This window comes from Nicotiana sylvestris, chromosome 5 (genome assembly GCF_000393655.2).
Source record: "Nicotiana sylvestris chromosome 5, ASM39365v2, whole genome shotgun sequence".
Taxonomy (NCBI): domain Eukaryota; kingdom Viridiplantae; phylum Streptophyta; class Magnoliopsida; order Solanales; family Solanaceae; genus Nicotiana; species Nicotiana sylvestris.
In genome coordinates, this window is record NC_091061.1 from 3,513,831 (window position 1) to 3,585,919 (window position 72,089).

Here is a 72,089-nt window from a genome sequence, read left to right on the forward strand (position 1 = left end):
TCTAAGGGATCGTTTGGTAGGATGCATTAGATAAGCTAATGCATGCATTGGCTTTGTGTATTAATAATACATTATTTGGTAAACATTTTGAACATATGCATTAGTTATGCAGGCATTAGTTATACATCATATTTGGTATTATCCTATGCATAATTAATGCATAGAAAACAATAGTATTAGCAATGCAATGGGTTTTAAAGCATGCATTAGCTTAGTTAAAGACAAAATTGTCCTTCAAAATTTATGCTTGATTAAAATATGCTAGTTAGTATATTAATGCAAATTCAAAATAATCCAAATAGTGAGAAATAAAATTATATCCCTAGTAAATAAATAAATACTTAGCATATTTCCTTTTTTATAAATAAATATTTAATATTATTTTACAATATAGGTAGACAAATAAAATAATTTTTTTGAAACTTTTTCATATAAAAACATTTCTCAACATATGTTTCTTTTAAAAAGTTAAGAGTGTGGACTAGTTTTGATGGTATTTTTGTAAACAAACAATTCTTTTAGAAATTGTGCAATACTTTAATACATCAAACCAAACAATGAATAAGAAATATGTCAGTATAACTAATACCAGCATAACTAATGCAAGCATAACTAATACCAGCATTACTAATACACTCTATTCAACATTATTCTTATGCACCCTACCAAACGACCTCTAAGTGAGGAAAGATGTAGAATTCTCTTGTTAGTAATTTAGTTCACTTAGGATAGTTTGGTACAATAGTGGGATATCCCAGAATATTAACATGTCCCATGATTAGTTATCCCACCTTTTATATGCTACTATTTTATGTAAAAGTTGGCTTGGCATTATTTAATATCCCAAACCAAACATGGGATAAAATAAATCCCAAATTTTATCTCGAGATTGTTATTCTTGTCTCATTTACCAAATGAGAACATTACTTTGAAACTTAAACTCCAAGAGAACTATCTCATCCAATGCATGCACAACTACTTTAAGATGGTTACTGCTTTGACAGAACGAAATTTATACTCGGGCAGCATCACCAAACATCGAGTGGATTAAAACCGATTAAAGCAAACAGTTAATGATAAAGGCAAACATGTAACTTTGTGATTCCTCAGAATAAGGACAACCCAAAAGCAAAAGACATCTAACTGCTACAATATCAATAGCACACCACCTCCATTCCTCAAAACTTATTCAACACATCTTGGTCTTCCATCTGATATGAGACCAATTCTTTTCCAGAAACAACATTCCAAACACTCCAAAATATCCCCAACGATAGTTTAAAGGAACAAGATACTATTGTCCTAACAAAATCCAAAGCATGAAAAGCATAACAATCAATGGCGTAAGAATGTGCTGTTTTTGCAGTCTCTTCTTTGTCTTCGCTTAGTACCTGTAGTGAGGAGGCTTGTAAGGACCTTCAACTGGTACACTAATGTAGTCAGCTTGATCCTTGGAAAGCTTAGTGAGCCTTGCTCCGAGCTTTCCGAGATGAAGGGCAGCAACCTTCTCATCAAGGTGCTTTGGCAAGACGTACACCTTCTTCTCATACTTGCCGGTGCTCTTCTCCTTCCACAACTCGAGCTGAGCAATGACTTGGTTAGTGAAAGAGCAGGACATCACGAAGCTGGGGTGTCCAGTGGCGCATCCCAAGTTCATGAGACGACCCTCGGCTAAGACAATGATACCGCTGTTGGTGTCGGGAAAGACCCATCTGTCAGTCTGGGGCTTGATTGTGATCCTCTTCACTCCAGGGAAGGTCTCAAGACCGAGCATGTCGATTTCATTGTCGAAATGACCAATGTTGCAGACAATGGCGTTGTTCTTCATTTTCCTCATGTGGTCAACCATGATGATGTCCTTGTTACCGGTTGTGGTAACGAAGATATCAACATCTGAAACGACATCCTCAAGGGTAAGGACCTGAAGACCTTCCATGGTAGCTTGGAGAGCACAGATTGGATCAATCTCAGTCACGATGACACGTGCACCAGCTTGCTTCAAGGCAGCAGCACAACCCTTACCGACATCTCCGTAACCGGCAACAAGCGCTACCTTTCCGGCAATCATAACATCAGTAGCCCTCATGAGACCATCAGGCAGTGAGTGGCGGCATCCGTACAAGTTATCAAACTGGAACACCAAACAAGATCAATACAACTATTAGTCTATGAGCTACATAATAACTATCTTTTTTTTATAGCTAGATTCTGGAACACCAAAAATGATCAATACAACTATCGATCTATGAGCTACATAATAAGTATCTTTTTATAGCTAGATCAACTACATTAGACATCTCCAACAATTAAGGAAAGGATCATTACTTGATTCCTCAAACCAATATTGCTACCAACTCAAAAGACAGCAGCTTTTGCAAATGGATTGAACTTCCATTAGCCAAATATGGAACCAATAAGTAAACATCTAAACTAATCATGTTGCAATTCTTCAGCATAGTAGTATGTGGAACCAACCCATATGAGAAAGACGGGTACACTTATACAGTATGCATTAATCTAGAAGGTTAATCATTCTTTCCCTTTAAGAACACATCCCATATGAGAAAGACCGGTATCAAAATCAATTAGCACTTAAGATATCATCCACCCTCTATACTTACATTATGTTACAATTTTCTAATCAGTAAACATAAAAACAAAAACAACAACATAATACTATAACTGCAAATAAACACATGAGAAATGAGGCAAAATCAGAACTTTCATACTAAAGAAAGAACTTTCATTTCCACCACTTACCAAAACAATCAAGATGCATTTAGAAGATTCAACGAATCATTTACTCTATACTTAACAAAACAGATCAACCAACATTAAGCTAAATTATACTTCCTCTGTGTTAGATCCAAGCAATTAACAACCACTTACATCAGATCTAAATCACAACAAGCATATAAACACAGATCTGAAACACAAAAACAAAATAAATAAGTATGAAAACACATATATACCTTGCTCTTGGTAACAGAGTCATTAACATTAATAGCAGGGAAAAGCAAAGTTCCATTAGCCTGCATTTGGTAAAGTCTCTTAACACCAGTAGTAGTTTCCTCAGAAACACCAACAAGTCTCTCCTTCATCTTAGTGTATTTTAAAGGATCAGTTTTCAACCCGTCCCTAATAATAGTAAGCACAAGCTGAAACTCAGCATTATCAGTAGAACTTGGATCTGGTAATTTACCAGATTTAGCATATTCCTCTTCAGCTTTTACACCTTCATGAATCAAAAGTGTAGCATCACCACCATCATCAACAATCAAGTCGGGTCCACCACCGGGGCCCCAGTCAAGGGCGCGTTCAGTACACCACCAGTACTCTTGCAACGTCTCACCCTTCCACGCGAACACGGCAGCGCTATCACGCGCTATGGCGGCGGCAGCGTGGTCCTGGGTAGAGAAAATGTTGCAAGAGCACCATCTAACTTCGGCGCCTAAAGCGGTTAGGGTTTCGATAAGGACAGCGGTTTGAATGGTCATATGTAGAGATCCAGTGATTTTAGCGCCTTTAAATGGCTGTGACGGACCGAATTCGGTCCGACAAGCCATAAGACCAGGCATTTCGACTTCGGCAAGCTCGATTTCGAGCCGGCCGAAGTCAGCCTGAGACATGTCCTTGACCTTGTACTCACGGCCAGAGGTGGTTTTCTCGACGAGCAAAGCCATGGCTAGAGAGAGAGTGAACGGTAGAGAGAGAAAGTGGAAATGGAGGCCTCTCTTCAATGGGGTTTTTCGAAAGAAGAGAGTGTAGCGCAGAGGTATATGGAAGAGGGGAGTGATATAAATAGGTTTAAGAATGGAAATGGACGGCTGAGATTTGTTTAGAAAGCTTCGTTTTAGATCTGTAAAAGGGGTTGGTTTTACCGTCTGGATCGGGGTAATAGTCCCTATTACAGTGGAGAGATGGTAAAAATTCTAATAAACTTTTACTCTCTCTTTTTTTGTAATATTTCTCATGTTTTTTCATGTTTTTCATTTTTCCAGTTTTGAGAGTAAATTCATGACTTGATTACCAAAGAAATTAGAGTAAGATCATTTCCCTTGAGTTCAATGTATGAAATTGGAAAATTAAATTGGATTGTATTGAACTTTTATGACAAGCAATAAGTATTAAACTAATTCTAAAATAACAATTAACATCCATATAGTTAGTAATTAAACAAAAATAAAAACAATAAATAGGTGAATTGTACCACGATTTGCCCCTATTAGTATATTAACATGTTTGGTATTGTATGTTACATGCACACGTCCACTAGCAAGGACACAACCACTTCATAATAGTAGGCAATCGCCTTGAAGTTTTGAAAGGTAGCTCGATGTATAAGGCATCATACGTTCACGTAGGGTTCGGGGAAGGGCCGTATTTCTAGAAGTGTGATGCAAGCTTTAATGGTTATTTTTACGGTTCGAACTCGTGACATATATGTTATACGAAAATAACTTTATCACGTTGATCCAAGGCTTCTCTTCGACACCATTATATTTATAAATTATTAAATATTCTTGCCTTCTTTTATTTATCTCTTGCTTATCATTTGCAATCTACAATCATTTAATTGTGTTTTTTTTTGCCTGTTTACGGTTTAATATTTATACCTGATATTGTCCCACACAGAAAAAAAAAAAGATGGCAATGCCCCGACTCAACCTGTAGGTTCGCTAACATAAAGCGAGGAGTTGAACTTGAACTGACGACCGAAGTCACTTTCGCAAACATATTCAATTATACAAAAAGAGAAACCTATATCGATTAAGAATCGAAAGTAGTCATTCTTTAGACAAGGCCCATTTATTGTACATCTCTAATGTTTTACTCAGTTGAATAGAAAGAGTCAAAGTACTATAGTAGTTTGATATTTGTAACCTATGGCATACCCAAACCTCTTGAATTGGAGCTTCAACAACCAAGATTGTCGTTGTTATTTGGTACAACTAATTAATTGGAAGAGTCATGAGGAGATCCATTTCCTTCGATAATGAACACATATAATGTATATATTCCCTCCGATCGGATAATAAGTGACAAATTTGCTTTGGGCACATCTATTAAGGAAATACTAAATTCTAGACGAAAATAGTTAGTGTAACTAAACTGTCCTTCATTAAATGTTGCACCATAGTTATAGTAGCACTTACTTCTCTTCTCAAATGTGAGGAGTAAATGACTTTTTAGGATACGTATATAAGGGTAATTTTGAAAAACAAATTGAATTTTTTCTTGATATATAAATGAACACTTATTTTGGACCAAAATAAAAAAATAAACTGGTCACTTATTGTGGACCGAAGGGAGAACAATGAACTGCACTAATTTTAAATCCAAATAACTTACTTAGGATCCACCTCTATACGAGGAAATAGTTTAAGTACTAGGTTAAACAAGCATCAAGTACACAGGGCGGATCTACATGTTGATTTTGGGTGCTCAAGCACTTATTATCTTTGACAAGATTTAGTAAATTTGTATAGGTAATTATAAGTATATTTAGATGAATATTGATTGAGCACCCATAACTAAACTATTTTTTCCTCTTCTTTCAAATTTTTTATGTACATATAACCTAATCTACGCATTTAAAAGCTAATTGGTACTCTTCATTTAACTTAGGAAATTTGGCTTGACCGGCTACGTTTAATCTACCTTAATTTTGGTTCAACTTATAATTAGTACATCGTCATTTACTATCCAATTTGGGAAGATGTTCTCCCAAGGCACAACATGTAAGAGAGAGATATATCAAAATTATAGCCCGTTTGTCAAAACTTATAAAATCAGCTTATTTTGTATTTTTCTCAAAAATGCTTTCAAAATAGTATTTTTGGTGAGAAAAAAAATGTGTTTGACTAATCAATTTAAAAGTGTTTTTAAGCCACAGTTAGCGTTTAAAAAGTGCTTTCATTTGTATTTTCTCAAAAGTAAGGAGAAACTATTTTTTCGGCTTCTCAAAAATAGCTTCTGCTTCTATTCAAAATTATTATTTGGGGAAAATAACATTGTCGCTCTCAAAATAATAGCCAAAAAATATATGTTTATATATTTACATTTCTGTATGTTATATATAAAAATATACAAATTTTATATATTTTTGCCGCTATCATGTATAAATAATTTTGGCAATGGTCTAAAAGTGATTTTTCCCTATTTATTTCCTTCTAAATGCCTAGTCAAACATCTCAACTTTGGCAAAAAACATTTTTGGTCCAAAAAAAAAATCGGCCTAAAAAAACTTGGCCAAATACTACGTATTAATTAAGTTATGAACAACATATTCCAAGATCTATGCGTATGTACAATATTTATATCTATACCATATTAAAAGCACGAAGGCCCTTAGCGAAATATCTTTCGCCTTTTTTACCCTTCAAGAATGATTTTATATTGGATAATACTGTAATTTATGTTAATTTTTTATTATTTAGGACTTCAAAACCAACTAAAATTTTGATTATTAAATTTTCCTTATTTGAACTTTGAATAAATTCCTAACATTTAGGTTACATAAATCTTTTTCTTATTTTACTTGTGTAAATTAATAGCTTCTTCTTACACGTACATTATATATTTACTTATCATAATAGATCTATTCTAAGTCTTTAAATATTGAAGTTGACTATATATACATTCTAAACGAAACATATAGAGACACATTGGTAAGAAAGTATCTTCAAGTAAGTTTACAAACAACATGCCTACATTTGAAAATAATAATAGTTTATAGTAATAATAAATATTACAATATACTTTAAGTTTTTTTTACATGTTGTAATATAAACTTATATCATATCAAAAGCTCAATTACAATACTGAATAAGTAAAGTGTATATATGATACCCTAATTTATAAATTGAAATTAATAGCAATAAATTATACTGTAATTTATAAGAAATTTTAAGTTAGTTTTAAGTAAATCTTCCTACATATTTCCTTAAGATCTTTCCTTATTTAAACATGTAGGAAGTCTTAATATTTAAAATTTTAAAATTAATTAATATAATTATAATACCTTATATGTTACTCTTTAGAATATTGATACAATTTTATCCAGTATAAAATTTATTTCTAAAGAGTAAAAAGGTTGATTAAAATTTTGTGAAATTAATTTTGAATGAAAATTCAATACAAGATATTGATCGATTTTTTTACCCTTTAAACATATATTTTACCTTAGATAAAATTATCATTTAATTATTTTTTTAATATTTTAACACTTTGATATCAACTAATATTTTGCTTATTAATATTTTTTTTATTTTCACCATGTAGAAAACACTAATATTTACTCTTTTTAACCTAACTTAGTGGTAGTATTTAACTGAGCACGAAGTTTAAAAAAGACAAAAGATTTTAGAATTTATGGTCTAAACAAGCCACAAATGTTTATGCAGCTATAAATCATCTTTTTAAGAGCAAATTAAAAAGTTTAACATTAAATTATTTCTAAATAAAAAAGTATGAATTTTATTTTTGGGACATATTAGAAAAAGAAGTATGACACATAAATTGAGACAGAAAGAGTAGGATTTTAAAATCTAAGATTTTAGCTTATATAAATCATTCATTTCATGAATTAGGTAACGTAACTATAATTATTTCCAAAAATGTAGTAAGCCAAATCAAACAACTTTTTTTATGAAAAATCATTAGAAAACATGGGTTCAACGTTCTCTTAATTGCCTTCGGACACAATTAAAAGTACAATAATTTTTTATAGCAATTAAATAATTAAGATAATTAATAAATTTGAGTTTCTCGTTTCATGACAAAGCAAATACTTGTGCTAGATAGACACACAAGATTTTTATCCATTTAACTGAAGGATCAGCATTCTTCACTTTCAGAAACTTACACTTTTTTCTTTCATTTTTATTTTATAACTCAAGCATATATTTTTGATATTTATATAATTTTTTACAAAATCTTAATTCTCATTAATATGGGTACACGCACAACGAGCGTACCCTAAGACTAGTTAATCCAAATATGTCACGATCTTCCAAATGTCTTCACAATTACGGAGCTCGCGTGTGAATGCTACTCTTTTAATGAGCATATCAACCATACCCTTAGCTCCGGTTTGGTTATAGATTTTGGCTATTTTTTTAAAATAAATTAAAAATATTATTTTTTCATAGAATACGATCAGTTTTTGAAAGATAAATTTCCAAAAAACTAGTTTAGGATAGTTTTTGGATAAAATTTTTGCTTTCATCACAAAACTTTAAATTTTTTTTTTCAAATAAAATGCATCTTCAAACACCACTTTAACTTCCAAAAATTAATTTTCAATAAAATTTTAATAACTTTTTCTAGCTTAGCATCCTAGGAGATCGGAATATTTCTCCAATTTCGTCAAATTCCAAATAGTATTAATTAATTTTTGTACTTTCACCAACTCCCTGGTTTGGTAAAAGAGTTGTGTACTTCCTGTATGAGTGGACAAGCAGAAAAATAGGACAAAAAAAGTTGGTGGTAGTGGTTGAGTTGAATTTCTTAAGCAACCATATTTTATTGAAAAGGAATATAATACTAGAGGTGTTAATCGGGCCGGTTGACCCGCTAACAACCCGGTTCAACCTGGCTCAGCTCGTTACTGTGCACTCATGTGCGGGTTGAGACGGGTTGGACGGGGGCGGGCTAGTAACGTTAAATTTTCGTCAAACGGATACCCGAACCCGCCACAACCCGTTAAGCCCTTAACGGGTTCTTAACGGGCCTCAGCCGCAAAACCGCCTAAACTATCAATAACATTGAAAAAAAAAATATAAGATAGTTAAAAATAATTAAAAAAAAAACGAAAGCCCGACCCGCCCGAACCCGTACGGGCCTATAGAACCCGAAAAATCCCAGCCCGCTAACAAGCCGCCCGTAACCCTAACGGGCTGGCTATTTTTGTCCAAGCCCACCCGATAAACAACTATATATAATACTAGATTTTTCCTCTTGTGGTGGAAGGCTACAATTTAATTAATTAATTAATCTTTTTATACTTTTCAGAAAGATGGTGGGGGAAATAAGGTTGGTAAGAGATATTAACGTAATAACAATATGTCTTTACTTTAAATAAAATAAAAAAAGAGGAGAAAAAACGCATGTATTCTTGTCGTGGACTAGTAGTGGTCTTTCACCTACCAAAAAGAGAGATCAAATCCAAAAATGAATTAGGAAAATGATAATATTGTCACAGCTCAAAGTGTCTTACCAGGAAATTATCCTTTCCACTTCTTGAGCCGTATCTGTTGAAAGGAATAAATAAAAATAAAAGAAATCAGATATAGACAGGCAGTGGCGGAGGCAGGATAGATTTTGAACCCCTTGACCACTAAACTATACTTTTGGATTGTGTTAAGGGTGTTCAAAACTTAATATATAGAGATAAAAAAACAAATTTTGTCTTATATATACAGTGTAATTTTTCGGCGAAGGGTGTTCGGGTGAACACCCTTGCGCCCCTAAATCTGCCCCTGTAGACAGGCCAAATGATGAACATTTTGCGAGTTGCAAATTTGTGTATTATAAAATGCGATGGAACAATCATCATGCAATAGTAATTGAAGGTCGTGATAGAGGAGATCGAGACACAATTTAGCGTATAAATAATATTTCGAGTTAAAATTGAATACACATATTTTTTAACTTTAACATAGCAACAATTCATGGAAATAGAGTTTAAGCCAGGGGAAGAATGTCTATTTTTTAAAATTGGAGTAGTAGTTTTGTTTACCTCGAAAATATGAGTAATAATTAAATTTGATTTGTGGTTTTAAAGATATGTGATTTGGTTCAATACCAATTAATAATCAAAAAATATGAAGTAGCAATGAAAGAGATAAGTGAATCAAACCAATGTAATTCAGCAGCGGCGACCTCGAGCTTAGTGACCCCGAGGTTGACTTAGAACTATAAGAACAATTAAGCAAGAAAAGTAAGTAAGAACAGTAGAGCTAAAGGATGATTCTGATGAACAGTAGGCAAAAAGTAGAGAGTATATTATTTTCTCAATGATTAGATGATTTTACAAATGATTAGGGTCCCCTTTATATAATAAGGGAACCCTAAATAAGGAATATTTCTATTTACAGTAAGGAATATTCTTGACACAACTGTCTAACCGCCTAGTACGGAATCGTACAATCCTATTCTGGGATTTGCGCTATGATCTCAAGAACGTGGTAGTAATCTCGCTCATTCTATTACAAGTCCATAACGGTACTATTTCGGGGTCGAGCATACTCGGTCTCGGTACGCATCGTGCTCTATCTTCGAACTCGAGTCTGGTCCCTCGAGCTCGAACTCGACCTCGCCTAAACTCGGTCCCTCGAGCCTATAATCGGAGGCATGCGATTATGACCGTATACAAGTTTAATTTTTAAATGAGAAATAATTTTCACCCATTTTCTTTTTATTTCCAAAAAAAAAAACACTCTCAAAGACAAATTTATATTGGAACTCTACGGCAAAATTTATGAAGTAGCAACCCTTGATAAATTCTTCCCATTGTGACAACTATTGTTTACATTATAATGTTCAATTTAGCTCAAATAAGTTTTTCTCAACTTTGCATAGGAAGTGTACTAGAGAAATAGAGCACATCCTTCGGAGGTGTTAAACACTATTGAATGAATAAACTTTATTTTAATTTCCATAAAATGAGGGTTAGGTTTTCTCATGGACCTTTTTATATTATATTACGATATTCGATCATTTGCCTTTTCATCACTTTGGCCTGGAGCCGGTATAGGATGTAGGCTTGTCTTGCATAGTCTCGAGTCGATGATAACTAAATATAGAGAGAAGAAAATCCTTTGATTGACCAAGGATAAGAAATCTACTCTATCTATTGATACGGAAAAGATTATTGAGAACCAGACATGTAATAAATTTGTTCTTCTTTCTAACCGATCCATTGCGTGGTACATTGCCCTGCCCGTGGAGGAAGAAGGCATACGCTCAAATATAAAATCTTTCATGCCAATCGTGTCGTCAAGAGATATGAAATATCAACCCTATTTTTTACTGGATCAAAAATACTTAGAAACATACTATCTATCTTCACATGGTTTCAAGTATTTAATTAATGAGAGCACAGGTAAGTAGATCTCTAGAGTGTGGCAAGTAGTGAACATATATTAGTGGAGATCTTCATTTATAGACCACCGCCACATGGGGCAGTGCTTAATTTAAGGCAACGACAGGCCGTCGGTTGTGTTTTGATTTCACAAAAAGTAGAAGAATCACAAAAATATGTGTTTGGTTGGTGTCGGTAATTGGATCTGAATGCTCAAACGTGGGCGAGTTACTCCCATTTCCTTAACAAAGCAACTTATTTATATTGTTTTCATGTATTGCCAATCCTACCCTTTTAGTTTTTTTTAGCTAGCGTTTGATCATAAATTTTTAAATTTGTTTTGAAAAATTTGATACGGGTGAATTTTGATTTGAATATGAAAATGTGTTTGGATATAAGTTTTCAAAATATATTTTACTTTTTTAAGAAAAAAACATGAAACGTGACTTATACACAAATTCTAAAAACTATCACATATACCCAACAATACCTTTATCAATAACATTCATTATATTATCGCAAACCATAATCCTAAACATAAATAAATTTGATATAAAATTTACTACATAATACAGTATCAGATGACCGATAAGTCGTAACAACATTATTACAAAATAATAAATCGTGAGCTCTTTTATAAAATACAAAAGTTTGAGGCAATTTTTAAAAAATATAATAGTGATAGCTGATTTTGGGATTTGGATTTTGGAAATTTGCCAAAATACAGCTAAATCTATGGTCAAACATATATTTGCCAAGAAAAATCTCTTATTTGGCAAAATCTATGATCAAACAGGTCATTAGTTTTCGTTTGGTAGAATTTGAAATTGTATTTATCTCGTGTTTTCTTTGCCGCTAGAGCAAATTTCACGTTATAGTCATTGAGTTTTACCTATTACTATAACAATTAAGTTAAAAAGTTTTCTTGTCAACACAAAATTACTTGAACTTTGTCAATTATAATAGTAAGAAATTATTTTTCATCTTGTTAAAATAATTGAAATTTGTTCACTAAAGCAGTGAAGTCACTACATTTTATCCCTAGTTTAACAAAAAATTAGTGGGGAAAATTCATTTCCTCCTAAAATCTCCCATCTAAACACTCCAAATTTGTATGAAGGCTTAATTAGCAAGTATAGAGTAGTATCGTTGAAGTTTGTCGTACGATAGTTAATGAGGCAAGTGCCTCATGCCCCTAAATTTGGGAGGCCCTATTCTTTTTTCTTTCTTTTTTTAAATAATAGGTTTACAGGTATTTTAAAAAATAATATTTTAATATTTTTTCTTATATAAAAAGGAGAATATTTTTGCTATGTAAATAACGTAATTGTTTGGCTTACTTAAAAATGGATAGTATGAATATTTAACGTGTGAATTGAAATTGATTTGATAAGGGAAATAGTATAAGTTAAAGATAGTACTTTGCTTATATAATAATATTAACATTTCCCGTAACATTTGCTTCAGCGAAAGAAGTTTTTCAAAATTAACATTACTAATCTTAGCTAAGATCAATAATGTCTCAAAAAAAATTAAATAGTTTGGCTATATTATTTGAAAACAAATTATTTTAAAATTTAATTATAAAATATTATTAACAGCTTAGCATCTCATAAATCCAGAAGAATAGAATTCAAATAGAAATATATATCATAACCTTTTTAAAAAAATTTAAACCTCACGTTAAACTTTGGCTTTAGGCTGTATATGTGCTTGAGCCGCCCCTCAGTGAATGAAAGTGTAAAAAAAAAACTATCGGTACAAATCTTGATACCAATTATACACCTTAAATTAAAAAAAAAATAACAACATTGGTTTTCATAGCAGGGGCGAATGTAGGTTTCGGACAGCGGGTTTACTAAACCCAGTACTTTTCACGTATAATATATATTTATGTGTAAAAATTTACTAAAATTATAATAAATAGTAGTGTAGACAATAAATTTGCGTCGAAAAAATAAAATCAAGACCGAAAATATCGCAACAATCGTAGTATTTTATTTTGAGTGTTACAATTTTTATGGATCCTCTGATTCTTCTTTCCAATTGTAAATAAATTCAAGGGCCTTTGAGCTTGATCTTGAATCTATGTTTGTTGCCACGAACGATGATCTTGAATTCAACTGGCACGAATTTTGATTTGAACTCGCACTTCTTAAGCCTTGATTTGTTCTTCGTTCTTGAGCTTGAACTTGATTAGTTCTTCGTTCTTGAGCTTGAACTTGATCTGTTGAACTTGATTGCTTGAAGCTTGAAACTTGTGGAGGAATTCGCGGTGTTTGATCCACGAGCTCTCTCTTGCTTCTTGTTATAACTTCTGAGTTATGAAGACCCCTATTTATAGTGGTGGAAAGGAGGAGTTGTGATAAGAACAAACTCTTTCCGACCAATCAAGTTGAAGTGTGACATGACCGCATTTGATTGACCAGAACGTGTCACTTACACACGTGGCACGATTTCATTAGCCTTTTAATGTGACTTGGCATGCCTTGTCATTTTGATACGTGGCATGATCGTGCTGGCTCTTCCGTTTGACTTAGTGTGCCACGTCATTTGACACGTGGCACTGGGCCTCTAGTAAGTTGACATCTTGGGCTTATTGAAGTGGGCTCATCACTTTAGCCCAATTAAATGGGCTAGCCCAATGGATTAAGACTTATTTAGTTAATCCATACATGTTGGACTTATATAATTAATTCAATTATAATAGCCCAATAAATTTATTTGAACTAATATATCTTGAATTTAAAATATAGTCTAAATTATTTTATGAATTTAATTCCAATAAAATTTATATGCCTACATATAGATATGAATCTTTAATTTTAAAAATATAATAAATTTAATGTTTAAAATAGCAAATGTTAAACTCATAGAGGTAAAATTCGGGATCCGCTCTGCTTCATAGTGTTAGAGGACGACCAGCAAACGAGATGGAGACTAGCTTTTTGTTTTAACGTATATGATTCCAAATATTTAACTTTTCGGTACTATATGAGTTCAAATAAGTAGTACTAGTACTTATTAAAAAGAAGCATATAAGCCTAAAAATAAAAATATTGTTATAAAAACAAAATTTTAAAAAGTACGAACTATACTATTTTGGATTCTGTCGTTGTTTCGTAACAACAACAACAATAACATAATTCAGTAAAATTTTACTAGTGGGGTCTGAGGAGGATAGAGTGTACGCAGATCTTACCCATATCCCGGAAGGATAGATAGGCTGTTTCCGAGAGATCCTCGGCTCAACAGAAGAGACAATAATATCAGAAAAGAACAAAAGAATAGATTCGTAATAACAAAAGAAACCAGAAAAATAATATCAACGCCGTACAAATAATTCATAAAACGAGTAAAAATTCATAAAAGAAATACAAATAATTATTTTGAATCTAATAAATCAAATGAAACATGATAGAATCCCAAATTCTCGTTCATTAAGTTCAACTCTTGGTAAGTATAAAATTTTAAACTGATAAAATTAAATTGGTAAGTTTATAGAAAAAGTCATAAATTGGATGACCATTAACTAAAATATAGAAATTTACTTTTCTTGATTGTCATGATATAATTTCCGATATAGATGTTAAATCTCTCCCTTGACAAAAAGAATTCAACCACCTAATTGACTACCACGTCACTTCCCTTTTTGGCCCTCCATTCACCAACCCCAACATCAACTTCACCAACATCCAAACAACAAAATAAAATATATTTTCTAATCTATCAATAATAGTTATCCTCAATAATAATACATTATCATCAGAGACGCGACCATGAATTTTAATCGCTTTAAGTTAGTGGGTTCTCAATTAATAATTTATATATATTTAAAATTTTTTTTAAGACAAATACAAGGTTCGAACCAAAGCAACGAGGTTCGCCTGAAACCGCTCTCGACACTCTAGCTCTGCCCCTGATTATTATAACGACCTATTTTTTTTGGAACCAATTTTTCCTGCTATGTTATAATATATGTTTTTTTCAACGGTACTTTACTATAGCAACAAAAAAATATCAGAAGAAATGAGATTGTTAAAAGGAATTTTGACTAGGGCTGTGCACGGATCGGATCAGATCGGATTTAGCATATTTCAGATTCGAATTTCGAATTTCGGATTCTAGAAAATGCAATCCGAATCCGATCTGAATTATATCGGATCAGATCGGATTTTAAAGTTTGGATCGGATCGGATATCGAATCGTATTATTATGCCTCAAAGTTAAACTAATATGTATATTTTCTTTGTAAAAGAGGCAATACATTAAGAAAAATTCATGTTTATGCAATTATGAGAGTACTATGATGCTAATATAGTTAAATTTAGCAATTGTAAAGGTGATAACTTGGAGGTTGATGTAAATTAAAGTGTAGTATTTATACATGTCCTAATAATTTCGGATTTCGGATTGGATTGAATTAAAATACACCAATCCGAAATTTTAATAAACATAATCCAAAATCAGAAATTCAAAATTGAATAGATCGGTTCGGATTTCGGATATTCGATCCGAATGAACAGCACTAGTTTTGACTGTATTCATAAATAAAAATAAAAAAGAACAAGAAGATTTAAAAAAAAAAAAAAAAAAGGAAAGGGTGGGCGAGGGCATTATTGTCAATTCACTCAATCTTACCTCTTTAAATATTCCCCTTCCACTTCCTCTTCAATTTGCCCACAGCCCTTAAATTTTCTCTCTTTCATTTCTTCCTCTCAATTTTCCTCTAATGGATCCCGTTTCAGTTTGGGGCAACGAACCTCTCTCCGCCGTAGATCCCGAAATCCATGACCTAATCGAAAAGGAAAAACGCCGCCAATCCCGCGGAATCGAACTAATCGCATCGGAAAACTTCACATCATTCGCCGTAATTGAAGCTCTCGGCAGTGCTTTAACCAACAAATACTCTGAAGGAATTCCCGGTAACCGTTACTACGGTGGAAATGAATACATTGACATAATCGAAAATCTAACGAGAAGCCGTGCTTTAACGGCTTTTCATTTAGATCCGACAAAATGGGGAGTAAATGTTCAACCCTATTCTGGTAGCCCAGCGAATTTCGCTGCGTATACAGCTGTTTTGAATCCACATGATAGGATTATGGGATTGGATTTACCATCTGGTGGACATTTAACTCATGGTTATTATACTTCTGGTGGGAAGAAAATTTCTGCTACTTCGATTTATTTTGAGAGTTTGCCTTATAAGGTGAATTCAACAAATGGATATATTGATTATGATAGGTTGGAAGAGAAGGCTTTGGATTTTAGGCCTAAATTGATTATTTGTGGTGGTAGTGCTTATCCTAGAGATTGGGATTATAAGAGATTTAGAGAAATTGCTGATAAATGTGGGGCCCTTTTGCTTTGTGATATGGCTCACATTAGTGGTCTTGTTGCTGCTCAGGTATATTTTTTTTGCTCTGTTCTTCGTTTTACATTTTTGGTGTTACTTGGATCTGCATTTGGATTTTGAAATTTTCACAGATCTGCATTGCCAAATATAGTAGCTTTCGCCCAGACTCTATATATGTGTTAAAAATTAATTATTTATGTACGAATATTAAATTCAGAACCCAGTTTTACTAGCACTTAAGGTCGTTATCCTAGAATTTAGAACGCATAAAGTTCAAATCTTAGATCCGCCTATTTTCTTGTGTAAAGTGCCTTAAAATATTATAGATCTGGGTGCCATGCTTTGTGATCTATGTGTTCATTTTGATTGAACACATTGTTTTACTCGATGTATGTGTTAAGTTTCTTACTGAATATGTACAAAATTTGAATTTAGAACCCAATTTTACTAGCACTTGAGTTCGTTATCCTAGAATTAAAAATGCATAAAGTTCAAATCCTAGATCCGTGTACTTGCTTGCGTAAAGTGCCTAAAAATATTATAGATCTGGCTGACGTGCATTGTGATCTGTGTTCATTTTGATTAATTATTCATTAAAATAATTTCATGTGAAGTTTATAAAGATTTTTTTCTCAAACAAGTGGATCTAGAGTGAGGAAAAGATTTAAGATGTGGGAACTAGAATTGGATCAACTAGTGTCTCAATTTCTCTTTACATGATGAGCATTATGAGGCTTAATGCGGACCAATGAGTTCAACTTTTCTTGAGATATCAGTTCTGATACCACACTTGGATTTGATGTGGATTGTTAGCATCCGTTTTAATTGATGCAATCCGAGATCTAGGTCTTGTTGTGCTTCAAGCTGAATCTTGTTATTTGTGGACACAGGAAGCTGCGGATCCGTTTGAATATTGTGACTTGGTCACTACCACCACTCACAAGAGCTTGAGGGGTCCAAGGGCCGGTATGATTTTCTACCGCAAGGGCCCTAAGCCACCAAAGAAAGGCCAGCCTGAGGATGCGGTCTATGACTTTGAAGACAAGATTAACTTTGCTGTTTTCCCCTCGCTCCAGGGTGGTCCTCACAACCACCAAATTGGTGCTCTTGCTGTTGCCCTGAAACAGGCCGCAACTCCTGGTTTTAAGGCTTATGCTAAGCAAGTGAAGGCCAATGCAGTTGCTCTTGGTAACTACCTCATGAACAAAGGATACAAGCTTGTAACTGGTGGGACTGAGAACCACCTTGTCCTTTGGGATCTTAGGCCTCTTGGTTTGACTGGTAAGAGTTCTTTTTATTCTAAATCATCTCGGAGAAGTCTTCTAACCATTTAAACAGTGATTATGCAAATGAACCATTTTGTTTTTTGCAGGTAACAAGGTTGAGAAGCTTTGTGACCTTGCCAACATTACTGTTAACAAGAATGCTGTTTTCGGTGACAGCAGTGCTTTGGCCCCAGGAGGTGTTCGTATTGGTAAGTTTTATGTTGAACTTCTAGTAAATCTGATTAGTTAAAAAGTGACTTGAAGCATATTGTATGTTTCCTTTTCAATATCTTGAGCTTGATATCAAGGTCAGTGAGAAATGTTTTCCTTCTGAGTATATGATCGGGTTCCATGTTCCATAAAATGTTGGATTATAATGTAGACCTACTTCTTAGTGTGTCAATAAGGTGATTAGAATAGGAAAAAAGAAAAGCTCAAATGACATGGAATAAGACACTAATATGAAAGCCACCTTAAATTTACTTTGGCACTTATGTTTTTCTACTTGTACCGTCTTTAGTGCCTATCCAAAAGCAGAAGCCAAGCCTTCGAATTTCAGAGAGAATCCGTAGTCTTGCCTTAGTTGAAACTTGAAATCCCCCAGAACTCTTCTTCTTTCACATAATATAAAAAAAGAAAAGAAGAAGAATCTATTTCAATGCATAATGTTAAGGTCCTTCATTAGACATTTTTAACTAACTGAAGTTCCCATTTGCAGGTACTCCTGCAATGACATCAAGGGGATTGGTTGAGAAGGACTTCGAGCAGATTGCCGAGTTCCTCCACAGGGCCGTTACCATCACCTTGAACATCCAGAAGGAGTACGGAAAGCTTTTGAAGGATTTCAACAAGGGTCTTGTTAATAACAAGGAAATTGAAGAACTCAAGGCTGACGTCGAGAAATTCTCATCCTCTTTTGACATGCCCGGCTTCAAGTTGTCCGAGATGAAGTACAAGGACTAAATTCACAGTGTGCATCACAACTGTTATCGCGTTTCTTGGTTTGTTTCTTTACTTTTGATGGAAGAAAAAAATTTCTCTTCGAGTTAAACTCAATTCAGAAGAAAAACAAATAATGGTTTTCCTCTTTATTCTGCACTTGGTGCTGTAGGTTATTGGATTTTTGTCTTGCAAGGCAGTTCGTAACTGGCCTCTTCTTAAACTTTACCAAGATTGTAATGTCCAAAATGAGTACCACGAATGTATGTTGTTTTCATTTCTTGTATCTTTAGTAATGCAAGCAATGCTCTGTCTCTTATATATGACTAATCACTTCTACGCATACCCATAAAAAGTGAACGATATTCTCTTAGACGTTGACAGTTGATCATTTTGCGGAGTTCATAATTTATTAAAAATGTAGATACGAGCAAACTTCAAAAGCATCAGACCGTATGTAATGGCTTGTGAAAAGGTGTAGTTAATTCACTACAAATAGACTGAACATCGTAGTAGAGATACATCTCTCAAAGATCGACTTGAAGGTAGCCATACTTATCTTACGATATAAGTGGACTACCCGTGATATCGAAAAACCGAACTTAAAGGCCTTTCTTCAACTCCCGCTGAGGAAAGTGCCGATATCTAATTGATTTGAGCCATGTATCTTAGGAAAGATTTTAAGAAATTTATTTCATCTTTTTCAAATAAAGGGAAAAAACACCTAAAATTAGTTTCGTCAGGAAAACATGGTGCCTGGTTTAGTTTACAATACATTAGATCAATGGAGAACCTAAACACTACATTTTTATAGTGGAAGCTACTAATGACATACAAAGATATTGGTGCTAAAAAGTATTCCTCTGAAATTTAAGGCGGTTGAGCAATCACGACTAAAAAATTCGGAGTCTGCCACTGCACTAAATAGTGTAACCGCTATCAGGTGAAACCTATTCAAACTCATCATACTGGTCTACTGGATGTCACATGTACAACACTAAACAACGACAACATACCCAGTATAATCCCACATAGTGCGGTCTGGAAAAGGTAGTGTGTACGTAAATCTTACTCCTACCTTGTGGATATGAAGAGGCCGTTTCCAATAGACCCTCGACTCAGCATATTAGTCTATTGGATGTCACATGTACAGCACTAAAGAGGAAACAATCTGGACGCACAATAAATTATAGATGCATCAAACATGGAACGATCCGAGTCTTGTAAACTGACAAGTAGCGTCAGATATGCACTAAAGTCAGATATATATTTAAAGTGACCTATTAGAGGATTAAACTTTAGATTGGCAGGCCAATGGAATTACATGGTAATGAACATATCTATCTCTTTAATTAATAAACTTTCTTCACAAATACTGCACTTCTCTTTTTTAGCCTTGGATAAACAAGAGTCGACTCACCCCTTCTGATACATTAGGTACCAGCTTGTTTCAGTTTCTTGCTTACGATCCACAGAAAGTCAGAAACCAGAATGTGAGGAAATTCAATGAAAAGTGGCTCAGCATAAATCATTTTACATTAGATAATTTACAGAGTACATAATACAAGAAAGAGCAGATTAAATATATATCCATGGAAAAATGAGATTGTTCTATTCAGTTTCCGTATACTGGACTAGTAGTTTATCAGTATGTACTAAGTCAAGCATGAAGTGTCTAACGAATAATCACTGCCAGAGGCTGAAACCCTTGTGATTTCAATCAAATATTTCCTGAGCTTCAATTATGCTGTGCTGGCTGAAAAAAATTGGGTGGGTGGGGTGGGGGTGGGGGTGGGGGTGGGGGGAGGTGTTAAAAGATGCAGGATACTGACAAAAAGTGTCATAGATCAAGAAGGGAATGGTAACCACTGAGACTTACTGGTCATCTTTTGTGATGCGATAATACTTTTCTGCATGCTGGCGCTGGCCAATATATTGAGCAAAGCGCTCGTCATGTGTAATGACAATTAATTGGAAGTTTTCTTGACCTTTCCTGTCCTCCATAATTCTGGTGATATCGAAGAAACAAAGAGGCAACTCTAAAGAATCTATATTGAAAAAGAGCTCACAATTAATAAATGAACACCAACCACATACCTTAAGAGAGCTGCTGCAAGACTCTCACTGTTGGGGCCATCTAGGTTTGTGGTTGGTTCATCCAGTGCTAGAATTCCGCAGTTGAGACAAAACGTTTCAGCCAATGCCAATCTTATAATAAGTGATGCAAGGACCTGAAGAATAACAAAGCTTTCAGTAAACAGCTGAAAAAGAGTCCACTAAAAGTTTCTTTTCTTTTTTATGGGGGAGGGAGGTGGTAGGAGGCAAAGCAAAGGGAAAGGACATCGTCAAACCAAAGCTTTTATTGGCATATAAATTAATTGAACACGTTAAAGAAAAAATGAAAAATGAGATGATTGATCACCTTTTGGCCAGCACTACACCTCCCTCGCATCTCTAGCTCAGTATCACCGGTTTGCATCAAAACCTGTGAATCACAAGCATTTTTAAAAAAAGGAAAAGTGAAAGAAGTCAAACAAACATTCAGGGGCTTTAAGCGTGAAGCTCACAATTCACCAAAAAAATAAAATACCTAATATATGGGGATTTAGTACTTATACATCAAGATTAATTTCAATGTACACTTTGCACTTGCCGCCACAAGGTGGATTTTAATTGGATTTATTCTTTACAGCTTTTACCATGTTTGAGTATACATAGGAAAATATCTTTCACATTAGAACTACTTCTATTCATCCCACCTTCTCAAATACCATCACATATTAAATTCTTTCAGCTGATAAAGAAAACACGACATAGCAGGCTTTAAAGATAGTTTAGTACCCTATAGCTGTAGGATCGAGTACCAGAACCTTCGGAATCTGAATGAATGCTTATGTAATCTATGTCCTGGCCCCTGTAAGTCTGCTGCCACAGTTCCCTGATAATCTTATTTATCTCTTCCATTTTCATTGTATGGAAGCGCATCAGTGCTCTGAAACAAGAGAAACCAAATAGAACATTGAAAGTATTTAATTCCACATTTGATCAAGTACAGGAGACGCCTGAAAAGAGTACAACATACAAAAATGGTCATCGTCTGGATAAGACACAATTTTTTCAAAAAGAAAAGGGAAGGGAGCTCGAAAAAATTGGATACTTAAATTTTGTACAACGTTGGTCTAGGAAACTAACGTTACATGACCTAGGGAGCTGCATGTAAAGAGTAGGACCTGTAAAGAGATTTGAGAATGAATTGCTTTGTTATTGCCTCAAGTATGTTGGGGTTTAAAGCAATAAAATACAATTGCGTTTTAAGTCTAAGTATAGAGTTTGTTCTATCCTCAAAATTCTAGCATTTTTTTAATTCCAAATGATCCACCACACCACGGAAGGTATGGTGTTCCTTATGCAGTAAGAATGTTTAACAATGGCTTTCCTCTGCCAAGCAAATATAAACTCAAAAGCAGAACTTGGCATGCACTAGTAGATACCCAAAATATCGAAGATAAGGCTTCATATCTGATGGCTGACTTCAAAATGAATAAAAAGATGATTGATATAACTTGGGTATATATTTCAAACCTACCTTTTTGAATGAAGTCCTTTCTTTAAACGAAGAAAAGACACAAGGGTAGCGCCCTCAAGGTTTTGGTCTGTGGTAAAAGTGCAGCTCATGATTTGTGTATTAGGTGCATGTCATGAGATCGAACCATGATACACACAAATGCCCAGTATTTAAGTAGAAAGAGTAGGGCAGGTCCATTATCCATTGTGTTTAGAACCGTGCGCTAGCTGAACCTCGGAGATTTCTTGGTTATCCAAAAGAAGAAAAGAAAGGACGGGTGGATAGCAATGTAGCAAAACATTCTCTTCTTCTGCTCCTCAGTACTAAGAAAAAGCGGTAAATGATTCAACAAAGCGTAAACAAGTCTACACTAATGCCATCTCCCTTAAATTTTTAACTCACTAACACTAAAAATGGTAATAACAGAAATTTTTTTAAGAAAAAATTATTGAAAAAATATGTGCTCCATTCGTGAAAACAAAACATATTTGAACTACTCCAATTACTATAGTCTTGAATATTCTTCAACAAGTTAGAAGAAAAATGTTTGAGTGCTAGAACCACGTGCTGTTTGCGAGAATGCACGTAAACTTACATCAAGTACAGAAAGAATCTAATAGCTAAAGTACAAAGAGCTCACTTGTCAAGGGCATTGTAATATCTGTCCAGATCCTTGTTTGCCATCTCCGTAGTCTGTCCAAAAGTACATTAATGACACGATTAGATACTCTAATGCCATAAATAACTAAGCAATTAGCTTCATAGTTGCACCAATGGACTAAGATATTACCTTCAGCTGGATTAGCTGATCAAAATAGCGTTTGTCAATATCCTTGTACTGTGGCTGCTTAAGATCAACTTTGTTCTTGGAAATGCTGCTTTGATAAACAGATAGGGTACCATGACACTTGTTTAACTGCAATAAGATAAACCATGTAAATTCAAAGGTCAATAGATTGCCACATACAGAGGTTTGATTTGAATCTAAACACGTACAGTGCTTTACTGAAAGGAAGGAATATCAAAACAATGAAAGTGTGAGTGAACAGTCAAGAGGAATGACAACCACCAAGGAATCAAGGAAAAGTATCCAAGAGAAATGTCGAATAAAAACTACAGCACTCACTATGTAGCTGATGCAAGTTATTTGATGATAATGCGTGATAAACTACTTTGAACTTGTTTCTAATCCACGTTGCCGAAGCTCAACTGTGCCTAGAAAGAATCCACTTTCAGACACACTACTGCTGCAGCTAGAAGATTTAAATTAACTAGACCAGATTATAGACCTTTAAAGTTGAATTCTCCATCATGATTAAGCTTGTATATTTTCCAACCTTTTCTGAAAGTCATATGGAAGCAAGAAGAGAAAAATTCCTGAGCGTAACACATCCATCTAAAGTCAAAAGGTAGCAAATGATGTCTGTCGGTTATTTATACTAAAACTGATTTCCGAATTCATTCACGAAGAGATCAATTCATACCTCAGAAAGTAGCTTCTCTCTTTCATGTGAAAGCCTTTTAAGCTCAGCCTCAATAGTGGAGAGGCCACCCATCTTCAGCACTTTATCTTCCAGTAATTCAATCTCACAGGTGAGCTTATCAACATCGGCCTTAGTTTTCCTATAGTTCAAGTTATCCTCAATGTTGCGTCTCAAATTGTCCTGGTTCTGCATTAAAGCCTTACTTTTTGCCACTTCAGCTGAAATCTCTTGCTTTCTGGACTCACAATTTTGAAGCTGAGATTCTGACAGGCTTCGCTTGTCCTGCAGTTCATTCAATTTTTGTTCTTTCTTTAACTCATAATACCTGCAGCACAAAACTAATTTCAATATCACCGATTAAAGAGTAATCTTCATTTCATCTAATGTATTGGACATACTCTCTAATTTTGGAGGTAATCTTCTTAAGTTCATCTACATCCTGTTGATAATGTCTTCTAATTTCTGCCTGCTCTTCCAACTCCTTGCTAAGTTTTGTTTTCAGATTTTGGTAGTCCCTAAAGTGCTTGTCCTTTTCCTTCGACAAGGGACCAACAGCCTCTGCAAGATGCTGAAGTTCACAATTATAAACAAATGCAATGTGGACTAGGAATCCATACTGTTTCTAGTTTTAAAAAGTAGTAGGTTCATGTAACAACATCAAAGATAGGCCTGAAATGGGTTGGATCAATTAACAAGAAACCAACAAAAATACAATTATGAATAAAGTCTGTCTGAAATCAACTTATGTGAAACGAAATTTCTAAGAGCACAGATCTTTTTTCAACCATAAAGTGCTTTTCGACCTGGCACATGCACAAAGGACTTCATAATTCCCAAAGAATAAAGTTGCAAACTACTCCGAGTTGCAAAATGGCAAGCACCAAAGGATGTGGAAATGGACCAAGTTTGTCCAAGGATCCTCCAAGGATTTTATCAAGCACACAGGACCAAAACTATCATGACAGACTAGAAAATTCATAGTATATTTCTGACATCTCCTTAATGCTTTCCTTTTCGAAGGACAGAAGCCAGAATAATCAAGCACACATTCTCCATGCAGAATTGTAGTTGTCCTGTAACATCCATTAACCACAAATGCATCACACCAAACAAATATATTAGCAAAACATTGTGGATATCAGAGCCTCTGCTGCAGTTTTGAGGTGAGTTTCCTTCCTCAGCAGCACTATAGGGTTCCAGTTGTTTGAAGTAGTCGAGTTTTTTCTCCCTCGCGGTGGCTTTATGCATCAAAAAAAATTATACACTAGTAGTGTGGAAAAACTAACACCACTACAAGCTTCCTCAGGCGACGGCGCAAAAAACCCCAGTAAGCAGCTCCGGGAAGGACCTCTCCACGCGCCGTCAACAACTCTGACTCCGACGACGCGTAGATCTCACGCGCCGGCGAGTAGCCAGCTTTCCGGCGACTTTTTCATGATTTTTTTTGCTCCTTTCAGATCGCCAGCAGTCCCACATTAGTTGTGGGATGGGTAATTGGTCTTCTTATATGGTCTTGGATAATCCTCACCTTATGAGCTAACTTTTAGGGTTGAGTTAGGTCCAATATCCATTTTCTTAACTTACATAGAGGAAATTGATGCCCAAATGGAAAAATTATGACAACAATGGCTGGGCATTATAGTTAATGCCCAGCCATGTCTTATTGTGTATATTTCATACATTTTGTGGTTTACATTTCAAAAGATTTTAACATTCTTATTTGGCCTTCTTATTTTAAGAAAAGTTAATTTCTTAGTTCTTGCTTTTCTCACTTTAAAGATAATGCATTTCCTTTTGTAAAATAAAAATGTTAATTTCTTAGTTTTTGCTTTTTTCACTTTAAAGAGAATTGCATTTCCTCTTGTAAAATAATGAGAATCGAACGAAATAAGAATCTTTTAGCACGATTTAGATGTTAGGGTTTTCTTTTTTAATACATCTAGTTATATATATGGAGAACTAGCATGCTGAAGAAGGTAACATTTTTTTACTTGGTATGTTGGTGTTGCATGTCAAAAAAGCATAGGCACGATATGGATCATCGCTTTTTTAGATGGTAACATATTTCATTAGGATTAAAAAAAAAGGTAGGTCTCAGCACAAAGATAGTGCTAAGAGAAACAAGCCCTAGTTATAAGACATCCAAAAAGGTAAAAAAACAAGCAAAAGACAAGTCTTGTGTCAGTTACAAGGACTCAATGAATCAACTAAGGACTCTACATCTTGAACTAAGCTTCTTTACACCAGAAATGAAAGAAAAATATACTATTCATTTTGATCTTATGTTCAGTGATCGCTGAATTTTCAAAGCATCTGGAGTTTCTTTCCAACCAAACTGTAGCGGATATGGATCATCTTTTATATTGCAAGTTTTCTAGAGAATGTGGGCCTTGCTATTTACAACATTCAAACATCAAGTTGGTGCACCCTAGAAAAGTAGCGGAAATGATGGCAGGGTGGAGCTCGAGATCGTCTGAAAAGAGGGGGGGGAAGACGGCACCTTTTTGCATATTTTCGGTCCTGTGAAAGGAACGAACTTTTGACGGAGTAGAAAGTCCAAAATCGAGGGTCAAGAGTTCTCTTTAATTTCTTTATACTCTTGGTGTAAAATGGAATTTTTTGCAGAAAGCTGGTTAGACTTTTGGGAGGCTTGATGTCTATGATTTTACACTCTTATAAAAAGGCAAACCTCCTAGATAAATAGATGTTGGAAATCCGGGGAGGAATAGCACTCAATCACACATTTTCTCTTGAAGACAAGTGGAGAAAAATATACTTCTATTACTTCTCTCAAGTCTCAACTTGACTCAAATAAATTGACTATACAACATTATCAGCAAACAGAAAAAAATAAGTTGGCCATACAACATACCAGGTACTCCTCTAACATGTACCTAGTCTAGTACATGTTTCATAATCAGTTCTACAACTCTGCTTTTTCCTAGTACATGTACAAGCCAATAAACTAATTCATGAACTACATAAGTAAAATCCATGTATCGCAGAAAATCTAAAACATTGTTTCTTCTTCCAGCATAAGGTTCAATCTCCAACATGGAGACTATGATAGGCAATGCTGGTTGAGCCATTCTCATTTGTTGTAAATATCGACACACTTAGTATGGCATCAACAAAATGATACTTGACTTATCAAAAGAAAAAAAAAGGTTTCTCACTTTAGAACAGATCTGGATTTTTACTTGGTATTGAAAGGATGCTAGGTTACCAAAGTGGGCAAGACAAGTGGCAGATAAGGGGAGAGAAGGCTCCAAGCATCAGGCTTCTCTCTGAATTTAGGTAATGGTTATGGATGTATGTGACGTGAGCCCTTCTCTCAGTTACTTTTTTAACCAAAAGCATATCAGTTTTAAGGTGTCATGAGTGCTAGCAAGGTTTGATACACAAGGAACAAATGTGGAGCACGTTGTAGAGGTGAGGGATCACAGGTGCTATTTTCACATAACTCTCAGTACACTGCTCTTTTAAGAGATTCCATGAAAACAAATACATGTTAGGGAGCAAAACAACTCAGCCTTTAAAAGAACGAATTAAAGAAGAAGACTACAACCACTAAACATTTGAATCTATGCTATTGGCTAGCTAAATGCAACTATGATAACCATGAACCTAATCAAAACTGTGAAAGGATTACCTTCTCTTCAAGCTCAACTTTATTTTTCTGCTCCACCAAGTCATCCAATTCCTCTTCTGCCCTTTTAACATTGTTCAATTTGTTTGCTGCTTGCGCCTTCTCTTCCCTTACAGTAAACCATCTCAATTGGAAACTTGAAAACTCATTTTCCATGTACCTCCGATCATCTTTCAGCTTCTCCACTTCCGAAGACAAATTTTCCCTGGTTGTCAGTTATAGGACAGTGATAAAAGTTACAGTCTAAGGCATAATTTTGTATTATTACAATTTAGGTGCTGACTCCCCTAGCTATTAAAAATACAAATACAAGAGTTTATCAAATTTGGTCTAACATACAGAAAAGAAGAAGAAAGAAGCACTTTAGCAGACAGGAAGAATAATATACCTTTTGCTCTGCAGTTCATCCAATTCTGATTGAATTTCCTCCATAGATCTTACGCCTTGCCCACGGATATCAAGACCATAATCCAAATCATCAACTTGCTTCTGCAGAGCTTGAATTTCTTGGAAAAGCCTGTCAGATGTTTCTACAGGTTGTATTAGCGCATCAACTGCATCCTTCTCAGCCTTTATCTGAGCCAAGACACCTAAAACCTGCTAGCAAAAAGGATTATTATGTACAATCAAAAAGAGTTAATGGATTATCTGTATGACAATTATTTCCCCTTCTCTTGCAAGCTCTGAGGAACATGTGCCCTCACTAATAGCATTATTTGATTGATTTCATTACTTACAACCTACATATTCATGCTAGGTTGCATGCTCAGCTAAAGCTGAACCACAAAGAGAGAGTAGTGGTGACTATGTTATCGCTCATCAAAATTGGATCTCCAAAAGAAGCTACCTTGGAATTTTATAAAGCAGTGATCACCACTTAGGGAAGCCAATGGCCGAGTTTATCAACTCCTTCTAAAATACTTCGTTGTTTTACCAAATCTTTTTGAAATGATTCTAGATCCAACAAAATCAGAACTCGATAAAATTAGACCAACTCTGCCAAATCCCAAGCAGCATAATAAGAATAGTGCAATAAAAAACAACTTAAATAGATATGAGAAATCATGTGGATGAGAAATGTGTAATATAGTGAAGAAAGCATGTAAAACATCATAAGAGAAACCAGCAAAATTAATAAGATGCCAAAAGTTAGTCTTGTATTGTGAGCATGAATTCCGAGACAAGATATACAGCTGATATATGTTAGCATATTTGTCTTTGCAAACAAGAACATAGAGTACATGAAGGCCACTTGTTAGTGTTAACATTACTAAAGGATGACGGACATCCTCCAACATATATTCTCCATGCATAGATGTATGTAATAAGGAATTGGTCACTGGATATATTTCCTTAGGAACAGGTATCTTATCCATTTTGCTGAGTCCATAGAAAACAAAAGGAGGAAGATCAAATTATGTTGAAAAAGGTGGCGGGAAAAGCCAAAATGGTGCAGGTAGACAAACAAGCTAAGTTGCTCGGACTCGGGTACAGGTGTCTAATATGGGTGCGAATCTAGAGGCGAGATCCTTCATGATCTAAATTTTTAAATTCGGGGGTATGGATACGGGTGCGAGGATTCGGCTAAAAATGATTCAAATATCTCAAAATAGAGTTATAGAAATATGCCAAAATTATGATATATTATGTGGAAAACCTACATGTGCTTGTAGAGTGCAGAAAGTTTCTCTTTTATTCTCAATTTCACCCTAGCTTTTGTATTAATTTTAGAAATCATTGTATCTGTCTCAAATTTCTCCGTCGATTTTGGTCAAAGTGCCCAAAATCGATTGACCAGATTCGGTACCTATCCCATACCCACAACCACGTTGTATCAACACGGGTGCGGCACCAAAACTGAAGAGTCCGAGCAACTTAGCAAACAAGTCATTACTTAAACAGAAAAGGTGGGGATGAAAGCCAAAATGGTGCAGGTGGCCAAACAGGTCGTTACTTCAGCATTCACAGTAACAGTTCCAATATATGACTGGTAAAGTCCCAATACTAGAAAATAAAATATAAAGGATCTGAAATTACATCATCAAGAGACTGATTTTTTTGATCTAATTCCTCGTTTAGCTCACTAAGGTTCTTCTCTGCTAGAGGTATTGATTCCTTTCCCACTTTGAGATACTCTTCATAAACCAAACGAAGCTTGTCTAACTGTTGGAAACGAGAATCAGCATTTGAAGAATCCATAGCTAATACTTTAATATGCTCAGCAGAGCTAGCAGCTTTCACTCGTTGCTGCAATTCATAAACAAAACATGAGTCAGGACAGTAGTAGTCAGAAGATGACTCTCCAAAAGAAACGGAAAGAATGACAAAATAGAAGTAAAAGAATGACCTTCTTAACAAATTCATCCTCCTCTTCAGCAGAGAATGGACGCTCACAGCAAGGGCAAATATGATGAGCACGAGCAACTCTTTCAAATGGATCAAACATTTGCCGCATACCATCGGCAATGTTGTACTTGCTGCATATCATCACATGAAATTTGAAAAAACAAAATCTAAGAATCATTCCAAGTTTCCCAAAGTGGAAGAATCACAAAAAGGTGTTTCTCATTGAACCGGTAAGGCAATAACTCTGAAGAGAAATATAAAACTTAATGTTTCATATATGAGTATTTTAGCAAAAACAGAAACTGTTACAATTGAATATCGGAAGACGGAATGGAACATTGACCCATCTAGACAAACCTTTTTTGGACATCCCTTTTTTCTTTGGCTGAGTCCATAATTTTGGGATAGGACTCTACACCAGCAAATTCCTGGTCCAGCAACTGGAGCTTTGATTCCAGAAATCTCTTTCTTGCTGCAAGCAGTAGGGGGAGATCTATATAAGCCCTCTCCACAAACGATTATCACTTTAAAGATTAATGGGAAACAAAGGAGCTCAAGCTAAGATGCTTTATTGAAGAGATGAATTAACTTGCGGAAAAGGAATAAAGAAGGGGAAGAAAAGGCCTCAATACTGCTAATTTGCTTTGTCAACCACCCCTTTATCCAGCTATATATTGGTTAAATTAATTATCTTTGAAGGAATTAACAAGTAACAATCAGAATCTCTAACTCTGGTAGACTTTAAATATGATTCGAAATACAGATTGTGAGTAAATGACTGCTGTTGTTTTGATAAGTCAGGAGTGAAATGACTACTATTCTGAAGTAGTTCTTTAGGAAGAATTTCTCAAACTCTGTGTCAATAAATATTCACCATATTAACCCATTCACATAGAATCTTATAAGAAACTTTATTATGTTGTGAAAAGGAAATTTTCCTAAGAAGCTTTTGAACAATCACTAAGAGAAGACACTATTCCACAAATTAGATTAAAGAAGCTCAGATATGAGCCTTACAGTCCATGTCCTTGTGATATTTGGACAAGTTATGCTTAACTTCTTCTATTTTCATCTGCGACATATTGACCTCCTTCTCAGCTTCGCGGGCTTTGGCACTCAAGTCATCAAACTCTCTCTGGAGAGCCCTGTGCTAGGAAGGTGCAGCTTAAAAGAATATCAAAGAGAAACATACAAATGCACAAACAATGAAGGAAAAACCAGAGATTGAAGAATAGAACTGTAAGATCCACTGATCACTGTAATGTGAAAAGACTTCTACCTACCTCCAACCAAGAGAGAGAAGTGGTGTTAGGGGATGGGGTTTACTATATCCAAAGAGAAAAAAAGGATTCACATGCATTGTAAACCAAGCAGGGCCATTTTATTAGTAGGATAAAGAATTGGGACCAAGCAGGGCCATCTTATTAGTAGGATAAGCCATATCTGCTTTATTTTCTTGAGCTACAGAGTTCTTGACCGAAATTTAAGCATTTTGAAGAGTAGCTGAGCAAATAAACTACTATAACTTAAGACATAAGCAACCAAAAAAGGATGTCAGACAAACTAAGTAACTAAAAGCTACGACGTCGAAAAATAAATAAAGTGGTACTAAAAACAGAATACAGTATCGGTATTAGACATCGAGGTATACCCATGATTGTAATTGTGCCGGTGCAAACCACCTTCCATCCAGAAGACAATTAAAATTGGTGTTTAATCTGATCTCTGTGTCATTATAAAGTGGTTTCATATAAGAACAATTTTGATCTCCTCATGAAGAGACCCCTAACAATCTCCGTCTTTTCTTTAATGAGTAATCATTCTATTCACAGATATAATTGCACCCCAAGAAGGTGATACAATGTTTATAAAAACTTTATAGTTTAAGCTCTAAGGAGTTCATAAGAGTTCAAGGATCTTTAACAAGTCAGATGTTGTTTGCACCAAAAGAAGAGTATACAGACTTTTTCTCTCAAGCTTATTAGATATTTACTTCTCTTTCAAAACATCTTGAACTCTAGCCGTAATGTCTATCCGATGCAAAGAGGAATAGCATTCTAATATTTCCTAATCTTTTTATGCACTGACTGTCCTCCCACATCCTGAAGCACTCTCCCAAACAGTTAGGCATATTCCACTGGAGTCCAGAGAGATTGGAGAACGTGCTCCATAGATCAGTAGCCAGCTTTCACTGAGGGAGCAGGTGACTGATTGTCTATTCTTTCTTTTCACACATAAAGCATCTCTTACGCTGTTGTATCACCTTCATAACCTGGAGTAACACTGCTCCTAAGGATGCTATTGGCACCTCATTTGCCTCACAAAGAGTTAGCTCAATATCTGGCTAAGGTCATGTGAGATATGCAGGTTTGAGGAATCCTTACGTTTCCAAAAAGTTAAACCATTCCAGCTCAAAGCCTTCTTGATCATCATGCTGAAGCTTTTCATCACGAACAGGAGAAGCAGAGGAGATATCAGAACTTTCCCTCCCCCTCTCTCCCCCTCCCACCCACCCCCAAGTCCCTCTGGTGAAACCGTTTTGGTCCTCGGACACCAAGCTGTCTATGCCAATTGGCTACACAACACTTGCCTTCCATGTGACCTCTAAGCATCTCATGCTCCTCCTAGGATGACTTGAACATGAGCAGTATACTTGTCCACTCTGATCCTTGTCCTAGTTGTTTCAGCTGTTTGAATACCAGACACATATGCATCCTAAGACAACACCTCTTCAGTAATATATAGGGTACAATTAAGGTTCTAGGATTTTAAGTTTTTCCAAAGGAAATATAGAAACTGGGAAAAGAACAGATTATAAAGCCTATGCCACTAAAGTAAGGTATACATATGTCCATATCGATCGACAATAAAGTACTGAGATTTTAGCTTTCAACGGGGATCTAATTAGTGCATATTTTACACAACAAAGAAGAAACATCAAATAATGCACTTTTTGCCCCTCAACTGTGGAGTACATTTTCGTGTCTGTGTTTTGCTTCGCATCTGCCAATAACAGCAGTCACGCCTTTGTTTAAAAGCTAAGAATGGTGGTGATCGAACTTCAAGAAAAAAAATCAAAGATTAAATATATTATGAGGACGCAAGAGATAGGGAAAAAGAACCTTTGTGCCTGAGTAATTTCTTTCTTCAAGTCCTTGTCAGATGGAAGCCTTCCTTTCAATACTCCTTTTACTTTATCCTTGTTATCATCCATTCTGTTAGTTTTATTGAAAAAAGCATCACTTGTGAACAAAAGAGTATAGCTATAATAAACACAACAAAAATGTGGCGCAACACTACAAAAAGGAAAAATGACTTACGTCTTTTTCTGTTTCTACTTTAGCCCTAATTAATTGTGGATGAAACACTATGAAGTGAAAAGTGACTTACAGCTTTTTATGTTTCTTCTTGAGAGTTTCCAGCTCTGCCTTCTTAAGAGAGAGCTTAATTCTATCCTCAGACTCATTGGCCATACGATCTTTTTCAGCATGAAGATCTTTAAGTTTTTGGTCTATGGTGAACATCTCAGTCTGCTTTTGCCTTATGTTTGAGTCAAATTCTCTTTCTGCAAGCTGCTTAGACTTTCTCTCGCATTCAATTTGCTGAAAGAACAAAGATGCGTTAGCCACATAACTAATGTTCATCAAAAAGAGTTGAAATATTAAGCAGAGACATCAAACCATTTTTTTCTCTCTCTCATCAAGATGAGCCATATTAACATTAGAAATCTCACGTTCAAACTCATTCCGCTCATTTTCCTTCTCTTCAATACGCTTCAAAATGCCATTCTGCAGTGATGGAACCAAGAAAATGTGTAAAAATGCCACATCATTAGCATACCAGCAATGTTACCCATAAGAATAAACCTTAATATCTGCTCTAGCCACTTTTTGCGCCTCCTTTTCATTCCAGAGGTTATTTGCAATTTCGTATTGATGCCACGCAGCTGCAATTTCTGCCTCATTTGTTTCCTAAAACAACGTTACTCGAAGTGAAAGTTAGCTTCTTCATATGATGTCAGAAAAGTTTAGATGAAGCAAAGTATGAGCGAGTATGACAGATGTCAGGTTATGCTTTTCTATGTTTCAGAGAAAGCAATTACAAAGTTGAGAACATGAAGCACCTAATTTTACAGTTAAACACTGATATCTATGTCTCACGATATCCATTTTATCAGATACATAAAGTAGTCAAGAGAATCTGCGGCAGCAGATATAGAGAAGTCAACTAGACTAAGTAGCTGGACATGGCATAGGGATCCAACAATCCAACTGGCATCCCATTGTGGATCTAGCGGTCCAAATTAAAGTGGGTTTTCCAAAATACACGCTGCTGTTTGAGACAGAAAAACAGAAGTTGACTGGTAATCACAAACCTAAGAACATTGAGAGTAAAGGTCCCAAGAAAAGAATCAGAACTAACAAAATGAGAAGCAAGAGAAGAGAAAAACTGTTTGCCCTGATGGTCAAACTTAATATAAAAGAGCTCCAGCTCCTTATACAGGAGTTTACTACTTTAATAAGGTATATTACCTTATCTACAAGGATCCTGTTTAATACGAGTATTTTAGATATCCTACACACATAGGTATAATGAATCTGGACATAATCTCGCCGAGCAAATAGGTTAAAGACTCGAGTTTTCCACTTAGATGCTTGATTCTCATAACTAACAGTACCTCGGTAAATTAGTATGCTTACTGACTATCTGAACAACCAAAGCAAGGGAATACAAGTTCAGAATGGATTTTCTCATGAATGATGTGACAATCAATCTTGACATGTTTGCCCCTTTCCTGGAATGCAGGTTGGACGCAAGATAAATCTAATAATAGACCAAATGATGACTATTTTAAGTTTAAAGCGAAAATTAATGACAAACAAGATGAATTCAATAAATACCTCCAAACCTGAACTTCATTTCAAGGAAGACTTGATATTCAAACAGCAGCAAGACTTACACACTTAAAGACACAATTATATGCCATTGGATAGAAACATGAATAACATAAATGAAACAAAAAGAGAAGGGCATTCAAGCCTCGCAACATAGCTGAATCAAAGTAAAATTAATCTTAAACTGACAAGTTAAAACAACATAGCATGTCTAAATATATGTATATAGGCTGGTACAGTGAAAGAACCACCTTTTTATCTTGTAAATCCTTATCAAGATGTGCTAATCGTAGGTTTATACGATTCATTAAATTCAATGTGACATCATCACTGAGCGGCCCACTTGGAACAGCACCTAAGTTATGTCTGCCAAAAAGCTTCCTGATAATGACGTCTCTTTCATTCTTTAACACCGCAAGAGCCTAAGACACAAAAATCAAAAAGAAAGTGAACCTTAAGAAAGGGAAGCAAGATGCGAGAACTTTAAGAAATCAACCAGCACATAGGCCGAAGGAAATTACTTCAGCCTCAGCTTGAAGCTTGCTGATCTCCACGATATAGTCTGTCATGGACTGCTTAAGAAGGGAACTCTTTGTCTCTGAGTCATTCATTTCCCTCTCCAACTTGCTAATTTTCAATTCCAGAAGCGCTATCCTTTCATCAAACTTTGTTTTCCATTCACTCAGCTCTTCATCAGTGTCTAGCAATTCAAAAGTGAAAATATTTGAAGATATCAATTTTTACAAAAAGTACTTCAGCGAATAAACATGCACACATACACAAAATAAGAATTTACTTAAGGATATTAACAACATGAATTATGTTCAGCTTGATGTCTAATATGATTTGTGCATCACTTCTGTGCCGAAAGAATAAATATATATCAGTATATTCCTTTTAGTAAACCTTCATTCTCCTCTGCCAGTGCTGCATACTGTTTTTCCTGTTCATTGAACAATGTTTTCCTTTCAGCAGTTTTGGTGGCTATCTCTCGCTGCAATTGATGAAGGTCCTTTAAAGTTGCTTCAGTATGGTGGATCTTACTCTCTAGAGTCCGAATCTCTTTTTCAAGCTCCTCCATCTGACTTTTCAGTGACTCGGTTTTCTCTTTATCTTGGGCAATGCTTTCCCGCAGCTAGATTAAAAGACAAGATCAAATTACTATCGTTTTATAATGTACCATTCGTTTAACTAGTGCAGTCCTCAACCAAAGTCAAAAACAGTATTGATATCAGAATTACAGGTTCACATTGCTCTATGGTTAGAGAACAACTATGATCAAAACAACATGGTATTAATATCTGGAAGATCACAGAAAAAATAAGTGTGTATGTACATTTAGAAGCAACAACAAATCTCAAAACCTAGATTAAGCATTAAAGAGAACTTCAGTCAAAAGCTTTTACGCTGGCTCTCTACAATCCTTCTTGTTTCTAGTTGCATTAGCTCAAAAGTTTTCACATATTCACACATACAGGAACAACGATCCCTTGGGTTAATAAGAAGAAGAATCTATCTGCTCACAGCAGAGTAAGAGGGGGAACAGGGAACAGGCCCACTTGCCACGAGGTGAAAGACAGAAGCAAAGTTTTGACATTACAAGCAGATCATTCAAAAAAAAATGACATAACAAGCAGAGGTATTTCTGTTCATTGGAAATATTTTTATGGAGTGGACAGCAGTATCAATATATGACAGAGGAGTCATGAAGATGGTGGTACTTATTAACAGGCCTTCAACAAAAGATCTGCCAAATGGCATTTCCAGAAGTGGGGACTGATCTCGATAACTTATCAAACATGCTCAAAAATATCCACAATGAATTCCTCTTGGTTTCAAGAATAGGAAATTTCTCTTGAAATTCTTCTTGGTAGGAAATTTATCTTTTTTTAATTACAAAATGGGGTAAATTTCTCTTCGTTTTGCTAAATTATCGAGCCTAAAGCAAGGCATTCAAATTATAGTTCCTCCATTTTCAAGCAACAGGATCTAACATCATAAATGAATGAGTAATATGTAACATCAACAAGCATAAGTTTTATCGAAAAAACTGATTTAAGTGATAGCTTCTAGAAGTTTGGACAACTGCCTGAGTGGATAAAAAGGAGAAGAGAGGGAAAAAACACATATTTCAATAGAGGTCACTTCAGAACCTTGTAAGCAGCATCTTTCAATGTCTGAAGATTCTCCAGTTTCAGCTTATATGTCTTTATTTCTTGAGCTTGATCCTTGTGAAGCTTTTTAATAACCTCCAACGCCTTTGTGTATCTAAACAGTAAAAATAAAGTAGAATTTAACTTACAGAAGGAAAAATGTAAGTTACGGTGCCCATTAGCTCGATATCCCAAGGACTAAACAACTCTGAATATTGAGTAATCAACTTTTTAGCATTTGGTTAGAACCAAACAAATATAAACCAAGCAAGAAAAATTGAAAAAAGAAATGCAAGAAGAACTTTGTCCCTACTCCCTTGTACCAGAAAACCCATATTCCCTATGTAAAGCCAGCTTAACCACTGCACATCAGAAATTGCCATTGCATGGAAATCACCTACCTATTTACACCATAATTTTTCTCAAAAGACCTCTTAACACACAGAGAGATGCAGTTATATCTTGACAGACTTGAGCATCACAATCAGACAGCATCTCAACTCTCAAGAAACAACGACAATTTGGGGCAGATGCTCAATGACGTATGTGCTTAAAGATAAAAATGGGTTGTTCCATTATAGGATGACCGATGATGAACTAAGTTTTGAATCAGCAGCAAGAAAGACGCGTTTATTTTATTTATTTATTTTTTATAACCATAAAAGCAAAATGATTCCGAGATAATCATTCTACCTACTCATTAAGCACCGAACTTAGTGAAAAGCTTACTCCAGATGTCATGATTCATTGATTCTGGTATCGAGCTCAAAATCTCATACTAATTTCAAATCCTGATGATGATGCTCAATAAGTGGTTAACAAATACCCTTCTTTTGTAGAGACCAAGCTAGTAAGTTTTGACAGCACTGAGACATGCATGAGTCCAGGTAAACCCGCTAAACCTTAGATATCCTAACTTGAGAACTGTGGACCAAGAATGCAGCTTAAGTAGTGTCAAATTCGGGAATCCAAAAGAATCCTACCCAGAGAATTCTAAGCATTGGTATCTCCAGCAACTTGCGGAAATTCATACAGATGAACATGGATTAGATTCAAACAGCATTAAACGGGGGAAACTGAAGATTCTATTCCAGATTTTGTGCATCTTTTGCGTAAAGAGAGTGTACTAACTGGTGCATCTATGATTCTTGCCCCTTTGATACTTTTTCTCCGTTAAAAGTTTACTGATGAATCATAACAACATGGAGTAAATGCAAATAGAAAAAGTTAGAAAGGCTGAGGCAGGGACTAGTCTTCTTTTCAATGTTCTTGACCGAGTAAAATGATGATAGGCTAGAATTTCATGCCTATTCAAGAAAGAATATAACTACACCGGATGATACAGAAGAATACATCTTTCCAACACCAACTCTGTTGATAATCAATGAAATATCCACTATTGAAAACATGAATTACCTAGTAGCGGAGAAAATATCATCAAACTTCTTTTTCAGCGTAGAAGGATCTTGCAATGGCCAGTTTGCCTCATCTTGGTGAACAAAAATCACATTTTCAAGAATGGCCTTTGAGACACCCATGAGAGCAGGAATTTCTCGGTCCATATCGGCACATCTATAGCTTAGGCAAACTTTCTGCAAGCAAATAAGCTAAGAATTCAGGAAAGAAACTTTTTCCCTGCCAAACCATTGCTCGAATAGAAGTCTAAGCTTCTCCTATCACCCTAAGCAAATCCAAGAGCTTTTTTTTATCAGTAAGCAAAATCCTAAGAGCTATAGTTGGATATGATGCAGTATGCTTCAAACCGGAAATGACAAACAATATCAGAGGACAAATATAAGAGGAGAGGGAAGCAAAGGAGAAAATTTAATCTGGCTCACATATTTTCTTTTTTCATAGATTGTACAAAAATACAAATTACAATTGCCCCTATGAGAACGGTTAGATAATGAATGTAGACATAATCTGAATGTAGACATAATCTTATGTAATATACGTAGCTAGCATAATTATAGGGATTCACAACAAATTTATAGGATTTCCTTTTTGATTCTTTCCATAGTTAAAGCTCTATGTACTTGTATATATACTTGTTACTTCTTGAATACAAAACAAGAGAGATTTCTCTATTGTCTTTGTACTTTACATGGTATCAGAGCAGGTCTACTGCTCGCCGGAGTTGAGTCAAATCCGTTGCCGGAAATTCCTTGGCCGGAAGCTAATATGAGGTCTTTTTGACATTTCCAGTTGACTTGTGGTGGTTCTCTGATCATAGAACCACATTTTGGCAAAGAACAACCTCAGACCCAGTGTTATCAAAGACGAAAAGCGCAAAAAAGCTCTAAGGCCTGTTGGGGCTATAAGCGCAAAGCGTAAAAAAAGCTTGAGCTTTAATGAAAAAAGACCGGAGAAAAAGTAAAAACATGTATATATAGTCCAAGACCAATAATTATAAGCATGAATAACAAATATATGGACAAAAAAATTGAAAAAAAGTTATGAAAAAGTGAAATATCAATTGTTAAGTATTGCCTTTCGGGATTACACTCATTGGCAAGGAAAAGTATACTTTAGAGCCTTGATGCAACACTGAAGCGTCCACAAAGCGACGCGAAGCGCTCAACATGTTTTGAGCCTCGCTTTAGGGCTTAAGCGCGCTTTAAGCACGCCTTTGACAACACTGCTCAGACCAAATCTTATTCTCACTTTGTTTGGTCAGGTTTGAGTTTGGTTTATTGGTTATTCGATTTCTTTAATTCTGTGGTATTTTTCTTGGAGGTTGCCTGTGTGAGAAGCTTGCATCTTTATTTTTGACTCACTGTGGTGATCGATTAGTGACTTGATATTGTCTGTTGGGTCTTTCCTTATCAGAAATTGAGTTGGGGACAAATTCGTTTGGTTCTCTAATTTGGTTAAGTGGATTATTAAAGTTGAATCATGTTCAATAGATTGTTGATTTCATATCTACCGGGATCTGTTTGAGTATCTTTTAGCTTCGGGGACCTCTGTTAGTTTAATCAGTTTGTTATTGAAAGGAAAAAATGATGGTAAAGAATAATAATGCAACAACTCCTAGTCCAACAATCTTGGTTTCAGATGAGTTTCTAAAATTCCTTCAATATCATAAATCAGTTAAGGAATCTTCTTCAGTTACTGTCTTTGTTGGGTTAGATAAAACATGTCTTATCACCTCTTCCAATAAATAAGTGATCGATTCTGGTGCTACAAATCACATGACAGGTAATCCAGATATTTTTTCTAGCTTTCGCTCACATAAAGCACCCTATCCGGTTACTGTAGCTGATGGATCAACTTGTGGCAGTGTTGTATCTGAGAATGTTAAACCAACTTCCTCTATTACCCTGTCATCTGTATTAAGTCTACCAAACTTGGCCTTTAACTTGATTTCTGTTAGTAAAATTACCAAAGACCTTAACTGTTGTGTTGCATTCTTTCCCGATCATTGTTTGTTTTTAGATCTTAAGACGATGCAGGTTATTGGTAAAGGATATATATCTAGTGATCTCTACATTCTTGATAAATGGGAGCCACAGTCTGTTGCATGCTCTAGTATCGTGTCTCCTTTTGAAGCACGTTGTCGACTTGGACATCCCTCTTTGCCTTTATTAAAGAAGCTCTGTCCTCAGTTTCAGAATATTTCATCATTGGATTGTGAGTCATGTCGATTTGCAAAACACCATCGCATCTCGTTAAGTCCAAGGGTTAATAAGCGAGCTGAGTCAGCTTTTAAGTTGGTCCATTCTAATGTTTGGGGACCATGTCCGGTTGTTTCTAAAACTGGGCATAAGTATTTTGTCACTTTTATAGATGATTTTTCTCGAATGACTTGGATTTACTTTATGAAGAGCCGCTCTGAAGTGTATACTCATTTTTCTGTCTTTTGTGCTGAAGTCAAAACTCAATTCAATGTTTCAGTACGTACTCTAAGGAGTGATAACGCTAAAGAATACATGTCAGAGTTATTTCAGTTCTACATGAGACAACATGGTATATTACATCAGTCTTCATGTGTTGATACACCCTCTCAAAATGGAGTTGCTGAGAGAAAGAATAGGCATCTACTTGAGACAGCCCGAGCACTTTTGTTCCAAATGAAGGTTCCTAAACAGTTCTGGGCTGATGCGGTTTCTACGGCTTGTTTTCTGGTTAATAGCATGCCATCTGATGTACTCGATGGTAACGTGCCTTATTGTGTTCTTTTTCCGAACAAGTCATTATTTCTGGTGGAACCTAAGGTGTTTGGAAGCACATGTTATGTTCGAGATATTCCACCATCTCTTACCAAGTTGGATCCCAAGGCTGTGAAGTGTGTTTTCCTGGGCTATTCTCGCCTTCAGAAGAGGTATCGATGTTACTCTACTAAGCTTGGCAAATATTTAATGTCAACTGCTGTGGTATTTTCAGAGACTACACCATTCTTCTATGCAACTCCCATTTCTACAAGCTAGGAGGAGGAAGATGAGTGGCTAGTATATCAGGTTACCCGTACTTTAACAGAACAATCAGATGATACTCTTTGATCTCCCAGTTCTTCTATTGAGCACCAATCGACTATTATGCCTTCAGTATCTGCTCCCGCAAGACCTCCAATTGTTCAAGTATATTCACGGAGGCGAGAGACAAATGATACATGTCCCGCACCAGTTCCTGCATCATCTGATTCTCCTTTGCCTGATCCTCTAGATAACCTTGATCTTCCTATTGATCTTCGCAAAGGTACACGTACTTGCAAATCGACATATTCTGTTGCTAACTTTGTTTCCTATGACCACTTATCCTCTACGTCTAGATCTATGATTGCTTCTCTAGATTCCATCTTCATACCCAAAACAGTGAAGGAGGCTTTGAATCATCCCGGATGGTCTGATGCAATGCTTGAGGAAATACATGCTTTAGAGGATAACCACATGGGATTTGGTAGATTTACCAAAGGGAAAGAAACCAATGGGATGCAAGTGGGTCTTTACCGTTAAAGTTAATCCAGATGGTTCTGTGGCAAGACTTAAGGCCAAACTTGTGGCGAAAGGGTATGCTCAGACTTATGGGGTGGATTATTCTGACACCTTCTCCCCGGTTGCCAAACTCACTTCTGTCCACTTATTTATTTCTCTAGTTGCGTCCGAGAATTGGCTTTTACATCAGTTGGATATCAAGAATGTGTTCCTTCATGGTGATCTTCAAGAGGAAGTGTATATGGAGCAACCACCCGCTTTTGTCGCTCAGGGGGGTATGGGAAAGTCTGTCATTTGAAAAAGTCCTTGTATGGCTTGAAGCAGAGTCCGCGAGCTTGGTTTGGCAAGTTCAGTGAGGTAGTTCAGGAGTTTGGGTTGAAAATGTGCGATCACAGATTCTTCTATCAGAAATCAGTAGTTGGCACTATTCTCCTTGTTGTATATGTTGATGGTATTGTTATAACAGGAAGTGACTATGCTGGGATTTCTTCCCTCAAGTCTTTTCTGCATATTAGGTTTCATACAAAGGACTTGGGCCAGTTGAAATACTTTTTGGGAGTAGAAGTAAATAGAAGCAAGAAGGAAATTCTTTTGTCTCAGAGAAAGTACATTCTTGACTTGCTTGCAGAAACTGGAAAGTTGGCAGCTAAACCTTGCAGTACTACAATGGTTCCTAATGTGCATCTTATGAAAGATGATGGTGATCCTTTTGATGATCCAGAGAGATACAGGAGGTTAGTTGGGAAATTAACTTCCTTACTGTGACTTGTCCAGATATTGCTTTTGCGGTAAGTGTTGTTAGCCAGTTCATGTCTGCACCACGGTCAAACATTGGGCAGCTTTGGAACAAATTTTGTGTTACTTGAAAGGAGCTCCTGGACTTGGCATATTATATAGCAATCACAATCATACTCGTATTGAGTGTTTTGCAGATGCTGACTGGATTGGATCGAAAATTGATAGAAGATCTACTACAGGTTATTGTGTCTTTGTTGGAGGAAACTTGGTATCATGGAGGAGTAAGAAGCAAAGTGTTGTATCTCGATCTAGTGCAGAATCTGAGTATAGAGCTATGTCACAGTCTACATGTGAGATTATGTGGATACATCATTTGTTGACTGAAATTGGGTTAGAGCATCCAATACCAGCAAAACTCTGGTGTGACAATCAAGTTGCCCTCCATATTGCGTCAAATCCGGTGTATCATGAAAGAACTAAGCATATTGAGGTTGACTGCCATTTTATTTGTAAGAAGATTCAGGAGAACTTGATCTCCACTGGCTACGTGAAGACAGGAGAGCAACCGACTGATTTGTTCACAAAGGCGTTGAATGGAATTTGAGTTGATTACCTTTGTAACAAGCTATGCATGATCAATATCTATGCTCCAGCTTGAGGGGGAGTGTTAGATAATGAATATAGACATAATCTGAATGTAGACATAATCTTATATAATATACATAGCTAGCATAATTATAGGGATTCACAACAAATTTATAGGATTTCTTTTTGATTCTTTCCATAGTTAAGGCTCTATGTACTTGTATATATAGTTGTTACTTCTTGAATACAAAACAAGAGAGATTTCTCCATTGTCTCTGTACTATATATGGTATCAGAGCAGGTCTACTGCTCGTCGAAGTTGAGTCGAATCCGCTGCCGGAAATTCCTTGGCCGGAAGCTAATCTGAGGTCTTTTTGACATTTCCAGTTGACTTGTGGTGGTTCTCTGATCATAGAACCACATTTTGGCAAAGAACCTTATACCACATCTTATTCTCACTTTGTTTGGTCGGGTTTGAGTTTGGTTTATTGGTTATTCGATTTCTTTAATTCTGTGGTATTTTTCTTGGAGGCTGCCTGTGTGAGCTTGCATCTTTATTTTTTATTCACTGTGGTGATCGATTAGTGACTTGATATTGTCTGTTGGGTCTTTCCTTATCAGAAATTGAGTTGGGGACAAATTCGTTTGGTTCTCTGATTTGGTTGAGTGGATTATTAAAGTTGAATCATGTTCAATAGATTGTTGGTTTCGTATCTACTAGGATCTGTTTGAGTATCTTTTAGCTTCGGGGACCTCTGTTAGTTTAATCAGTTTGTTATTGAAAGGAAAAAATGATGGTAAAGAATAATAATGCAACAACTCCTAGTCCAACAATCTTGGTTTCGGATAAGTTTCTAAAATTCCTTCAATATCATAAATCAGATAAGGAATCTTCTTCAGTTACTGCCTTTGTTGGGTTAGATAAAACATGTCTTATCACCTCTTCCAATAAATGGGTGATCGATTCTGGTGCTACAAATCACATGACAGGTAATCCAAATATTTTTTCTAGCTTTCGCTCACATAAAGCACCCTATCTGGTTACTGTAGCTGATGGATCAACTTGTGGCAGTGTTGGATCTGGGACTGTTAAACCAACTTCCTCTATTACCCTGTCATCTGTATTAAGTCTACCAAACTCGGCCTTTAACTTGATTTTTGTTAGTAAAATTACCAAAGACCTTAATTGTTGTGTTGCATTCTTTCCCGATCATTGTTTGTTTTTAGATCTTAAGACGATGCAGGTTATTGGTAAAGGATATATATCTAGTGATCTCTACATTCTTGATGAATGGGAATCACGGTATGTTGCATGCTCTAGTATCGTGTCTCCTTTTGAAGCACATTGTCGACTTGGACATCCCTCTTTGCCTTTATTAAAGAAGCTCTGTCCTCAGTTTCAGAATATTTCATCATTGGATTGTGAGTCATGTCGATTCGCATCTCGTTAAGTCTAAAGGTTAATAAGCGAGCTGAGTCAGCTTTTGAGTTGGTCCATTCTAATGTTTGGGGACCATGTCCGGTTGTTTCTAAAACTGGGCATAAGTATTTTGTCACTTTTATAGATGATTTTTCTCGAATGACTTGGATTTACTTTATGAAGAGCCGCTCTGAAGTGTTTACTCATTTTTCTGTCTTTTGTGCTGAAGTCAAAACTCAATTCAATGCTTCAGTACGTACTCTAAGGAGTGATAACGCTAAAAAATACATGTCAGAGTTATTTCAGTTCTACGTGAGACAACATGGTATATTACATCAGTCTTCATATGTTCATACACCCTCTCAAAATGGAGTTGCTGAGAGAAAGAATAGGCATCTACTTGAGACAACCCGAGCACTTTTGTTCCAAATGAAGGTTCCTAAACAGTTCTGGGCTGATGCGGTTTCTACGGCTTGTTTTCTGGTTAATAGCATGCCATCTGATGTACTCGATGGTAACGTGCCTTATTGTGTTCTTTTTCCGAACAAGTCATTATTTCCGGTGGAACCTAAGGTGTTTGGAAGCACATGTTATGTTCGAGATATTCCACCATCTCTTACCAAGTTGGATCCCAAGGTTGTGAAGTGTGTTTTCCTGGGCTATTCTCGCCTTCAGAAGGGGTATCGATGTTACTCTACTAAGCTTGGCAAATATTTAATGTCAACTGTTGTGGTATTTTCAGAGACTACACCATTCTTCTATGCAACTCCCATTTCTACAAGCTATGAGGAGGAAGATGAGTGGCTAGTATATCAGGTTACCCGTACTTTAACAGAACAATCAGATGATACTCTTTGATCTCCCAGTTCTTCTATTGAGCACCAATCGACTATTATGCCTTCAGTACTTGCTCCCGCAAGACCTCCAATTGTTCAAGTATATTCACGGAGGCGAGAGACAAATGATACATGTCCCGCACCAGTTCCTGCATCATCTGATTCTCCTTTGCCTGATCCTCCAGATAACCTTGATCTTCCTATTGCTCTTCGCAAAGGTACACGTACTTGCAAATCGACATATTCTGTTGCTAACTTTGTTTCCTATGACCACTTATCCTCTACGTCTAGATCTATGATTGCTTCTCTAGACTCCATTTCCATACCCAAAACAGTGAAGGAGGCTTTGAATCATCCCGGATGGTCTGATGCAATGCTTGAGGAAATACATGCTTTAGAGGACAACCACACATAGGATTTGGTAGATTTACCAAAGGGAAATAAACCAATGGGATGCAAGTGGGTCTTTACCGTTAAAGTTAATCCAGATGGTTCTGTGGCAAGACTTAAGGCCAGACTTGAGGTGAAAGGGTATGCTCAGACTTATGGGGTGGATTATTCTGACACCTTCTCCCCGGTTGCCAAACTCACTTCTGTCCACTTATTTATTTCTCTAGCTGCGTCCGAGAATTGGCTTTTACATCCGTTGGATATCAAGAATGTGTTCCTTCATGGTGATCTTCAGGAGGAAGTGTATATGGAGCAACCACACGATTTTATCGCTCAGGGGAGTATGGGAAAGTCTGTCATTTGAAGAAGTCCTTGTATGGCTTGAAGCAGAGTCCGCGAGCTTGGTTTGGCAGGTTTAGTGAGGTAGTTCAGGAGTTTGGGTTGAAAATGTGCGATCACAGAGTCTTCTATCGGAAATCAGTAGTTGGCACTATTCTCCTTGTTGTATATGTTGATGATATTGTTATCACAGGAAGTGACTATGCTAGGATTTCTTCCCTCAAGTCTTTTCTGCATACTAGGTTTCATACAAAGGACTTGGGCCAGTTAAAATACTTTTTGGGAGTAGAAGTAAATAGAAGCAAGAAGGGAATTCTTTTGTCTCAGAGAAAGTACATTCTTGACTTGCTTGCAGAAACTGGAAAGTTGGCAGCTAAACATTGCAATACTCCAATGGTTCCTAATGTGCATCTTATGAAAGATGATGGTGATCCTTTTGACGATCCAGAGAGATACAGGAAGTTAGTTGGGAAATTAAACTACCTTACTGTGACTCGTCCAGATATTGCTTTTGCGGTAAGTGTTGTTAGTCCGTTCATGTCTGCACCAACGGTCAAACATTGGGCAGCTTTGGAACAAATTTTGTGTTACTTGAAAGGAGCTCCTGGACTTAGCATATTATATAGCAATCACAATCATACTCGTATTGAGTGTTTTGCAGATGCTGACTGGGCTGGATCGAAAATTGATAGAAGATTTACTACAGGTTATTGTGTCTTTGTTGGAGGAAACTTGGTATCATAGAGGAGTAAGAAGCAAAGTGGTGTATCTCGATCTAGTGCAGAATCCGAGTATAGAGCTATGTCACAGTCTACATGTGAGATTATGTAGATACATCATCTGTTGACTGAAATTGGGTTAGAGCATCCAATACCAGCAAAACGCTGGTGTGACAATCAAGTTGCCCTCCATATTGCGTCAAATCCGGTGTATCATGAAGGAACTAAGCATATTGAGGTTGACTGCCATTTTATTCGTAAGAAGATTCAGGAGAACTTGATCCCCACTGGCTACGTGAAGACAGGAGAGCAACCAGCTGATTTGTTCACAAAGACGTTGAATGGAATTCGAGTTGACTACCTTTGTAACAAGCTGGGCATGATCAATATCTATACTCCAGCTTGAGGGGGAGTGTTAGATAATGAATGTAGACATAATCTTATGTAATATACATAACTAGCATAATTATAGGGATTCATAGCAGATTTATAGGATTTTCTTTTTGATTCTTTCTATAGTTAAGGCTCTATGTACTTGTATATATACTTGCTACTTCTTGAATACAAAACAAGAGAGATTTCTCTATTGTCTCTGTACTTTACAAGAACAAAAAAGGAAAAGAAAACAATGATGTACCAATGCCAAGAGAATAAAGATATGCTTGAGAGCTCTATGACTCATTACAACTCCTCCATGTGTGCAAAATTACCCTCACTTCGACCCCAATGTTGACAGGCTCAAGTCCTTCCTTCAACGAATTAAACTGATGAAAAACTTTATAAGATTGTCATTGATTTCACGTACAAATTTAATAGAGCCAACCCTTTGATCAATATTTTGTTTATTATTTATTTTTAGAACATTATTGCTAGCAAATCATGCATTCGATTGTCTTTATTTATCCTCATCACATGTATATATGTGTACCTCAATATTCTTATTTGAGCTATATGAACACAAAGATAACTATCATTGCCGATGAAGGTCAAAATTTACCTATTTGTCAGCCATATAACCTTGCCTAACTCTACTATCCCCTTAGTTCATCTCCAAATCAGATAAAATATCAAAACCAATAAGCCATGGACAAATACAAAAAATGACCAAAAAAAGCAGCAAATAAATTAGTGATACCTCTCCAGTGTGAGGATTGATAGTCTGTAGTACACTCTCAATGGCCTTGTACTCCATCTTTGTTGCCTTTTGAGTTAGCTGAAAAGACCTAATGCAAACCACATCTTTCCCTGCTGCTGTTTTGAACCGCAGCTTTATCTGCCCCTTTGTCTCCGTCTCTCCAGCCACCTTCACCAACACAGGATTCAGGTATTAATAACAACCTTAAATAGCATAATCATAAGATAACTAGAACAAACTATCCGGTTCACGTCAGCTATGGGATTGTTGACTGGTTTTTGGATAAACTGCTACTTTAAACATGAGTTTAAACTTTTGGTTGACAAGTGATATTAGAACTCGGTCATTAAAAAATTTATGTACTCCTTCTCAAGTAAGTCCAAGGAGATGAGCACCTTAGGGTCATGGATGAAGCTATGACCAGAGCGAGCATTTGGTGGCATCTCACCAGTGCAGGCAACCTTCAAGCACTCAATTATAGTCTGCTCACAGCAAGAAAAAATAATTATAAAACGAAACGAATATACAAATTACTCTGCCTACGGAAAACATGTTTTTTGATCAGATGATGGTCATCTTCAACTACTCAACTGGAGTCTACCCAGAGATATCCAAGTTGAAAATCATAGAGAAGTTCTGATAAATGCAAAGGACAATTAAATTGTGGACTTTAGCAAAATAAGGCGCTAATGAAGAAAAAATTAAAATATATACTCAATGCATGAATAAGTAATTACAAGCGCAAACAACAACTAGTTGAACAAAGAATTGAAAACTTTCTTTCTGATTCAAAAATCAAAATATTATAACTAAACCAAATATATAAAGTAGAAAACATGCTTAAATTTTTTAATGATCACATTTCTTACGTAAAATTATAGTTTCTTATAGCTAATCACTAAAAAATTCACCAATAAAGTTTAGTTAACAATTGATACATGTTTTCCAAATATAGCTTGCACTAAAGCGCCTAAGCAAGACAAAGTGCCCAACCTGATCTTCACCTAGCTTCAAACAAACCTTTAACAACGGTAAGTCAACAAACAGAAATACAATAGACTAAGCTATCTGCACTGATACTTTAAAGAATTTTTAAACTAACGGTAATCTTTCCATTTCCTTAAGGTTACCAATTAATGCTAGTAAAAAAAGGGCAAAATACAAAAATGGTCGGTCAACTAAAACTAATTGTGTTCACTATCCGAAAAGTGTATAAAATATGTATATTTTTTTGTATATAATACACATATATACAAAAAAAAAAAAAAAAAAAAAAAACATTTTGTCGGCTATTTTTTTTTTGAAGCAGCTAAAAATATATATTTTTATAAAACTTTTTTACACCGGCAACGCATAGAACATTAAAACTTAACTTACACTCAAATAATATTAGAATTAAAATAACAAAAGTAAATTACACGAATGGATCGAGCAACAAATTTATGCAACGATTTAAACCTAATAAACAAACATTTTATGCAGAAATTACACTGACATGAAAAAAATACCAATTCATGTACGTAAATAGAGTGAGTTAAGAGTAGCGATTTTACTGTTTTTCCAGCGCCATTAGGGCCAACGATGAGAGTTAATGGCCTGAAAAAAGTGATGACATTTTTGTTCTCAGGGTCAAAGCTCCGTATGCCTTTTATAAGCATTTTATCTACAGTACTCATCTTTGTTTACTTCCGTAGCTGCGATTTGCAGCCGGAGTTTGGTTCTGTACAATTTTATAGTGGAGATTTTGCTATGCGAGGAAGTTGAAATGAAAATTTTGTTTTGAAAAAGGGAAAAGGAATTTTTTGGTCAGTTGGGGACTTGGGGTATTAATAAAGAGGAAAAAGAGAGGGAGAGAATCAGAGGAAGGGTTTAATAAAACCTGAGACTTTCGCCTTTCTGGTTCATTTTGGTGGTACGTGCTACTTCCCTCTATTTCAATTTAGGCGTTGTTTGGATGGTTGTTTCCGGTTGTATTTTATTATATTGTTATCCCAGATAAAACTGATTGTATTGTATTGTTAAATTCATTGTTCCGGAACAATGAAAAACCCCATTTTATGAAACAACCAAATCGGTATGGTGGGATTGTTCCATATTTTTCTTTCCAATTATGCCCACACTTATTATTCTATATTTCAATTTTACCCTTTACCCTATTATTTATATTATATTCACCAAACTAATAAGTACTTTGTCTCCATCTTCTTTGTGACGTGCAACTAGTCAACGACGTATCGTCTCTTTCCAACAAAATTTTTACAAGTTAGTTTTCATCTCTTTTCTTCCTATTGTTATCAAACTTCCTCTACCTGGCGAAACCCAATTCAATTCTTCATTCTCTTTTTTGCTATTCTTGTGCTCTATTGCTTGCTATTAAGTCGTAAGTTTCTTTGGCCAATTCAATTGCTTTTTCTTTCAGCAGTTTTTGTTATGGAGTTAATGCATGGAATGGGATTTGGGATCAATTTTGTAAATAAGTTATAAAGTGAAAATAGCTTCTCTGGTTTCTTTGATGACATGTATTTTAGTTTTCTGTCGTGCAACTAGTCATCTCTTTTAACTAATTCCATTGTTGCTATTATGCGTCATGTGCTTTTTGCTCATTGTTATTATGTACCGTTACTGTTGGGTTTAGCTGGATACTTTGTTGGCTTTTAATTTTAGTTTACTAAAAAAATTGGGGGCAGGGAACCAAAGACGATGCTGGTTTTGATTCACTTTGTTGAATCTTTTTAGTATTTTTTCTGGTTAGTTCATCTATGATATTGGTTGACGTATCACACTTAATCTTATTATAGATGGCTGATCGGAATAATCAAAATAATAGACAGATATTGAAACAAGTGAGCTCTTTAGCTACATATGATGCTTGCTTAGTAGCTATTTGGTTTTGGACTTATGTACGTGAAATTGAAAATGACCGACGTACGATCACATATGATATACGACTGGAAAGTGAACAAGTTAGATATGAATTATTGAGTCATTTATTCCCAACTGAACTTTGTCGTAATATTATAAGAATGACCCCTTTAGCTCTTACCTATCTATGTGAGATGTTAGTTAGAGAGGGTGATCTTAGACCAACACTTCAAGCTACAGTTGAAGAGCAAGTTGCAAAAACACTTTACCTGTTAGCACATAATACGACGAATCGCGAGTTAGCTTTTATCTTTCGACGATCTGGGGAGTCGATTAGTCGTCATTTTCATATTGTCCTGCGAGCGATCTTGGGATTATATGAAAAATTTATTAAACAACCTGATGGCTCTCAAGTTCCTTCTGAAATTGCCAGCAGCCCAAGATTCTACCCATATTTTAAGGTGAACAAAAATACAATTTTATTGAACTTTTAGCTAAATTCAAGATTGATTACATGTAATTTATTATAATAATGTCAGGATTGTATTGGTGCAATTGCTGGAACATATATATGTGTTAAAGTTTCACAACGTGAAGCACCTAGATATCGTGGAAGAAAAGATTATCCAACACAAAATGTATTGGCTTCATGCACATTTGATCTAAAATTCACATATGTGTTAGCTGGTTAGGAAGGGACGACATCTGATTCAAGAATCACGAAAGAAGCGTTAAATAGACAAGACCCTCTAAAACTTCCAGAAGGTAAATATTTCATATACTTATATAGGGAAAGTTAGATGTGATGAATAAATAATTAAAGCTTTTACTTTTTATCTTTAGGAAAATACCACCTTGTTGATGCTGGATTGATGTTGAGAAGTGGAATTATTACGCCTTATCGTGGGGAGTGATATCACTTGAAAGAGTATTCAAGAAATCCACCTCGAAATCCTCGTGAATTATTTAATCTGCGACACGCATCTTTGCGTAATGCTATTGAACGAGCTTTTGGAGTTCTTAAAAAGAGATTTCCTATAATTTCTAGTTCAACTGAACCATCGTATGGTGTTGAAACCCAAAAGCTTATTATTTTTGCATGTTGTATTTTGCACAACTACTTAAGAGGTGCAGATCCAAATGATGAGTTACTTGCACAAGTTGATGCGGAGCTTATGAATGATAATGATATGCATGAAGAACCACCAAATCCTAGGGAAAGTAATGAGTAGAAGGGGGGAGTTGATTAGAGATGGCATAGCAGCTGACATGTGGGCTAATTATCAAGTTTAATCTTCTATGAGAGAAAAAGTCAACGAATTTTTTCGTGTTTATTTATTTGATGTTGTTTGAAAGTAATTTCGGCTATTATTTAAATAAAATATATTATGTATTATGCATTTATTTTATTTTATAACTCTTACAAATATTATGTCTGATAAATTTTCATTAAGTCTTATGAATATCTCTTAATTATGTAGTTATCAACGAAAAGGTCAAAGGCATCCTCAAGCGACACAAATCTTTCAGATAACACTTCTGTTTGTATTTGGTCAAATGCTATGGATGATGCTTTAATTGATGCATTCTATCATGAGCACACACTTGGAAACAGGGTTGGTGGAACTTTTACTGCACACGCGATTGACAATATAGTGAAAGAGATGCAATCAAAATTTCCAGATAAAGTTTTTACCAAGGAGAGAGTTCACAACCGAATGAGAAATATTAAAATAAAATTTAGCAAGTGTTATGACACCTTTCAAAACGGGATGAGCGGGTTTGCATGGGATTCCAGCACAAATATGTGGAATGCTGAATCTGAAGTATGTGATCAATTGATACAAGTACATTTATTTTTAGCAGTTTTGTTCTTTCGCATAATCCACGATGATAACTTCAGTTCTTGTATTATCATTACCAACTTACTCGCATCTGATAGGATATGAATTTTCCTCCATCTTTTACACTTTGTGACACTTCCATAACTTAGTGATTCGCTTCCCAAACTGGATTGAAGAGCCAAAGGCGTAAATCACCAAATAGTAATTAGCTTTTAGATAATATATGATGGTGTATATTTAATTTTCAATATTTATATGTTACCAATTAAGGCGAATTACCACCAAGTGTTACAGTGGATGAGACTGTTCTAAATAGGTATGGAAAAATTCTTGTTAGGTATCCAGTCTAATTTTCTGCATTACTATATTGTACTTTTTTTGTGCAAGCTAAGCCTGAAGCTGCTGAATGGAGAAACAAGCCGATTAGAAATTATGATAAGCTAATTGAGCTATATGGAAGGGATAGAGCTACTGGAAAGCAAGCTGAGACTGAAGTAGATATGGTAAAAAGGGGTGCTCGTAATAATTTGAGAAAATCAAGTGATAGTTCATTGACTATTGATGAGGTAGATGAACTAATTTCCACGAATGTTGCCTCTTTGGAAAATATTGAGGAACATGGACAACATGAGCAATATCAATCAACTCAAAAAGTACGTAAGTCTAATGCATATTCAGAGGTACCGACTTCTAGCAGGAATAAAAATTCTAAACATGATCATCTTGAAGGCATGGCTAATATGTTGAGAGGTGGGATGAATAATTTGGCTAATGCAATTAATCGCCTTTCAACTATGCCATCTATTCCTAAGAATGAGATATGGCAAATGGTACAGGTGTTGGATTTATAGCCTAGTATGCACATGAAAGCTTATATATTTCTTTGCAAACATGCAGACTTGTGCCGCACATTGATTGGGTGTCCATTGGAAGACCGCAAATTTTTTTTATTGACCTTGATGTCGTCACCTGGCAATTGAGTGAGACTAAATATTTTGTCCTTTAGCTATTAAGGATTTTATAGACTTTGACTAGATCGATATGAATTTTGTATGTCATGTTGCTAGAATTTTTTATTATATTATGCACTTTAAGTTATGGATTATTTACCACATTAAAGGTCAGAAAATCAAGGCCCGTTGTCTACTCTGTTTTGATGGGGCAATCAAGAGAGATTGACTGTGGATAACTGAGTTAGAAATGGAGTTCGCATTATTCCACTTCATGTGGATTTTCAGTTTGGAATTATTTAGTTTCTTTGAGATACGGAACAATATCATCTTTTTTTCTCTTCCTCATTTTCAGATTTTCATGGAGTTACCTTTCTATCTGTTGAATTATGTGGATTGAGTTCATCTAAAGGTTTGCCTATTGCCAGTATTTCCTATTCTAGTTGCTTCGAGGTGTGAAGTATCTCCATTCTGCAAACATTCTTCATCGTGACTTGAAGCCTGGGAACCTACTTATCAATGCTTATTATGATTTAAAAATTTGTGACTTTGGTCTTGCATGTACAAGCAATGGCAAGGGCCAATTCATGACTAAGTATGTTGTTGCGCGCTGGTATAGGGCACCGGAGCTCCTGCTCTGCTGTGACAACTATGGAACTTCCATTAATGTATGGTCTGTTGGTTGCATTTTTGCTGAACTCCTTGGAAGTAGTTCTGTGAGCTTCAGCTTGTCACTTTCAAGACACGGACCATGAAACGTTGTTGTTTAGATTATATTAGAGCTCTTTGTAATTTTATACTATCAAATATTTTTTGTCTTTTAATAATGTTAGGAGTTAAATTGCATCAGCATCCTTGAACTAAAAAAAAGTAATGGTTTCTCATTTGGATGTGAAAACAAAATGGAGAATGTTATTCACATGAATACCTGTTTTAGTATGTTCTTACATTTGTTTTTTCTATATGTATATCTTGTTTAAAATAATTGAGGGTATTTTAGTAAACTTAGCAGTATAGTACAGTCAAACCAAACAATAAATATATTATTTAACAACAGCAAATGATATAGTCTATCTAAACGTTGTATCCATCAAAACGATACAACAGTACAGTACAATTCAATACATTATAAAACGATGGGGAACAATGATCCAAACATAGTGTTATAGTTTATTTGATTAAATTTTTAAGTTAAATTGGATTAGTTCGACTTAATATTTTAAAATTAAAATTTGGATATTCAAAAACTATATACAACAAAAACAAACTCAGCTTAATCCCATACACGAGAGAGTGGAAGGTAGTGTATATGCACCTCACTGTTTCAGATAGACTCGGATTAAGGAACAGTAAAAATAAAGCAACAATATCACCAGTAATGTAATATCGTAATGGAAGCGAATGCAATAACAAATAATAAAGAACTAAGAATAAGGAATATAATAATAGTACTAGTACCCACTTGTAAACCTAGGATAAACCCACAACTACCTCTCAACCTACCACTTTAATCTTTGACCTCCACACCTTCCTATCGTAAGAAATGTCCTCGATAAGGTGAAACAATGACATGTTCGGCCTAATCACCTCTCCCCAATACTTCCTTGGCATACCCCTGCACTTCTTCAAGGCCGCCATGGTCAACCTCTCACACCTCTTGACTAGGGCATCTATATTTTTCCTCTTTACATATCCGAACCATTGTAGCCTCGATTCCCGTAACTTTTTTTCCTCCACAGAGGTCACTCCCATCTTGTCCCTAATAATTTTATTCATAATCTTGTCTTTCCTGGAATGTTCGCATACCCATCTCAACATTCTCATTTCAATTACTTTCATCTTTTGAACATGGGACTTATTGACGGGCCAACACTCAGCTCCATACAACATAGTCGGTCTAACCACCACCCTTTGGAACTCGCCCTTAAGTCTAGGCGGCACATTCTTATAGCACAAAATCCTGAAGCTAGCCTCCATCTCATCCATCCCACTCCAATGCGATGAGTAATATCCTTGTAAATCTCTCTGTTACCTTGGATTATAGACCCAAGATATTTGAAACTATCTCTTTGGGGAATGACTTGAGTATCAATCTTCACTTCCCCTTTTGCTTCATGCCGCCCATCACTGAACGTGTACCCAAATATTCAGTTTTCGATCTACTCAACTTGAAACCTTTAGACTCCAGCGTATGTCTCTAAACTTCCAACTTAGCGTTAACACCACATTACGTTTCGTCACTCAGTACTATGTCATCAACAAATAGCATACACCTTGATATCATCTCTTTCACCCCTCCCCATTGTATGTGTCGGGTCAGCACATCCAATATCAGGGCAAAAAAATGGACTAAGGGCCGATCTCTGATGCAACCCCATCTTCACCAGAAAATATTTCGAGTCTCCTCCCACAGTCATCACCGAGTCTTAGCTTCATCGTACATGTTCTTTATCACCCTAATATATGCTACCAGGTGTCGCGCCACCTTTTTCCTTCCGCGGAATCGGGTTCATGGCATTTTGGTATGGGACAACTCATTTCTTTTGGGAAGGGGTTTGCATTTTATAGAGTCGCCACCTAACGATTTTAAGGTGCATTAGGCATATATAGAGTTCATCTACAATGATGTTTGGTAACCAGAGATAGGGTAAGGGCTTGAAATTATCCTAGGGGGAAGGTGTTAGGCACCCCTCAGGATCCACTAGTGTGGTTCCCGGCCAGACAGTATTTTGTGAATTTGTGCAATTAGCAAATAAACAAGCATGGCTCAAATAGTAGGGGGGTTTGAGTTTAAATACACAAGTGTTTGAAAAACAATTAGCCAAACGCAAAATTTTGAAAAGAATTACAATCTAAAGCATGCTTATGAATGTAAAAGGTTGCCCTAGGTTTGCTTGTAATATGGATCACATCAATGACCCGGTATGACACTCTTCAAAGAGGGGCTACACATGGTATTAATGCATCGGCCATCATATCCATATCTATCCTTTCCCGCCCCGTGAAGATAATTAAAGTGAGGGTTGGTATCGACCCCTATTGCATGTTGTTACCCGTCCCTTCCTATCAGTCCTGGAGAAATTTAGGACTTCTATCCTATGAGGGAGGGTTCTAGGCGGACCCTCATGTTTAAAGGTAAAATTCTAAGCGACATACAAAAACACATAGGACTGCATTTAAAGGGGAAAACACAAAAAACAGACAGAAGGCTCAAGTATATCTCTAAAAATAATGCACATAGACAGCATGACTCATACACAATTAAAGTCTGAATTTAAATCCTATGCATTGTATCTAAGTGATAACAGCATAACCATATTTATTATATAACTGAGAAAAGAAGTCTGAATCAGGCTCGCCTACTGATTTTAACATACTGGTAGTTAAACAAGGACAATTCTATTTTTATTTAAGCAATTACCTAAGGCTTGCCTAGGTGTAAAGTGATGTGCGGCAGTTATTCTGAGTTATTAAATCAGTGTGGAAATTATTTTACCCTAAGAGCATGTTGTTCTAGTTGATACGAGTGCAGAGGTTATCCCCAGTTATTTTAAATAGGATAATCAAGTGTGAAGCTGTTTTTACCTCTTTTGTAATCAGCAGTTTACACTAAGTGTGAATGCAAGTGCGAATGAGATCCTATAACACGGTATCTAAGATGTATGTATAAAAATCATGATGCAGAATTCCTAGAGTAGGATTTCTAAATGCACATAGCAGGATTGCAGAATTTCCTAAGAGCATGATTTCTAAATGCACGTGGCAGCGTAGAACATAATAGTAAAGTACTAATTATTAGCAGATTTTAGCACATGATTTTTGTAAAAGTGCACGTGCTGAAACAATAAACATGAGACCTAAGAGCATGATTTCTAATGCATGTATGAACCCTAAGCATGATTTCTATTACGCAATTAGGAACATAAACCTAATAACATGTTTTCTACCATTAACAACTATAGCATGTATATTTAACACATCTTTGTTCACTAGCCAACCCTAATACTTGTTTACAACAAGTTATTACAAACAAACATTGAAATGAATTACATAATGAAAATAAGAAGTTACACTATAGGAAGCCTTATTAGGACTTCCCCCTTGAGTTATGTAATCAATCATCCCAAGTGCTAAGATTGTTCCATAGCCTTTCTCATACCTGGGTATGTCAGAGTTCCCTAAGGACCTCAAGGAATCCCGGGCAGTGCTCACACCCAGATTTTCATAGTCAAGATAGAGTAGGTGCAGTGTGGAAAGGCTAGCTTTTATGTGTCCAAGTTCAGAGGGTGCTCAAGGGTCCCAAGGCAAGGCTCACATAAAAGGGGCAGAACCTAGTAATCTAAGAGTATATGTGAGAGTGCTTGACATAGGTTTAAAAGAGTTGAGTCGGAAAACAGTCTTGAAAGGAGAAGGGAATAGGGGCAACAACAACTTGGGACAGACTAGCACATAAAGAACAAATCTAAAGAATAGTATCATTCCAACATTCACAGGCAGGGAAGTAAGGGGTTGGGGACATAGAGGACCCAAGTCAGAAACACATGGATGAGAAGAGAAGCATATTGACCAACAAGCACACAGAACAAATAGGGACTGATTTTAGGACATAAACAATTACTTCAAAGAGTTAATAAGGGAATAATGCTTAAAATTAGAAGAGTAATAAGACATATGGACATGGTATGGGAGTAGTCATGCAAGGGCTTATTGCACATAATCAGTCATGACTTAGTATTAATGAAGTACATTAGGAGACTTACTAGTTGAGGGACATAAACAAGAACAAGTAGACATGTTGATTACATTTGAACAAGAGAGGGCAGAGCTTTAAGCATGCTGAGTTAAGCAATAAACAAGAAATGCACTTAAAAAACATGAGCCATTAAGTCAGTGCAGAAAAAAGATAGGGATTGACAAATAATGGAGCACATAGAGTTGAGTTTCAGAATTGAACTAGAAACATACTAGTTGAGGAAGTAAAGTACAGAAAAGTAAAGCAAGTAGAGTACCATAGCCTAGCCTTAGCTTTCAGCCGGCTAGACAAGCAGTGGCACAAGTAGCAGAGAAAGAAAAGAGAGTTTGTGTTTTTTTTTTGAACTAATTGTTTTTTTTCTTGAATTGAGAGTAGAAAAGAGTATATATAATTGTTTAGGAGTGGAGCAGAATAAGGTAAAGAAGTCATAATTCAGTAATCAAGGAAATTACATATGAAATTGATATAGTCTTCCTTCAATTAAGGACAAATACCCAACAGTTAGAGGGCATGAATCACTTAAGGAAAGAAAATCAAAATCAAACCCCAGTAAAGAAGTAAGCAAACAGAAGTTTAATTAAGGAAGTAATCATAAAGAATCGGTGATATTACGGACAATAAGGTAATAAGAATAACCAGAGTTATAAACAAGGGAATGAATTAATAATCAACACATAATTTTAAACAAGCAAATCAGTCAATCGAGATTCAAAATAATACTGATTTGAAGAGAGGGAAAATATCAGCTTTCCATAAATAGCCAAATAGGCCAAAAATAGAATTTCATAAACATGCATAAACTTGCCAAGGGATCGACTCAGAAACCCCAGTAGAGATGAACTAGGGTAAAAGTCACAAGATAATGAATTAGGCTAAAGGGGAAGTCATGAAAGTCAAAGCACAACACCAACAATGTAACAAGTAGCTCAGAAAGACTCAGAATCAAAACAAAAACATAAGAAAATTAGAGCTTTAACACAAACTAGTTAGGGTCCAGACAATTTTAGTAGAAATCAGTCAATAACACCTAAGAACATATGATTAACACTCGAAAATCATGAAAACTTTGAGAAGACGAGTTTCAGTAAACCCTAGTTTAGAAAAGAGCAACTAAAATCAAAATAGTTACTCAAAACAAGAGATTTTTAAAGAAAAACATTTAGTAACACTTGAATCATCTCAGATCTAAGAATCGAACAGTAGTGAGTCTAGGGTTTCAGAAAATAGTAAAGATGAAGAAAAAATCGGTTAAAAACTCATGGATACACTTAGATCTAAGACAGATCTAAAGAAAAGTGGGAAATCTCAAGAGCTAGGTTTCGGAGAACCCAGAGAAGATGAGAAAACATTAGATCGTTACTGGTTTCAGCCGGAAAAGCCATGGATCTTACTCGAACGACCATGAATGGCCGGAAAGTAGCATAAAAGACCATGGATAGAAGTTTAGCAAGGTCTAGACTATATCTCTTCGATATCTTTCCATGAAATCACAAAAACGGGCAACCATGATACGTATGAGACAAGTACACGTCTCAAACAGCCATGAGAATCCATGGATCGAGTGAGGATCGAAGGGGATTAGGGTTGGTTTGGGTGGCATCGACTAGGGTTATATTTAGGTCTCAGAGAGAATTGGAGGGGAAAAGGGATTCTAAGGCGGCAGTTTGGTAGGAAATGAATTAGGTTAGCAGGTCGTTCAGGTTAAAAAAAAGCTAAGAGGGAATAAGGGTCGTTGATCTTAGAGATCAACGGTCAGGATGAGAAGGGGGTCTGGATCAGGTAGGATTAAATTGGGTTAGGGTCAGGTTTTAATTGAAATTAGGCTGGGAAATTGGAATCCAATTTGGGCTACAATTGAAAGCCGATTTGACTATATTTTAAATAGCCATTTTTCCCAATTTAATTTATAAAAATAGTAAATAGTTTCTGAAACTAATTTAAAGTACTAAAATGATTTAAAATACATAATTAACAATTTAAAAATACAGGATCCAATTTTATGCGTATAAACATAATTAAATCTAAAAAGGGCTAGTATTGTAATTTTGTGTAATTTAGCTTTAAAAATACTAAATATAATTATTACAACAACAACAACAACGACCCAGTATAATCCCACAAGTGGGGTCTGGGGAGGGTAATATGTACGCAGACCTTACCCCTACCCCGAAGGGTAGGGAGGCTGTTTCCAGGAGACCCTCGGCTCAAAAAACAATAGGAGATGATATATTAGTACCATAAAAATGCGTAATAAAAATAACAACAATATATAAAAGATATGAAATATGAAATATAGGATATTAAATACGAAAATACGAAATAGATGGCTGGTATAGTACAACTAGAAGGTAAAGCCCTGCCTCAATAGACGACCAATGACATTCCTAGTCTAACTCCTAACTGGATAGTCTCCCTCTATTGTGTTGTAGAAATATTCACACTCTCCCCTAACCTACAACCCTAATGCTCGACCTCCATAAATCCCTATCAAGGGCCATGTCCTCAGTAATCCTAAGTCGTGCCATGTCATGTCTGATCACCTCTCCCCAATACTTCTTAGGTCTCCCTCTACCTCTCTGTGTGCCCACTATAGCCAGTCGCTCACACCTCCTCACCGGTGCATCAGTGCTCCTCCTCTGAATGTGCCCGAACCATCTGAGTCTCACTTCCCGCATCTTGTCCTCCATGGGGGCCACACCCACCTTCTCTCGAATATCTTCATTCCTAATCTTATCCATCCTTGTATGCCCGCACATCCACCTCAACATCCTCATCTCTGCTACTTTCATCTTCTGGGTGTGTGAGTTCTTTACCGGCCAACATTCAGTTCCATACAACATGGCAGGCCTAACCACTGCTCTATAAAACTTTCCTTTTAGTAACAGTGGCACTTTCTTGTCACACAAGACTCCCGACGCTAACCTCCACTTCATCCACCCCACCCCTATACAGTGTGTGACATCCTCGTCAATCTCCCCGATCCCCTGAATAACCGATCCAAGGAACTTGAAACTACCTTTCTTGGGAATGACTTGAGAGTCAAGCCTCACTTCAACTCCCGCTTCCGTCGGCTCAACTCCAAATTTGCACTCGAGGTATTCCGTCTTCGTCCATATTTTTAAAATATGTAAAAATTACCTTAGCCATATTTTGGCATAAACATAGAAATTCAATAGGTGAATTATCAAAATAATAATTTTGGAAATAATTATTGGGGATTTTATGGATAAAAGGGGAGAAAATAAATCAATTTAAACCTTTAAAAATTATGGAAAAATAATAAAGCCCTTGTACATGCTTATATATGCATACATATGTTATTTTGAAGGTATTTTTCATATTGAAAATATATAGGAAAAAATTGGGTATCAACAGCTGCCCTTCTTTAACTAGGAAGAATGAAAGAGTTCCTGGTAAAAGAAATGATGGCCAATTTTGACCAAGCGAAATAGTTTGAAGAATATTTATGTCGCACCCTGGCTTATGAGCTGCCTACATATCCCTGATTTCATAGGAATCAAGTTATATGTAGTTCAGGATCCATCGATGGAGTATACCAATGAAGACTTTTCAAGAACGGATGCAATATCTAGGGCTGGACGAGTGGACAGTTTACGAGAATGGTTAGGTTTGATATAGCTGAGGGAACTAGAGTGGGTTCGCTCCTGCTGGGATAGTCGTTGCTCGCCGCCTTACCGGCAAATAAGCAATACAAGCATATACTATGTATACATTTAAACATGATGCAAATTCCCGTTGGACCATGACTATTGTATTTGGACGGTTAGGAATGGCGTCCTCAAACCATGATGTCCTGGGCCATGAAGCGTATGATAAAGGATTCGCAGGCCATGAAATGATGTTCTCGGGCTATGAGGATGGTGCCTCCGAACCATGACGCCTTTGAATAATGATATGCAAAAGATTGAAAGAGATCCTCAGGCCATGATATGGTGTTCTCGGGCTATGAAGATGGTGCCTCTGAACGATGACGTCTTTGGATGAGTTGGCGATATTTCAGCCCATGAAGGATGCAGTAGTATGATGTGGACAAGACATAGCTTAGTCTTATGAATCGAAGGGCAGAGCTTAGACCATAAGGAAAACGAGATAAATAGTGTTTGGGATAATGCTTAGTTTCGAAGAAAATTGGAGGCAGAGCTTAGCCTCGGAAGGCAGAATGGTAGCCTTATGCAAATTAGAAGGTAGAATGGTAGCCTTATGCAAGAATGCAGATGGAGACAACGTTTAGTCTCGGAAGGCAAAATGGTAGCCTTATGAAATAATGCAGATGAAGATAGTGTTTAGTTTCGGAAGGCAGAGTGGTAGCCTTGTGCAATGCAGATGCAGATGGAGGTAGAGCTTAACCTTAGAAGGCAGAATGGTAGCCTTATACAAGAATGCAGATGTAGATATCATTTAGTCTTGAAAGGCAGAATGGTAGCCTTATGCAATGTAGATGCAGATGGAGGTAGAGCTTAACCTCGGAAGGCAGAATGGTAACTTTATGCAAGAATGCAGATGGAGACATCGTTTAGTCTCGGAAGGCAGAATGGTAGCCTTATGCAATGCAGAAGCAGTTGGAGACAATGTTTAGTCTCGGAAGGCAGAATGGTAGCCTTATGAAAGAATGCAGATGGAGACAACGTTTAGTCTCGGAAGGCAGAATAGTAGCCTTGTGCAATGCAGAAGCAGATGGAGATAATGTTTAGTCTCAGAAGGCAAAATGGTAGCCTTATGCAAGAAATAAAATAACAAATGACAGTAGAGTTTTCTTAGCTGATAGCAGATTGCGGCATCGTGATTATTGTGAGCATTGTGACATACGGGAGATCACCGGTGTGTGCTGATAGCAAATATTGGCAAGTGCAACGGTTCTGAGAATTTTATTCTTGAACAATGTTTGTCCCATGGGCGTACAGAATGTTTAACGATTTCGCGATCCTAGTGCCTGCATCCAAAGAAAAATCGTGAGTTTTGTAAGGGGGAAGGTTAGCTCGTATCCCCGTTGGATTTTGCTTAACTCGTTCGACTTTGATCGGGTGATACCGTTTGTATCATTGGGGTAGCATTGCTAAACAACGCAGTTTCAATAATAATCATGCATGATTTTGTAAAAGTATGACATAAGTGTATAATGAAAAATAGCTTTTAGATGAACCGACGACTGTGACATAGCTCAGGACATTGCGACCTCTCCCGCTGCAGAATTTTGAGGATCCTCCTCAAAATTCTGCCCCAGTTTGATGGGTTAACATTTCTGACTGTTGCTCGTGCGATGATTAGCTGAAATTACTTTGGAATTTTGAGGGTCCTCATCAAAATTCTGCCCCAGTTTCCAATTGCGGGGGAAATGAAATTTTTATTGAATTGTGACCGAACCCATAGGTCTGCCTACGTATCCCCTCTTAAGCGGGAATCAAGTCAGGCGTAGTCAATTTACGTCATATAAGGAAAGCATAAAGATTACACATAATAATGCTTGACTACATTTGAATTGATCGGCTTTGGCTAAACTTCTCCATCTATTTCTGCAAGTATGAGGGCTCCTCCTGTCAAAACCCTGTGAACCATGTATGGAACCTGCCAGTTGGGAGAGAGCTTCCCTTTGGCTTCATCTTTATGCGAAAAAGTTTTCTTCAGCACCAGTTGTCGTGGTGTGAACTGACTTGGTTTGACTCTTTTGTTGAAGGATCTAGACATTCTGTTCTGATAGAGTTAACCATGGCAGACTGCATTCATTATCTTTCCATCTATAATGGCTGGTTGTTTATAACGACTTTTTACCTACTCTACATCATCGAGCTCAGCTTCTTGTATGATCCTTAGGGAAGAAATTTCTACCTCTACGAGAATGACGGCCTCTGTACCGTAAACTAGCATATAGGGGGTCGCCCCGATTGATGTGCGGACTGTGGTGCGATACCCTAATAGAGCAAATGATAACTTCTCGTGCCACTGTTTATGCTTCTCTATCATTTTCCTCAATATCTTCTTGATATTCTTGTTGGCGGCTTCTACAACTCCATTCATCTGAGGCCTATAGGTTGTGGAATTCATGTGTCTGATCTTAAAGGTTTCACACATAACTTTCATCAATTCGTTGTTGAGGTTGGAGCCATTATCAGTAATGATTGACTCTGGAATCCCGAATCGACAAGCAATGCGGTCGCAGATAAAGTCTGCCATGACTTTCTTAGTTACTGCTCGATAAGATGCTGCTTTGACCCATTTGGTGAAATAATCTATGACTACCCGGAAAACCTGTGTCCATTGGAAGTGGCAGGCTCAATTGGCCCAATAACGCCCATTCCCCAGGCGGTGAACGACCACAGTGAGTTTGTTGCATTAAGCTCATTTGGATGTACTTTTATCATGTCTGCATGTATCTGACAGCGGTGACATTTTTGGACATACTGGATGCAGTCCATTTCCATAGTCATCCAAAAGTAACCAGCCTGGAGTATCTTCTTCGCTAAGACGAAACCATTCATATGTGGACCGCAGGTCCCTGCATGAATTTCCTCTAATAGCCTGGATGCTTCCTTTGCGTCGACACATCTCAATAATCCTAAATCGGGAGTACTCCTATATAGGATTCCTCCACTGTAAAAGAAGTTGTTGGACAATCTCTGAAGTGTGCATTTCTGAATAGGATTTGCAAATTCTAAGTACTCTCCTTTTGTCAAATATTCCTTGATATCATGGAACCAAGGCTTTTTGTCTACTTCTTCTCCAATATAGGCACAGTAAGCTGGCTGATCATGGATTTTCACTGGAATGGGATCAATGAAATTCTTGTCTAGATGTTGTACCATAGATGATAGGGTAATGTATTGACGAACTCATTCTAGACTCTAGGAACATGTTGGAATTCCGTCTTCGTGAACCTCTTTCTCAATTCCTGAACATGATGTAGATACGGGAGTATCTTGGAGTTCTTGGTAGCCCATTCTTCTCGTACCTGATGCATAAGTAAGTCTGAATCTCTAATTACTAGCAGCTCTTGAACATTCATGTCAATGGCTATTTTGAGTCCTAAAATGCAGGCTTCATATTCGACCATATTGTTAGTGTAGGGGAACCTAAGTTTGGCAGACACCGGATAATGCTGACCGGTTTATGATATTAGGATTGCTCCTATGTCAACTCCTTTGAAGTTTGCTGCTCTATCGAAGAACATTCTCCAACCGTCATAAGATTCCGCAATGTCTTATCCTATGAATGATACCTCTTCATCAGGCAAATACGTTTTCAGGGGTTCGTATCCTCCATCCACGGGGTTTTCAGCAAGGTGGTCTGTCAGTGCCTGTCCCTTGACTGCTTTCTGAGTTACGTAAACAATGTCAAACTCACTTAGCAGGATTTGCCACTTGGCTAGCTTACTGGTGGGCATGGGCTTCTGAAAGATATACTTCAAATGATCCATCCTTGATATGAGATATGTAATATAGGCGCAGAAGTAATGTCTCAGCTTCTGAGCTACCCAAGTCAAATCACAACAAGTGCGTTCCAATAGAGAATACCGAGCCTCTTACGGGGTGAACTTCTTACTGAGATAATAGATGGCTTGCTCCTTCCTCCCCGTTTTATCATGATGCCCCAGAACGCAGCAGAAAGTTCCATCTAACCCTGCAAGGTAGAGTAATAAGGGTCTACCTGGCTCGAGCGGGACTAAGACTAGTGGTGTTGATAGGTACTCCTTGATTCTGTCGAAGACCTTTTGGCGGTCCTCGATCCATTTGGTGGCGGTGGCCTTCTTCAACATCTTAAAGATTGGCTCACAGATAACTGTAGACAGCGGTATGAATCGACTGATATAGTTAAGCCTCCCCAAGAAACTCATCACATCCTTCTTGTTCTTTGGCGTTGGTAGTTCTTGAATGGTTTTAACTTTCGATGGATCCAGTTCTATTCCTCTACGGCTCACAATAAACCCAAGCAATTTCCCAGCAGAAACCCCAAATGCGCACTTTGCGGGGTTTAGTTTCAAGTTGTACCTCTGCAGTCTATTAAAGAATTTCCTCAAATCTTCCATGTGGTCAGTGGCCTTCTTGGATTTGATAATAACATCGTCCACATATACCTCTATCTCCTTGTGTATCATAACATGGAAAATGGTAGTCATGACCCTCATATAGGTGGTCCCTTGATAGCTTATATGAGTCCACCAAACTATAGAGTACCTGGTCCCGTATGAGACTGATACGTAGAATGCTGTAAAGGCTAAAAGTAAAGAAGGTAAGAGATTTTTCTAGGTGAAAAAATCCCACACAAGGGGATCAAAAAACCGCGACCTACTCTTGTAGGTTTTTAACTCAACTAACTTGTAATCTACCTATTACAAGCCACTTTGCAATCTCCCTATTGCAAAGACTTTAAACTAACTTGTGATACAACCATCATAAGCCACTCTATAACTCTTCTAGTTACAGAAGATACTTATGACTATTTCTAGTCACAACATAAACTCTAAAGTTTACAAATTTTATTTGTTTCTAAAATAGCGCTTCTAAGAAAGCAAACTAGGAATTACAATGTAGAACAATTAACAAGATTATAACTCAACTATGGATGTACATAAAACTTCGTTTAGAAATTGATCCTTAGTGGAGTTGTCTTCTTGTTCTTGACACACCAGTGATTTCAATGCCGGATCGATGCTTCTTCTTCTTGAGAAAATATCACTGAATGCACAAATCCTGGTATGTCTTGCACCAGGTTGTTTTATCATAAAAGATATCACAATAGGTAGTGATGTCAACTCGTGGTATACTTTTTCCCAGAGAGAAGTGACTGATGCAATGTCTGCACAACCACTATTGGGCAGTTGCATTCCAGTTGGATAATGGACTTTGTGCTTCTGTCAGAGCACACCAACGGACCAGGTCCTCGTTGTGTTCCGCTTCTGTAACAGTTACCAGATGGTCACTTTCTTCTGTCACATTCCAGCTGTGTACTTGACCTGTACTTCTGTTAGAGAACCTACAGGGAGCAGGTCCCTGTTATGTTCCTCTTTATATTGATTGCGTATAGTTACTGACTTCTTTGTGCTGGAGAACCCTAAGAGACTGGGGCACCAGGTCCCTGTGATGTTCCTCTTTGTAATCGTTTAGTTCCTTCATGTTGCTGACTTGTTCATATGAGATGTATAACCTGTGCGACAAGGTTCTCTATCTGGTTCTCCATAACAAGTTTGTTAGATCATCAAAACATAAGAAGTATAAGGCTAAGACATTGAAACCCCATCAATTTCCCCTTTTTTGATGATGACAAACTTAAGGATGAAAAGTATTTGTTTATATAAGGATTAACAGTTAATTAACCAGATGAGTCAGCAGTTCCCTTTTAATCTTAGATCTCCATCCTTTGATCATCACATACATAGCACTTCACAACAGCAGTTCCTCCTTAATCTTAGATCTCCCTCCTTTGATCATCAAAGGCATAACACATCACAGGCATAGCATAGTTCCCCCTCAATCTTCTCATCCTCATCGCCATCTTCTCAGCCCCATCCCCATCTATTATATTTCACCCTTGGCATCATTAAAAAGACCAACTAGTATGACAAAGAGCACATGCAGGTAATAATCATAAAGAAATCTAACACAGCTAGCTCATGCCACATATGTGCACACAATCATGATAGAAAAGAGAAACCAGAGGAACACAATGTTGTACATGCAAGAAAAAGGGGATCTATTTCATTAATGTTTATATTGGACTGAGCAAGTCAGGAGCAGTAATGGTTAAGTTCAACATGCCATCACAAAACAAAAACAAGTAAACACAAGTAAAACAATAGCCACAGGAAGTTGGAGCAAAAATAGTTATATACTAGGGATAATCCTAGGGAGCACTAAGGGAATGAGGCTTGGAGGAAGAGAAAACAATGGTTTTGAGAACCAGGTCCAGTCTAGCATTTGCGGCCAGTTGTTCTTCAAGTAGTTGAGCCCGAAGTCTCTCATTTTCCTTTCTCAGTTTGGCAACCTCCTCATGTACAAAATCAAGTCCCTTAGCTGATTAGCTAAGCTAAGTTTCTAAAATGGCATTTCGAGCCCTCAGCCTTTGTATTTCCTCAGAGGCTACATTTTAGGCGTTTATCAGCTGAGAAATGGTCGAGATGCTTCCACCAACTTTTTCTATACATTCACATTCTTCTAGAGTGGTTTTAGAAAATGTTTGCTTGTGTGTGCCCACTCTAGGATTTCCCAAGGGAACAATATAGAATCTGAACACTTGAGTGAGGAGAAAGCCATAAGGTAACCCATGATTGTCACCCTTAAAATTTGTCACCTTCTGCATGTGATCTATCATGGTTGCTGGCAGGTTGATTGCACAAACTCATCAAGCGCTTCCATCAGGACCAGATTTGACATTGTGGCAATGGAACGTCTCTCAGAGCGGGGTAGGAGTAATTTATTGACCAGTTCAAAGAGAAGCTGGTACTCGGGAAGCACCTTCTTATGGACATGTTCCCCCTGTTGAATGGCTTGCTCTTTCATGATGGCTCGCCGAAAGTTTATTCCACAAACATCCTTAACTGAGGACACACCTTCACATGGAATTCTAAGAATCTTTCCCAATGTTGAAGTGTCGAGTGCAATGTCCACTCCATTTGCAAGCGTACAAATGTGGTCCCCCTCAACTATGAAAAGAGATGCATAGAAGGTTTGTACTGCATCCTCGTACACCATAGGCATGCTCTCTTAAAACAAGTGTTCCCATTGCTGAAGTTCCATAATCTTCAGAATTTGTCTCATGCCTGCCATCTCCGAGATTGCTGGATCAAAAGTACGTCCCCACAACACTTTTTGAGTTCTTAATTTCTGCTGCCACAGAACACCATCACAGGTCATGGACCTTGTTGAACCAGGTTCTTTTACAGTAGTCTCCCTTTTTTTTTGCTAGACCCTTCATCAAACTTTCCTTTCCAGCTTGCCATAACCACAGTATTGTTTTCCGACACTGCTAGATTAGTTTGACTCCATTTAGACTTGTTGTTGTTCTTCATGAATGACCCTTTCAGTTCCTCAACAGTTCCCTTAACTATCATGGATTTTTGTACCAAGGAACCAGGTTCCCTAGAAGCATCCATGTCTATCCGATTTACTAACACACTCTTGATGAAATTCTTTGGTCCTCTTTTTCCTTGTCTTGACACTCCTCTTACTTTTCTGCAGTGAAGATTCAAGGCTTTCTTCTTGCAGTGATCTGGTGATAGGAGAATTGGAGGAAGACTCTAACAGCTTGGATTGAACAGGAGGATCAGAAGTGAGTTTGTATGGAAGAGAATTAGGTTTATCAGAAGGCTTTTTTGAGGATATCTCATGAGCTAAGGACTTGAGGAGTGTTGTGGTTCTTACATCTTCTAGGAATGGAATTTCTTCCCTCTGGTATTCAGATGAGAGATATTCTCGTTCATTCATCAATCTCTCAGCAGCTATAGCCATGATGCTATGAGCTGCTTCCTTTTCTAGTGACTCCTTGAGAGTCGCTGAGTCCAACATGGAAGAGTTCAGATACTGATCAGGATCATCCTTAGGGGTTTCTGACATTTGAGAAGTAAAACTTCCTGTGTGGTCTTTGATGAGATCGCAGGATTGACTAGTCAAAGGATTCCCAAAATAATAGTAGACAAAATTTATCAAAAATGGGAAAACTGTAGGAGTAGATGAGGAATCAAGAGTATATAAGGTGGTAGAAGATGTGAAACAGTGGTGTTCAGGGAATGGTTCAAGAGATGATAGTGAAGTGGGAGCGGTGTTAATGGTGGAAGAATGAGGTGATTTTTCAATCGCCATTAGATGAAAGCTTGGTAGACGAGCAAAGAGAGAAAGAGAAAGATGAGAAGAGGATCCTAGCTCTACAAAGGGGATGAAGGTTCATGACTTGCCGTGAGAGAGAAAGAAAGTTTTATTGGAGGAAGGGCTAGTGATGAGTGAAGAGCGAAACAGGTTCTGAATAATTCTGAAATCAGCGACAAGTTTGTGGGGAATTGTTACTGTGCAGAGAGGATGAAAGGATGTAACGGACAAGATATGATACTCAGACGTTTGAACAATCAGATGATGTGGCAGATGAATTAGTTTTGTAAAAATTTTGTTTGGTGAGGATATGCAGAATTTAAGCACACTACTACTAACCTGAGGTGCAGGAACCTGATGCCAGAACACATTTTGAATAAGTTATTAGTAGCTCCTCTCTCTTCACCTTTCACACCTGTGCCTTTATCTTCTATAATCGACATGCGTCTTTACCTGCAACGGTATTGATGTGATCTAGGCTTGGTCAGAAAACACTTTTGCTGTCTTTATCTGGTGTGGTCTTAAATAGCCAACTGATAGAGGATCAGGTTCTTCATTTGGCCCTTGTAACTCCATCTTCACTTTTGATTGATCTAGAGTTCTCTACTCGAGGCTTTGATGCAGATGTCTGGAATTTTGTCTTCTGTTTCTTCAATATGCTTGATCTTCTTCCCTTTTTTTTTTTATTTGAAGACCTTCTTCAGTTGTTGATGAAGCCAATCAAGTTTTGCTTTATTGTTTCCCAAGGGATGAGGCATGCATCATGACAAGAGAACCATTCCAAAAGTGTTTTCCTTTTCCATAGAAAAACCTGCATAGATAACATTTTCATATCCCAATAGGATTAACAAAACTGTCACCTGAGGGGTAACACAAGACCAGGTCCTGAGTTCCTCTAAGGTATTTCAACTCCTTTGTAGACACCCTACAAGTAGGATTCCTACGGACTTGCACTTTGGATTTTATTCAGGAGCGAAGAGAGAAAGAAAACATGTTTATCTAACTCTCAGAATAAAACAATGATTGACTTTGATTAAAGAGGGGGATATGGAGACTAATTTGATTTCCCACACTTTGTGTTCTGCTACTTGTGACGTGCCATGAGCTGCATCCTTGCTCCTCTCTCAGTTTCAGTGGTAAGAAGTGATGTACCAGGTTCTTTGTGAGACATGGAGAATGATGTTGCATTGCATTTCGCCAGTCCCCTTCATCTTACTCATTTTGTCATCGTTTCTTTCTTGGCAAGAGGAAGTGTCTTGTTGTAGACCCCATGAGCACCCCCTATCATTTAGTGTGCCCTTTGTTGGAGACATTCTGGCCTTGTTTCGTGGATTGTATTCCAGAGGAATTCCTTTGCTCATCCCTTTTCATTGAGCTTCCCTGGATAATCCTTCCTATTGTCGAGACATGGTATTCTTGTCTGTTCAGTTCTTTCTTTCTGCAATTTCACTCTATTATAAAGTCCTTGATTTTTGGGAAATTTTGCTTTGATCCCTTCTCCCCCTTCCTTCTTCCTTTTGTGAACTCATGTCTGGGGACACTTGAGCTGACAAACCATAGGACAGGCCCTGCTGAGTTAATTTATTCGGAGGTGAGAGGTTTGCATATACCAATCCTTCGTGCCAAGGTTGCAACTTTACTCATCTCATACCACCAGTTTGTGGGAATTCACACTTAGTTGGAGTGGATGTTCTTATTTCCTTTGTCAGCTGAAACCACTTGGCGAGTTATCAGATTGGTGACTGCACTCTTTAGGCTATTCACATAGCGCACATTCCCACTTGAGTGCCACAAGAACTTATCTACCTTTTCGGTCAATTGAGAATGTACCCTTTACTTCCTTCTTAAGGATACATTCCCTTCCAACAGGGCTGTCAGTGAGAAGAGATTCATGTTGTTTTTAGCTGCATGCTTTACGTATCCATTGTTCATGATCCATAGTAGCCCGCTTCCTCTTACTGTTCCCTGCTCATGCAAATCAAGGGTTAGATTTAGGAACCCAAACTAGTTTGGGTCCCTCGTTACTATAAAAAGGA

At 36.7% G+C, this 72,089-nt stretch overlaps 3 protein-coding genes across 4 annotated transcripts; 1 reads left to right on the plus strand and 2 right to left on the minus strand.

The window, feature by feature from the left end:
* Window positions 1–1,077: 1,077 nt before the first annotated feature.
* LOC104235111 (adenosylhomocysteinase-like) lies at window positions 1,078–3,785 on the minus strand. The gene is made up of 2 exons (XM_009788789.2): window positions 2,973–3,785; window positions 1,078–2,131 (listed from the first exon to the last, which is right to left on the minus strand). The coding sequence occupies exons 1-2, from the start codon at window positions 3,681–3,683 to the stop codon at window positions 1,385–1,387; spliced, it is 1,458 nt and encodes a 485-aa protein (XP_009787091.1). The 5' UTR covers window positions 3,684–3,785; the 3' UTR covers window positions 1,078–1,384.
* An 11,974-nt stretch (window positions 3,786–15,759) lies between these two features.
* Window positions 15,760–18,935, plus strand: LOC104235112 (serine hydroxymethyltransferase 4-like). Its single transcript, XM_009788791.2, has 4 exons — window positions 15,760–16,496; window positions 17,336–17,726; window positions 17,818–17,919; window positions 18,429–18,935. The coding sequence occupies exons 1-4, from the start codon at window positions 15,819–15,821 to the stop codon at window positions 18,671–18,673; spliced, it is 1,416 nt and encodes a 471-aa protein (XP_009787093.1). The 5' UTR covers window positions 15,760–15,818; the 3' UTR covers window positions 18,674–18,935.
* Window positions 18,936–20,167: 1,232 nt separating this feature from the next.
* Window positions 20,168–49,743, minus strand: LOC104235113 (DNA repair protein RAD50). 2 transcript variants are annotated; one of them, XM_070174177.1, is made up of 27 exons: window positions 49,388–49,742; window positions 48,230–48,316; window positions 47,835–48,002; window positions 38,158–38,333; window positions 36,742–36,856; window positions 35,495–35,723; window positions 35,110–35,288; window positions 34,840–35,010; window positions 33,560–33,664; window positions 33,374–33,481; window positions 33,084–33,295; window positions 32,816–32,908; window positions 30,711–30,838; window positions 30,051–30,165; window positions 29,695–29,824; window positions 29,385–29,594; window positions 27,736–27,944; window positions 27,351–27,552; window positions 24,097–24,266; window positions 23,699–24,023; window positions 23,005–23,130; window positions 22,855–22,907; window positions 21,491–21,641; window positions 21,072–21,134; window positions 20,747–20,880; window positions 20,529–20,657; window positions 20,168–20,405 (listed from the first exon to the last, which is right to left on the minus strand). In XM_070174177.1, the coding sequence occupies exons 1-27, from the start codon at window positions 49,508–49,510 to the stop codon at window positions 20,366–20,368; spliced, it is 3,951 nt and encodes a 1,316-aa protein (XP_070030278.1). In that variant the 5' UTR covers window positions 49,511–49,742; the 3' UTR covers window positions 20,168–20,365. The 2 variants fall into 2 exon arrangements, 1 of the variants encoding a protein (XP_070030278.1); XR_011407495.1 differs by lacking the exons at window positions 20,168–20,405; window positions 20,529–20,657; window positions 20,747–20,880 and having other exon boundaries at window positions 21,491–21,711; window positions 49,388–49,743.
* Window positions 49,744–72,089: the final 22,346 nt, after the last annotated feature.

Bases quoted from the DNA above. Each gene is read 5' to 3' on its own strand.
- LOC104235111 (XM_009788789.2), bottom strand. From the start codon at position 3,683: ATGGCTTTGCTCGTCGAGAAAACCACCTCTGGCCGTGAGTACAAGGTC. The intron at 2,132-2,972 runs GTATATATGTGT...TTGGTGTTCCAG, and splicing joins ACTCTGTTACCAAGAGCAAG to TTTGATAACTTGTACGGATG.
- LOC104235112 (XM_009788791.2), top strand. From the start codon at position 15,819: ATGGATCCCGTTTCAGTTTGGGGCAACGAACCTCTCTCCGCCGTAGAT. The intron at 16,497-17,335 runs GTATATTTTTTT...TTGTGGACACAG, and splicing joins GTGGTCTTGTTGCTGCTCAG to GAAGCTGCGGATCCGTTTGA. The intron at 17,920-18,428 runs GTAAGTTTTATG...TCCCATTTGCAG, and splicing joins CCCAGGAGGTGTTCGTATTG to GTACTCCTGCAATGACATCA.
- LOC104235113 (XM_070174177.1), bottom strand. From the start codon at position 49,510: ATGAGTACTGTAGATAAAATGCTTATAAAAGGCATACGGAGCTTTGAC. The intron at 35,289-35,494 runs GTTTACTAAAAG...TTGAATTGCTAG, and splicing joins ACTGGCAGAGGAGAATGAAG to ACACTGATGAAGAGCTGAGT. The intron at 21,642-22,854 runs GTGAGCTCTTTG...CTCTTGTTTCAG, and splicing joins TATTACAATGCCCTTGACAA to AGCACTGATGCGCTTCCATA.